General features: G+C 48.4%; 4 protein-coding genes across 5 annotated transcripts; 1 reads left to right on the top strand and 3 right to left on the bottom strand.

Moving 5' to 3' along the window:
• Positions 1–4503: 4503 nt before the first annotated feature.
• Positions 4504–5959, bottom strand: LOC109732262 (uncharacterized protein At4g28440-like). Its single transcript, XM_020291461.3, has 2 exons — positions 5728–5959; positions 4504–5161 (listed from the first exon to the last, which is right to left on the bottom strand). Exons 1-2 carry the CDS (start codon positions 5957–5959, stop codon positions 4992–4994), a joined length of 402 nt encoding a protein of 133 aa, XP_020147050.1. The 3' UTR covers positions 4504–4991.
• A 19456-nt stretch (positions 5960–25415) lies between these two features.
• Positions 25416–27161, bottom strand: LOC109732239 (uncharacterized protein At4g28440). The gene is made up of 2 exons (XM_020291437.4): positions 26780–27161; positions 25416–25846 (listed from the first exon to the last, which is right to left on the bottom strand). The coding sequence occupies exons 1-2, from the start codon at positions 27009–27011 to the stop codon at positions 25659–25661; spliced, it is 420 nt and encodes a 139-aa protein (XP_020147026.1). The 5' UTR covers positions 27012–27161; the 3' UTR covers positions 25416–25658.
• A 3745-nt stretch (positions 27162–30906) lies between these two features.
• Positions 30907–32146, top strand: LOC109732263 (uncharacterized). Its single transcript, XM_020291462.1, has 2 exons — positions 30907–31223; positions 31405–32146. Exons 1-2 carry the CDS (start codon positions 30907–30909, stop codon positions 32144–32146), a joined length of 1059 nt encoding a protein of 352 aa, XP_020147051.1.
• Positions 32147–62568: 30422 nt separating this feature from the next.
• LOC141021005 (uncharacterized) lies at positions 62569–64794 on the bottom strand. Of its 2 annotated transcripts, XM_073495942.1 has the most exons (3): positions 63913–64794; positions 63320–63747; positions 62569–62982 (listed from the first exon to the last, which is right to left on the bottom strand). In XM_073495942.1, exons 2-3 carry the CDS (start codon positions 63638–63640, stop codon positions 62722–62724), a joined length of 582 nt encoding a protein of 193 aa, XP_073352043.1. In that variant the 5' UTR covers positions 63641–63747; positions 63913–64794; the 3' UTR covers positions 62569–62721. The 2 variants fall into 2 exon arrangements, with proteins under 2 accessions (XP_073352043.1, XP_073352042.1); XM_073495941.1 differs by having other exon boundaries at positions 63320–64794.
• Positions 64795–71236: the final 6442 nt, after the last annotated feature.

The following is a 71236-nucleotide window of genomic DNA, read 5'->3' on the forward strand; positions in this document are numbered from 1 at the left end:
ATTTTTGCATGGAAATTGATCAAACCAAAGTAGGTTAATTTTTGTGTAATTTAATTTAATTATTATGTTATTTTCCTTTACTTATGATATTTTGAATTCATGACAACTTCCGGTCCTCGTGGTCTCGAGATCGAGCCACTTACTGGAAACAACTTCCAAACATGGAAGGACTCGTTGCTATTGCATCTCGACTGGCATGAGGTTGACCTCGCGCTGAGGGAAAGTAAACCAGTGGAACCTAAAAAGGATGCCACCGGGTATGCTGAGCTTAAGAAAGCCTATCATGCTAAAGTTGAGAAGTGGGAGAGGTCAAACAGAATGGCGCTCCCAATTATGAACTTCTCCATCTCGACTGAGATTAAAGGGGGCTATTCCCGCTAATGAAAGTGCCGCCGAAAATTTAAAATCGGTGGAAGAACAATTGAAGGGCTCGGAGTAAGTGTATGCAAATGAGCTTTCGCACAAGTTGCTTGCAAAATATGATGGGCACGAAAGCGTGAGGGAGCATATTTTAAGTATGAGCAATGCCGCGGCAAAGCTTAAAACCATGAAGTGTGACTTGAGCGAAGAGCTTCTTGTGCTCCTAGTTTTTAGGTCACTACCCTCACAATTCAATCCATTCAAGATAAATTATAATTATCTTGAAATCAAATGGAAAGTACATGAACTCATTGCACATTGCGTTTAGGAGGAAGAGAAAATGAAGAGTGAGCAAAAGATCAAGCTTTCCATGTTAACTCTATAAAGAGGAAGCATGAGAATAATGTTCATAGAATAATATGCCCAACAAAAAGTAGTTTTTACAAAAAGAATCCTCCAAAGCCAAGCAATGCAATGAGGCAAGTTGTTCACATCCCGCTCCTTCAACGGCTGCTCCAGTAGATCTTAAAAATGCCGCTAGAGAAAGACTTTGCAATTTTTGCAAACATGCAAATCATTCATACTCAAGAAATTGTGGCATTGTCGCTTGGGCCACATTTCGAGGGGGAGAATGGAACGATTGATTAAAGTAGAGATACTTCCTTGACATGATTTGGTTGTTTGCAAAAATTGCAAAGTCTTTCTCCAGCGGTATTTGTAAGATTTACTGGAGCGGCTACTAAAGGAGCGGAACGTGAACAACTTTCCTCATTGCATTGCTTAGGCTTTGGAGGATTCTTTTTGGAAAACTGCTTTATGTTAGGCACATTATTGCTATGAGCATTGTTCTTATGCTTCCTCTTTGTAGAGTTAACAGGGAAAGCTTTATCTTTCTGCTCACTCTTCATTCTCTCTTCCTCCTGAACGCAATGTGCAATGAGTTCAAGTATTTTTCATTTGATTTCAAGAGAATTATAGTTTATCTTGAATGATTGAACTGTGAGGGTAGTGACCTAAAAATTAGGAGCACAAGAAGCTCTTCGCTCAAGTCACACTTCATGGTTTTAAGCTTTGCCGCGGCATTGCTCATACTTAAAATATGCTCCCTCACATTTTCTTGCCCATCGTATTTGGCAAGCAGCTTGTGCGAAAGCTCATCTGCATACACTTACTCTGAGCCCTTAAATTGTTCTTCCACCAATTTCAAATATTCGACGACACTTTCATTAGCGCAAATAGCCCCTTTAATCTCAGTCGAGATGGAGAAGTTCACAATTAGGAGCGCCATTCTGTTTGACCTCTCCCACTTCTCAACTTTAGCATCATAGGCTTTCTTAAGCTTAGCATACCCAGTGGCATCCTTTTTAGGTTCCACTGGTTTACCTTCCCTCAGCGCGAGGTCAACCTCATGCCAGGCGAGGTGCAATAGCAACGAGTCCTAACATGTTTGGAAGTTGTTTCCAGTAAGGACGAGGACTGGAAGTTGTCATGAACTCAAAATATCATAAGTAAAGGAAAAGAACATCATAATTAAATTAAATTGCACAAAAATTAACCTACGTTGGTTTGATCATTTTTCATGCAAAAATTAACTCCAAATTATATCACCATTGGGCAGAAAATAATAAGGAATGAACGGGGTGATTCAAAATTGTAAAACAGCATTGGTTTGTATTACAAAATGATCACATTAATATGCCATAAAATGACACAAACATTAATTTCATAAGAGTTTTCTAAATAAAATTTCTCGTCGGTTCCATTTCATTCAGAAAACTAAATGTAATTTACAACATCATTTTTCTGGCAATTTTCTATTTATAACAATGCAAAACATTTTGGGGATAATCATAATACTAAAATGCACTGAATAAATAGAAAATGCACAGAACTTTAATTTTAGCCCCATAGCCCACGGCTACCTATCACCATTCGGCCCAGCAGCAAAAAACTTTTCCATGGGCCAGGAGAACTTGGGCCAAAACCCAGCCGCTAAAACATCCCATTAGGGTTTCAAATTTTCGGTTTCTACGGTTAGGGTTCGTCTGAATTGGGGAAAAAATTGGGACTTCCTTTTTATTTCACCAATTCATCATGTTCTAATTGCTAACATGAAGTAAAACCCGTGCTAATTGACATCTTGAAGCGGAAACGTGGCATAGTTAAACTAACAAAACTTGTCTAATCATAAAAATCTAGCACTGATCCAGTAGCAAATTACCATTGTTAGATTTAATCTCGTAGGATCTACTTAACAGGATCACATGCCTAGTCATTAGATCACCTAATTGCATAATGAACAGAGAGGTAGATTAGGATCTTACCACCAATGGAAGCAGTCATTGGTGTAGTCGAAGTCCCATGCCTGCTCGATGTAGGCTTGATGCAGGCTTGATGCAAGCTTGATGTAGGCTCGGGGTATAATCCAGATAGAACGGAATATGGTTTCCCGCAAAAGAAAAAACAGAATATGGTAGTTTTGTATATGAAGCAGTATGGGTTTGTGCGCTGCTCTGCACCCCTAGTGCAACGAAATTGCAAATGGTGCATGGGCACCATGGTGCCCTTTTCCAAAAAAAAAATCTAGAAGGTAAAAAAAATGAATTTTTTGTACACACAGACGTGCATACTATGTATGTGCAAATTTTCTCAACATTTTACTTTCACACGTGGCCTAAACTGGCGATACAAACTCACTTTTAATTTCATTCGGACTCAAGCCCAATGACCCAAGGATAGCCAAACGTCCTGCTCAGCTCCAATACGTTTCCTTGGGTCCGGAAGGTTCCTTTGGGCGACCAAATATAAACCAACTCGTGTCAAACTCGGATTCCAGCTTTGGCTTGGAATACTAGAAAGAAACCCAATCCCATGGAATTCTAGTCGACCTAGGGTAGCTCCAACCGACCTAGGACCCTTATAAATACCTCCCCCACACCCCTAGGCTCCAAACAGACGAAATCATAGCTCGCAAGCCACCCAAAGTCGCCACAAAGTTGATCTCGCAAAACTAGTGAGACAACAGGAAATTGACCCGTAATCCGTCTGTTCGAACATCTTCTTGAAGAATCCTCCATTAGGGTTCTATACATAATTGAGTCTACTCCGTGTGAGTAAAATTTGAGGGCGATCCAACGGTGCAAACTCCCGTGATGTTCTATTGAGATTTGTCCAGGCAAAATTTCTGTAAGTTCAAACTTCCGATTTGCAATTATATCCTTAGGTTTGATTTTTTTTGCATCGCTAGATCTTTCTAATCTGATCTCTATGGAGTCATCAATCTCTCCCTAAATCGTTTCTCTAATCCGTGCAGCCAAATTCGATCACCGAGGTCTGCTTCGAGCCACTATATCTGATAAAATTGTCCAGATTTTCACCGGTTTTGCAAGCAGCCTAGCGAACGACTCGGTATGCCAAGCTTCAAACCCTTTGGTCATAATTTAGCCCTTTTTGTCTATTTAGTCTAGTTTACGGATCTCCCAAAGCGACATGGCTTTGATCACCACTTTGGGTGATCCGTAAACTAGACTAGAATAGACATATAGGGCTTGATAGTGAACAAAAAGTTTGATGTTTGGCATACCGAGTCGACCGCTAGGCAGCTTGCAAAACCGGTGAAAATCTAGACAAATTCGCTTTTCAGAGATAGTGGCTCGAAGATGACCTCAGTGATCGAATTTGGATGCATGGATTGGAGAAATGTTTTAGGGAGAGATTGAAGACACCCTAAGATCATATTAGAAAGGTCTAACGATTCAAAAAATTACCAAACCTAAGGATATAACTTGATTGCAAAATGCTTGCAGAAAAACTTGCCTGAACAGGTCCTGGTAGATTGGACGTCGCGGAAGTTTGCACCGCTGGATCACCCTTAAATTTTGCACGCGCGGAGTAGACTCAATTCCTCAGAATACCACAAGAGGATTCTTCAAGAAGATGTTCGAGTCACCGAGAACAGACGGATTACATGACATTTTCCTGCTGTTTCACGAGTTTCGCGATATCAACTTTGTGGCGACTTTGGGTGGCTCATGAGCTATGGTTTCGTGGATTTGGAGCCTAGGAGTATAGGAGAGGTAATTATAAGGGTCCGGTTGGAGCTGCCCTAGGTTGACTAGAATTGGATAGGGATTGTGTTTCTTTCTTTTCTTGTATTCAAAGCCAACGCTGGAATCCAAGTTTGACACAAGTTGGTTTTATTTGGTCGCCCAAAGAACCTTCCAGAGCCAAGTAAACGTGTTGGAGCAGAGGTAAAGATGTCTGGATGAAATTCATAGTGAGTTTGGATCACCGATTTAGAGGAAAATGGTGATGAGTGGGCTTGATTTCGAGTAGAAGATGGAGACGAGTCCAAGTAACTCCTAGCTCAAGTACTAGTGCGCTTTCAATGGACTTGACCCAAGAGATAAAAATGCTAAAGACAAAATAAATTGTGCAAACATTTATTTTATTCCATGTGAAAAAAGTCCTAGCCTAAACGGTAACAACAACCAGGCTAGGGTTTGAAAAGTGGTATGTTACATTGGGAGTATCTAATAAAGGGGTGTTGAGATGTTAAAAAAAAGCAAGTATAGTTTGATCAGCAGGTTGGGAAAGCACTTGTTCTGATTAAGAGCGAAATAAGTCCACTCTTACACGTACTCCACAAGTGAGAAATTGTTGTCCTCCTTCACATCGAAGCTTGTCGGTTCAGTGACTTCAACAACCCCCCGTTTGTCAACAGCTAGCTTCATTATCCCCTTGGGCATGCCAAGCTTTGCATCCCAAAGAATAACGGTGTTGCCGGGCTTCAGCATGTCAACTGTCAAACATATGTAATTTCTGTTGTTAGATGTTTGCCATGTAAAACCATGCTAACCAAAACAGTAAGACAATCATGCATTTGTCTAACTCCATGAAATGAACAGATTACGGAAGGATCTAATTTGCTACGTTTAGAAATTATAACCGTATACTCCCTTCGTCCGAAAAAGCTTGTCCCTCAAATGAATGTATCTAGCACCAAGTTAGTGCGAGATACATCCATTTGAGGGACAAGTTTGGGACAAGTTTTTCGGACGGAAGAGAGTACAAAGTAGACTCCTCAAATAAACATTTATTTATTTAATACTCTGCGTCTAGTATTGTCTAGGATGGTCGATGTGATTATTCAAGGACTTTTTACTCATTCTTGATTCTAGCTACTGACCATTGATCAAGTACTCATTCTTGATAACTAGGAGCGCAACTTTGCACATTAATTTACAAAGCATAAGCGCGAGACACCCCGAGTCAAAGATTTAAACACAACAACACATGATGCCGGTTACCAGATGCTACGTATTTAGCAGATTAATTAATTACTACAGAAAAAGGGGGGTGTATTACCCTGGTCGTTGCAGGCGGTAAAGAGGATGCATCCCGTCTCATCGCCGACGAGGCACTCGGCGATCCTCGTGGGCCTCGCCGCTGGGCCAAAGCGGGTCACCACGGTCTTGGTCTCGGTCTTGATCTTGGAGCTTAGCACCTTAGCGAGAAGCGTGTGGCCGGTCGACGTCCCGGGCCTAAGATCTCCCACCTTCATGAACACCGCCGTCCGCTCTGCCGCCGCCGTAGCCATGGAAACGGAACAAGCAAACAGATAGGAACTCGAGGACGGATGATAAAGAGTTGATGCTACGATTACGGCGAGTTGGGACTTTGGTCTGCCAAAACCCTAGACGCGATGCTGTGAATTTATTATGGATGGTTACGAGTCTCGGTCCGTGGTCGAGGAGGACACAACGATGGGGCGGAGGAGTTGTTATTGCATCAGACGTTGCCATTGTTATCCGTTTTGCTTTAATCTGCAAAAGGTGAAAAAGGCTCATCGAATCCAACGTCTTGAGGATCCCATGAGTCTCTGGCTCTCAGCTACACAACGATGGACGATTTTGCATCTTGGTCCTATTCCAAAGAGGTCGTCAGTATAGTCTTTGTTGGAAATATGAGCAATTTACCTAATGATTTTATTAACAGAAATACTAGATAGAGCACGACTAGTATAGTAGAGATAAAACAAGTCATGCGAATTGACAAAGAGAAGGTAAACAACATTTTCATATATGAATTGTAACTAAACATATCTAAAGCAGACAATATAGCAAGTTGCATATATGAAATAGTGCCTAACATATCTAGGACAAACACTAGAACAAGGATAGCAGGGCCTCTAATAGAAAGAGGAAGAACACGTACGGGACAGCAGCAGCAGAAGCGCTGGACTTGGGGTCGGTGTCCTCACCAGCCATGTCGTCGAGGAGGTTGTCGTCGTCGGGGAAGAAGTCGTCGTCGGGGAAGTAGTCGTCGGAGTCCGGGGCGTCCGTGACGAAGAAGCCAGTAGTCGTGCGAAGCGCACTACAAGAAATATGTCAACTTGTGACCTTGACTATTGGTCACTGAAAGGTCATTGTTTTTCATTTGCGACCTTTTTGTGACAAAAAACAGAAGGTCAAAAGCTGACAGTCGTAAACTGAAATTAACGACCTTCTCTGTGAGAAGGTCGTAGACGTTTACGACCAAAATATGTCTACTGTTTTGTTTTGGTCACTAGCAGCCTTCCCAGGCCACGTAGGCATCCGACGTGGCAATCTGATGTGGCACAAGAATCAGCCCGGTCCAATTCGATTTTCTACATGGGCCTAGCCCAACAATTCGGCCTTTTTAATGTATTTTTTTCTATTAATTTTCTCTATATACATGGGCCTGGTCCAACAATTGGCCTTTTTATTTTCTAGGGCATGGCCTTTCTGGCTCCAAAGTTTTTTATTTTATTTTTTTCAAAAGATAGGCCCACTAGTGAGATGGGACCCGGTTGTCAGGTTCTAATAAGTGGGTCCAAGTTGTCACTGTTATATTCTTCAGATCTCAATTTTCCAGTAAATAAATAACAATATTTAAATTAGAACAGAGAGAAAACAAAATGCTTCAAACAGAGCACGACTAATCCGGAAAAATATGGTTCACATCATGAATACAATCAAAAACAGCCAAACTTGGCACATTATTACAATCAAACATGGTTCACATTAGTTTTACAATAAAAAAATGTTCACATCAGGTAACACAGCTATCACAGTATAACTAGCTCCAATGCTTCTCCCAACTTGTTCATCCTGGACCTCACAACAAAACATGAATGAAGGCCAGCATCTGCAAGTTATCAAGCAAAATGGTTAGAACAAGCAAACTGCGAAATTTTTATCATTTAAGCATAGAAAGACAGGGTCAGCAACATTTCAATGTTTAAAAAATGAACCAGGATTTCAATGTTTGAACAGCAAAAAATTGATACAGTAGATCATATGCGGTTTAAATCAACCCCTAAGGAGAGACACGTTGACACATTCATTTGGCAACACCTGTAGAAATTGAACCTCGTAAACATGCAATGTGGAATTTGTATCTCAAAGAAGTATACATACTTATCAGGTTTAATTAGCACAGAGAAGCCAAATGCTAGTAACTCATGATTAGTACACAAGACAGGATTCAGCAAAGTAAACAAGAAGGTGGCTACAGTACAAAAGTAAGCTCATCACACAGAATAAATGAGTGGAACTACAGTACATCCTCTAAATTAGCATGTTCACGAGATTAAAAGTAAGCGCAGCATAAGCATATGAGTTTTGTTTGGCACCAGCACATCAAACATAGTAACGCCAACGTGAAAAGTTTCAGCATTATTGAGATATGTTTCCTCGGAATCATACTACACAGAGAAGGGTTCAGCCTCAAGTCTGAACTAGCCTTACATGGTGGAGTACAGATTTTAGTGGCTACATAAACAAGAAGCCGGTATCCTGATTGCTATAATGTTCCTCCTAGACATAAAGACCATAAGCCAATCAAATAGCAAATAGTTTACTAGATAACTAAGCGAGATATTTTCCTTTTTCAAACACTGAATGTCAAAATGTCAAAACAAACACCTCCTCAAAATTAATGGCCAGACTCGCAATTCAAGTGCTTGCATTATTACAACAGTTTGGAAAAACAATAACACAGGATCACTCTGCTCAACAAACAGTGTTTGTGAGCAATGTACTAATTAGAATGTTGTACAATAACATCTTCGACAGTAGACAACTATCCCCTAAATTAGTTGTAAGCTTGTAGTTGACAGGAGGAATCATCACATATGTAGTTGATAGGAGGAAGAAGCGACAGATCAAGGAAATTGTCTCACCAGCAGCAACAGCGGGCAACGGGCGAAGTTGAGGAGGGTCAGCGGCAGGAGCAGCTCACATAAGTGGTCGGGGAAGACAGCCGGCAGCAGGTCCGTCGCATCATGTGAATCCATCCATTGGTAGAAATCATAATAAAATCATCATCATTGACATGGCAGAATGGGCGTGCAAAGAAATTATTTACAGGATATACAAAGCAACTACATGTTGATATGATTGGATTGTATGCACGGCGGATTTGTAATACTTAGTGTGAGTGCTGCTAGTTAATAAAGATGGGATTCACAGGAAAACAAAAATAATCAATCAGCAGTCACCATACGTATGTGCATAATAATTGTACATATATAATCTGACTTGATTTCTTTCTTAAAAAATATATTATCAACATGGCTAGAGACTATATAGATGGTCTACTCTGGTATGTAGGTACATGTGCATCCATCTTTTGCATGCCGGCAATCGGACTGAGAAAGCTAGACACAAAAATACTAGCAAGTATATATACTGAGAAAGCTAGACACAAACATAACTGCCTAGCTTTGGTAAGGTACATGGCTTTGTTTCACTCACTGCAGGAAAGTGGGCTGCTCTTGTCTAGTGTGGTGCCTGCCTCATGAAACGGACGCTTAGCTCATAAGTAAAGCAGGAGATTGTCAAGTTAGGACCGAAAGCACATCTTAAGCAATTTGAGGCCCTGTTCGAAGACCCGCCACTCCACCACTCCGCTCCCGGAGCTGGGGTTAAAAAGCACGGAGCTGGGAAACATATGCTCCCCAGCTCCTCGTATTTTTAGGAGCTGGAGTGACTCCAAACAGGGCCTAAATATCATCTTACTGTTATAACTGTGTGTTTATAAACCACATGGCAGGCACCTATCATTTTGCACATACACACACCAACAGAAACAAAGGCAGGGGGATATGTTCACATTGCAGAAATTAGATATGCATACACAGCTTGACTTGACTAGCAGTGGATGTGTTCACAGGGCATCCAAGAGGAATGTTCTTTGCAATCTTCATGTGTTAAGTTGGGATGATAGCAAAGGAAAAACCCTTGCATACGTCTATGTATTTACTGTTGATTAATGCACCACCACACCATTGCCACATACTGCAGCTTCTAATTCAACTCGTCATGCAAACTCGTGAGGCAGCAAACAGCTGCAGTAGTGGCATGAGACGCTAACTCGACAGCAACGCAACAACGATGGGATAAGCAACAGCTGGTTCATACAGCGGTTCGGCACAGATCGCATCAAGCAGCACGGCGAGAGGGAGGGCAGGGGAAGTACCGGTGGCCCGGGGCGGGCGGGGGCAGAGCTCGAGGTTGAGGAGCGTGGGCGGACGGGAGCGGAACTCGAGGTCGAGGAGCACGGCCGCCGTCATCTGCGCCAGCTCGCCCCTTCCTTGGTGAAGCCCGCCGGCGGATCTGGTGGATGCGCCCGCCGCTGCACCAAGATCGAGGGGATAGGGTTCCCGGAGGAAGCAACCAAGCCGCGTCCGCCGTGCACAGGGCCAGGACCAGGCGTCGGGGAGGATGTGGCCACCTGCAACGTGAATCGGAGGTCGGTCAGTCAGATCTGATCTGTGAGACCACGGACGAATCGTGAATCGAAGGAGAGGGGTGCATGCATCGCTTACGAGGGCGAGGGTGCTGGGTGAACGGCATGGCTGCGACGGCGGCTGGATCCGGAAGACGAAGGTTCGGCGCTGCGACGGCGGAGTCGAGGACCTGTGACCGACGAGGGCTTCCCTTTTGTCTGTGCCGGCCAGTCGAGGTGGAGCAGAGAGCCCCGCGGGCGAGTGAGGCAGCGGAGCATCAGAGGAGGACCTCGGGATTCTCTTCTGTAATGCGCGGGCGTGGAGTGGCGGCGATGCGAGAGCCCCGCGGGCGGCGAGGTTGGTCGAGGACAAGGAAGACGAGGGGAGAGTGAGGGCAGCGGCGGAGGTGGGTGGCGGCGAGGTTCGGAGGGGTGGGTGGCGGCGAGGTTCGGAGGGGTGGGTGGCGGCGACGAGGGGGACGAGGGGGATCTGCATCGGGGGAGAGGGGAGAGGATCTGAGGGGGGAGGGAGAGAAAGAAAGAAAGGAGGCGGGGGGTGGATGGAAGATGCCAGCTAGGGTTTCGCCTCAGGTGGGGTTGGTGGGGGCGGCGAGGAGCGACGGCTACCATTGGATCCGGGAGGATCCAACGGTGTTTTGTGCATGATCCGTGTGCCTTGTCCACGGACCAATCAGAACGCAATACAATATTATGACCAATTAAATTGGTCGTGATAAACTTAAAAATAAGATGTTAGATCATCTCAGCTATTTACTTGACCTGAGAAATTGGAAAAAAATGAAACAAATGAAAAACCTTCTCATCATGTCATCAAATGTGACCTAGTTTTTAGAAGAAAAAATAACAAAATAGTAATAAGGAACTTTTCATTTTGTTTGCACAAAAATTCATTTTTCATTTTTCGAGTGCTCAAAATGAGTTTTTTTGTGAAGGACATACCAAATATTTGTTGCAAAATTGTATCAAATCATTTTTCTAAAATACTAGACCATATTTAATGTACAAATAACCAAATGGTTGGGTGTCAAAACTTTTGATCCACCTCTCGTGAAAAAGACACATTTCCGCCGATTCAGATGGAAGCGGGTCAAATTTGAACTGCAGCTGCCTCATAGCTTGCTCTTTATTTTTTCCAAAAATCATTTCTAGGTACATAAGTATCTATTTAATCATAGAAACACCAAAAAAATTCCAAGATTCAACCACTAGCTAGGAACGGTCATTCCCGCCGTTTTGACCGCAATTTGAAACGGGCATAAAAATTCAAAAAAATCAAAAAATTGGAAAACCTTCGTATTCTGTCGTTATATGTGACTAAGTTACCAGGAAAAATAATAAACTTGTAATACGGCAATTCTTTTAAAAAAGTGTTCTCAGAAATGAGCTATCATCTGTGAAGATTCATGGCTTTCAAACCAAATGCTCAATTTTATGGCCACATTCATGGCATAGTTTGTTCAAATGATCTCATATTGTGCACAAGGGTGCATCTTGGAATGACAAACAATGTTGCCTAAGGAAGTTATCATTTTCTTTGCACGGAAAATTCATTTTCCATTTTTTGATTGCCCGAAAAGAGGTTTTTTTGTGAAGGACCTACCAAATATTTGTTGCAAAATTGGACCTAATCAATTTTCTAAAATACTAGGACATATTTAATGCACAATTGACCAAGTGGTTGGGTGTGAAAAGTTTTGATCTACCTCTCGTGAAAAAGACAAATTTCCGCCGATTCAGTAGGAAGCGGGTAAAATTTCAACTGCAGCTGCCTCGTAGTTTGCTCATTATTTTTTTCAAAAATCATTTCTAGGTACATAAGTATCTATTTAATCAGAGAAACACCAAAAAAATTCCAAGATTCAACCACTAGCTAGGAACAGTCATTCCCGCCGTTTTGACCGCATTTTGAAACGGGCATAAAAAATTCAAAAAAAATCAAAAAATTGGAAAACCTTCGGATTGTGTCATCATATGTGACCAAGTATCCAGGAAAAATAATAAACTTGTAATACGGAAATTATTTTAAAAAAGTCTTCTCAAAAATGAGCTATCATGCGTGAAGATTCATGGCTTTCAAGTCAAATGATGAATCTTATGGCCACATTCATGGCATAGTTTGTTCAAATGAGCTCATATTGTGCACAAGGGTGCATCTTGGAATTCCAAACAATGTTGCCTAAGGGAGTTATCATTTTCTTTGCACGGAAAATTCATTTTCCATTTTTCGAGTGCCCAAAAAGAGGTTTTTTTGTGAAGGACCTACCATATATTTGTTGCAAAATTGGACCTAATCAATTTTCTAAAATACTAGGACATATTTAATGCACAATTGACCAAGTGGTTGGGTGTAAAAAGTTTTGATCCACCTCTCGTGAAAAAGACAAATTTTCGCCGATTCAGTAGGAAGCGGGTAAAATTTCAACTGCAGCTGCCTCGTAGTTTGCTCATTATTTTTTCCAAAAATCAGTTCTAGGTACATAAGTATCTATTTAATCAGAGAAACACCAAAAAAATTCCAAGATTCAACCACTAGCTAGGAACGGTCATTCCCGCCGTTTTGACCGCATTTTGAAACGGGCATAAAAAATTCAAATTTTTTTTGGAAAACCTTCGGTTGTGTCATCATATGTGACCAAGTTTCCAGGAAAAATAATAAACTTGTAATACGTAAATTATTTAAAAAAAAGTGTTCTAAAAAATGTGTTATCATGCGTGAAGATTCATGGCTTTCAAGCCAAATGATCAATCTTATGGCCACATTCATGGCATAGTTTGTTCAAATGATCTCATATTGTGCACAAGGGTGCATCTTGAAATTCCAAACAATGTTGCCTAAGGGAGTTTTCATTTTCTTTGCCGGGAAAATTCATTTTCCATTTTCTGAGTGCCTGAAATTAGTTTTTTTGTGAAGGACCTACCATATATTTGTTGCAAAATTGGACCAAATCAATTTTCTAAAATACTAGGCCATATTTAATGCACAATTGAAAAAATGGTTGGGTGTCAAAAGTTTTGATCCACCTCTAGTGAAAAAGACAAATTCCCGCCGATTCAGCAGGAAGCGGGTCAAATTTGAACTGCAGCTGCCTCATAGTTTGCTATTTATTTTTTCCAAAAATCATTTCTAGTTACATAAGTACCTATTTAATCATAAATACATGGTTTGGTGGCGATACGTCGAGGTTTGGACGGTGGCCGAGGGCCCCAACTCTAGAGCGCGTAAACTCGCATGCCCGCCGCGTGGTCACCGCGTGACCGTGGCGTTGCCATGTGTTCTGGGCGGCCTAGGCATGTCTAGTGGGTTGGGCACTCCCCAGGTAGGTGCTAGGAAGAAAATCACAACATAAGATTCTCACGAGGAGACCGATCGATGCTCAAACATGAATAAGCAGCCAAGTGTTTGATTAGCGGTACGGGAAATGCACATGGCTAATGGGCGTGAGTTTTGGCTAAGGATGATCAGTTACTAAGAAGACCATCTTCACAAATTTTTAGCTCAAAAGGAGGAGCCTAGGTGGTACTTGCTTTGCAAAGTACCACGCTGGACATAAATACAAATGTTGAAGCTGGGCTCAAAATAATGAATGGATTGAGCTAGCATTTGGTGGAGGATGGTTATTTGGGCATAGGAAAGCACTGTAGAAAATGGATACCATTTGGACATGCCAAAGTGGTACTTCCTTCACAAAGTGTTTTTCTGAACAGAATAGGAAAATGAATATTTTTGAATTATTTTTGAACTAGCCAAGGAAGGTTTTTTATATATTTGATGAAGATATGACCCAAAGAATTTATGAGATTTTTTTGGTAATTTTGGGAATGACAGAAATATAGGTTGCTTCACAACCTAGGGCAAAAACTGCCACATGGACATGACACATAGGCAAATCTGATGAGGTGGCGCCTAGTCATAGCAACCCACCACAATTTACAAGGTTATGACTATCTATATTGGTCATGATCAGCTAGAAATAAGGCAGCGAACCAGTGCTATCTGCTTTATGACCATTTCGTGTAAGGAAATTACGACCTTTCTGACCAAAATGGTCGTTATAGTTTAGGGTTTAGAGCCCCCCGAACAACTTTTGACCAATTGGTCTGAAATGGTCATAGATCTATGACCATTTCTTCCAGGGTCACCGATAGAAGGTCACTAGTTGACATATTTCTTGTAGTGGCGCTCCCCAAAAACCTTATCACCCTTCTCCCGTACAGGACTCAAAGAGGTGCGGTTTCGGAGGCCTACTGTCCCGACCTGCGGTGTACGCCGCAAGCCGAGATGGGAAGAACGTAGCAGCAGCGCAATGCTCAGAAACTTGTGGCAAGAGGAAGAAGAAGTTCTGGTGCGTCTCTCTGAGAGGAGCGACCGAGCTGAAGGGAACGAGGGAGACGAAATGAACAGGCAGTAGGCGAAGAGGTGCGCCGTTCGTATTCAATCTCCACTACAGCAAAACGTTTCAGCTTCCGAGTGACCTTTCGTATACCCGTCGTGCGTGGCAAAAATTTAGACATCGGATCGGCTCATTCCCGCGGCGCGGCGAGGCGGGCGGCGGAGGAGGAGCGCGTGTGGATGTCCCTCTTGTTCTCATCCTCATACATGTGGGGAAAGAGCCTCCCTTATAAAGAGGTCCAACTCCCTCTAAACTAGCAATGTGGGACTAAACTTTAGTTCCACCTCTTGCCTTGCACGAATGGGCTGCGTGGGCTCTAGGATTTATTAGGAATTTCTGAAACTGCTATTGGGCTTGGCTCAAAATAGACAAAATTCCAGCAATCCCCCACCAGATCCCTGAGGCACACAAAATTTGCCTTTGGTTCTAAAACACTGTTTTATATACCGGTACTGCAGTGGAGACTGTTAAGTTGAACTTCCACCTAGAACTCTATGCTACACTAGTAAGCAATTTAAATAGTGGACTTGGCCTTGAATTGCAAGTTTTCTGCGAATCTAGCTTCACATAAAGCCTTGACCGGTACATGGCTACCGTGGGTCTTCCCCGCGGGTGGAGCTTATGCGTCATACTCCGAGACCTTTCATGAGTTTACTAGAGAGAACCCTACTCTCATAGATTGTGACGTTTAACAATCAGACTCATATAGGTGCGTTCTTCAAAAGATGTTCTGCAGGACAACATCTCTGCTTCAATGAGCCACTTAGAACACATTAAGATATACATCAACCTGCCATGCAGATTAGGAGAGTATTGCATCTTCATGGAGTGGTATTGTTAATAGTAAGGATACTCTCCTCTCAGTTGATCAACAACTTGTCTAACACATCTAATTCACGGGATCTCCGATCACATAGACTAGGTTACCACTATGAACAACTCATATTGTGGGTCTCATACCCATCTCCCTCGATGCATTATCTATCACATTACGTGATAGACCCTTAGTAAAAGGATCTGCCAGATTTTTAGACGTTTGGATATAATCCAATGCAATAACTCCGGAGTTTTTCATTTTCCTGACAGACTTTAACCTTCTCTGAATGTGCCTTGATGACTTCATGTTATCCTTCGAGCTACTCACTTTCGTGATCACAGTTTGATTGTCGCAGTTCATAAGGATACACGGTACAGGTTTCTCAACAATCGGCAAGTCATTCAAGAGCCGACGAATCCAATCTGCTTCGACAGTAGCTGTATCTAGTGCCGTGAGTTCTGCTTCCATTGTTGACCTCGTTAAGATGGTCTGCTTGCAAGACTTTCAAGAAACTGCGCCACCTCCATGAGTGAATACATATCCGCTCGTGGCCTTTATCTCATCAGCATCTGAGATCCAGTTTGAGTCACTATACCCTTCCAGTACCTTTGGGTACCCAGTGTAGTGAATTCCATAATTCGCAGTGCCTTTCAGATAACGCAAAACTCTCTCTAGAGCTTTCCAATGCACATCTCCTGGTTTTGAGACAAACCGACTCAGTTTGCTAACAGCAAAAGAGATGTTAGATCTTGTAGCACTGGCTAAGTACATAAGAGAGCCAATAATCTGAGAATATTTCAATTGATCTCTAGCAATTCTTCGATTCTTTCGAAGCAACACACTCGCATCATATGGTGTTGGAGAGGGCTTGCAATCACTATAGCCAAAGCGACTCATGATCTTTTCCACATAGTGAGATTGAAGCAATGTAATCCCACCATCATCGTCTCTCAATAACTTAATGTTCAGAATGACATCAGCCACTCCTAAATCCTTCATCTCAAAACAACGAGATAGGAAATCCTTGACCTCCTTAATAACATTCAGATTTGTTCCGAAAATCAGAATATCATCAACATACAAGCAAAGGATAACTCCCTCGCCCCCACCATGGCGATAGTACACACATTTATCAGCTTCGTTTACAACAAAGCCTGCAGCTGTTAAATTTCTTTCAAACTTCTCATGCCACTACTTGGGTGCTTGCTTAAGTCCATACAAAGACTTCAGCAACTTGCACACTTTTCCTTCCTGACCATCTACTACAAACCCATCTGATTGTTCCATGTAAATTTCCTCATCCAACTCTCCATTTAGGAAAGCAGTCTTCACATCCATTTGATGAACGAGAAGACCATGTGAGGCCACTAGAGAAAGTAGTACTCGAATAGTGGTCAGTCGAGCCACAGGTGAGTAAGTACCAAAGAAGTCTTCACCTTCCTTTTGGGTATAACCCTTGGCCACGAGACGTGCCTTGTATTTCTCAATAGTACCATCAGGCCTAAGTTTCTTCTTGAATACTCATTTGTACCCTATAGGTTTGCACCCATAAGGACGATCAGTGATCTCCCAAGTTTCATTTGCCAAGATGGAATCCATCTCACTACGGACCACTTCCTTCCAGTAGTCAGCATCTTCAGATGCATAGGCCTCTGAAATAGAAGATCATCTATGAGATATACAAGAAAATCATCACCAAATGACTTTGAAGTCCTCAGTCTTTTGCTCCTAGTAGGAACTTCATTGTTCTTCTCCACAAGATTTTTAAAGTGTTCCATTGAAATGACAGGTTCAATAATTGTAACGGGTTCCTGATTCGATGAACTAGGCATCTCCTGATTACATGAGGTAGCCATATCCTTCATGGGAAAGATATCTTCAAAGAAAGTCGCATCATTCGACTCCATGATCGTACCGACATGCATGTCAGGTACCTCAGATATTACAACCAAGAATCTATAACCAATGCTATGAAAATGATATCCCAGGAAAACAAAATCCACATTTTTTGGTCCAAGCTTTCGCTTCTTTGGAATTGGCACATTGACTTTCGCCAAACAACCCCATGTTCGTAGATAAGAGAGATTTAACCTTTTCTTATCCCATTCCTCGAATGGAGTTATCTCTTTGTTCTTTGTGGAAACTCGGTTTAGAACATGACATGCAGTCAATATCGCCTCCCCCCACCATGCCTTGGAGAGACCCAATGTGTGTAACATGGCGTTAACCAAATAAGTTAGAGTACGGTTCTTTCTTTCGGCCACCCCATTTGACTGAGGTGAATAGGGAGGCCTCCTCTCATGGATTATACCATGTTCCGCACAAAAGGAATCAATTTCATTTGAGAAATACTCTCCACCACGATCGGACCTAAGCCTCTTGATCTTTCGATCAAGTTGGTTTTCTGCTTCAGCTTTATAGATCTTGAAATAGTTCAAAGCCTCATCCTTAGATTTCAGAAGATACACATGGCAATATCTAGTGGAGTCATCAATTAACGTCATAAAATATTTCTTTCCACCTTTTGTCAAAACACCATTCATTTCACATAGATCTGAATGTATGAGCTCTAGTGGTGCAAGATTTCTCGTTTCCGCAGTCACATGAGACTTACGAGGTTGCTTAGCTTGCACACACACACTTGACACTTGGATCCCTTGACAGTGGTGAAACTAGGGATTAAGTTCAACTTCGCTAGTCGCGACATGCAACCAAAGTTAACATGACAAAGACGTGAATGCTGCACATTTGATTCACTATTGTTGCAAATATGATTAACAACTTTATTGCAAACGTCTGATAAGGATAAACGAAACAGGCCTCCTGACTCATAGCCTTTACCAACAAAGGTTCCATACTTGGATATTACAAATTTATTCGACTCAAAGACAAGCTTGTAGTCATCTCTACATAGAAGAGATCCGCTAACAAGATTTTTATTGACGGAGGGGACATAATGCATGTTCTTCAGCCGCACGATCTTCCCCGAAGTAAACTTCAGATCGACCGTGCCAACGCCACGAACATAAGCACTTGAACCGTTGCCCATCAGCACGGTGGAAGTCCCTGCAGTCTGATAAGACGAAAACATGGAGATATCACCGCATAAATGCACATTAGCACCCATGTCAATCAACCAATCAGGAGAATGACATACTGAAAGAATAGTGGGAAATACACCATACCTAGCATCCTTCATGTCAGTGTCTCCAATGACAACATTAGCAGTCTTGCCGCCTTTCCCAGGATGACGCTTGTCATAGCGATTAGGGCAACTAGGAGCCCAATGATCACGATCTCCACAGACATGACAAACACCTTTCTTCTTGTCATTCTTATTCTTGAAGTTCGTGTGCTGCACATCCTTGTTCTTCCGATCAAAATTTGCTTTACCATCAAACTTGCCCTTGTTCTTGAACTTGTGGGGCTGGAAATTCTTCTTCTGTACCAGATTGGCACTAGATCCTCCCTCAATACTTCGAGCATGTATGTCCTTTGCTCTTGCCTTTTCTTCCACATCAAGAGTACCAATGAGATCCGGAGCGGAGAACTCCTGCCTTTTATGCTTCAGTAAGGTAGCAAAGTTCCTCCACGAAGGAGGAAGCTTAGTGATGATACCTCCGGCAACAAACATGTCCGGTAGCATACAACTGAAGTGCTCAAGTTCTCTAGCAAATGTCTGTATCTCATGAGCTTGCTCAACCACGGAGCGCTCTTCAGTCATCCTGTAATCATAGAATTGCTCCATGATGTACAACTAAGTGCCAGCATCCGAGACCCCAAACTTGGCCTCGAGTGCGTCCCACATATCTTTTCCATTATCAATTGACACATAAGCATCAACTATGTTCTCACCAAGAACACTCAAGAGAGCAGCCTTAAACAGAGTATCCATTTTCTGAAAAGCTTGTTCCTGTTGGGCATCATACTCCCCTTCAGGTTTACCAAGAGTGGCGTCATAGAAACTCATGGTTTGAAACCATAAGACTGCTCTCACGCGCCACCTCTTATAGTGGATACCCTCAAACATAGGAGGTCTCATGGAAGTAGCAAAACCACTTGGTGTAAATTGCCTATAATAAGGTTTTTGGATTGTTGGAAATATGAGCAATTTACCGAATGATTTTATTAACAGAAATACTAGATAGAGCACGACTAGTATAGCAGAGATAAAACAAGTCATGCGAATTGACAAAGAGAAGGTAAACATCATTTTCATATATGAACTGTAACTAAACATATCTAGAGCAGACAGTATAGCAAGTTGCATATATGAAATAGAGCCTAACATATCTAAGGCAAACACTAGAACAAGGAACTGTAGCAGGGCCTCTAATAGAAAGAGGAAGAACACGTATGGGACAGCAGCAGTAGAAGCGCTGGACTTGGGGTCGGTGTCCTCGCCAGCCATGTCGTCGAGGAGGTTGACGACGTCGGGGAAGAAGTCGTCGTCGGGGAAGTAGTCGTCGGAGTCTGGGGCATCCGTGACGAAGAAGTAGTAGTCGCGCGAAGCACTTCCCAAAAACCTTATCACCCTTCTCCCGTACAGGACTCAAAGAGGCGCGGTTTCGAAGGCCTACTGTCCCGACCTGCGGTGTACGCCGCAAGCCGGGATGGGGAAGAAGGTAGCAGCAACGCAGTGCTCAGAAACTTGTGGCGAGAGGAAGAAGAAGTTCTGGTGCGTCTCTCTGAGAGGTGCTACCGAGCTGAAGGGAACGAGGCAGACGAAATGAACAGGCAGCAGGCGAAGAGGTGTGCCGTTCGTATTCAATCTCCACTACAGCAAAACGTTCAGCTTCCGCGTGACCTTTCGTATACCCGTCGTGCGTGGCAAAAATTTAGACATCGGCTTGGCTCATTCGCGCGGCGCGGCGCGGCGTGTCGCGTCGCGGGTGGCGGAGGAGGAGCGCGCGTGGATGTCCCTCTTGTTCTCATCCTCATACATGTGTGGAAATAGCCTCCTTTATAAAGAGGTCCAACTCCCTATAAATTAGCAATGTGGGACTAAACTTTAGTTCCACCTCTTGCCTTGCACGAATGGGCTGCGTGAGCCTCTAGGATTTATTAGGAATTTCTGAAACTGCTATTGGGCTTGGCCCAAAATAGGCAAAATTCCAGCAATCTTCGTGCTGCTTACCTCGGTTGATTTGATCCGCCTTGTCTATTAAGCAGCCGAGCAAAAAAAATTGACTGATGCCTAATTTTTCACTCGGTTGTTTTTGTAGATGTCGAAAAAAAGGCAGCCGGGTGAAAAATTCCGCATCAGTAAATCCGCATAGCCCCGAGGATGAGTGGGGGAGGCCGTAGCCGAGCCAGGACCGCCCCGAAGACGGGGGCGCCGTGGCTGGCTGTGGCGTCGTTAACGGGGGCGTTGGTGGAAAATTGAGAGGTTTGGGTGGGGGGGGCTTTTGCGTTTTGATTGCCGGTAAGATTATAAGCTTTAAAATTCAAAAAAAGGATTATAAGCTTTAGGCTGCCCGCAAATCAGAGTATCAAAAGTGTATCGTGCATATCAACTAGACATTTTTTATAAGATGACACACAATTAAACTAGACATTTTTTCTAAGACGACACACAATTAAATGAGAAAAGAGAGAATTTGTATCATATCATGATATCATATAAAATGTTGTCTTACATTGTGTCATGCTTGACAATAAATGAGACAATTTAAGATACTAACTTATAATATACACTATGAAAAGAGTATCATATGATAGTATCATATGCACTGCAGCTTTTTTTTAGAAATGGAGGACGACCCCCGGCCTCTGCATCTGGACGATGCATACGGCAATTTTATTAATTATTGACACAAGACCTTGCAAAGTCATACAACAGTAAGACTAAAACCACCGACTAAGCAACATCTGTCGGTATTCCTATTCAGTTGATGAAGGGGCGCTAAAAGTCTAGGCCTAATACCAAACAAACCTCGCAGCCAAACCTAACATCTAAGACTTAGAGGTCCCAACCAGGACGCCTGCCGGGTATGGGCACCCACCAGTCCGGCGTGCTCCTCAACAAGGACGCCTGCCGGGTATGAGGCCGCCGCAGCCACCTGCCGCCAATCCATCTTCAGCACTGTACTGCTACATCAACCTTGCCCGGTCTAGCTGCCGCCGATGCCACCACGACGCCAGGCAGCCTCACCCTCCTGCGCGAGTCCATCTCCGCTCATCAGGCGCCGAGTCTCCACTGCGCCACGCCGCCGAGATTCGCCATCATCAATGGACAAGATGAAACACCGCTCCTCCTCTTGTGCCCTCCAGCCAGCACTTGGTCCAAAACGATGTCCCCAGGAGGGAGAATGACATCGAAACGTCGTCATCGTCCGATCCGGTATACCCAGATCTAGGGTTTCCCCCGGAACCTCCCGATCAGGTTGACGTGACCTGCAACAACGATGCCTCGAGAAAAAAACGACGTAAGAGACGCCGCCATCGTCCGCCAAGACCGCAGTCAGGCGCGATTTTCACCGGAAGTCGTGTCGTCCTGATCTCGTGGCTGGCTAGAACCGCGCGGAGTCTCGCCATGAAGACGTATGCCGCAACTGGTACTCCGGTAGAGATCCTCCATACCCTCACCGGTCCCTCCACGCACCGCCGGCCGGCCAAGACCACGCCGCGGTGGATCTGGACGGGACGTCAGATCCGCGGCCGCCGCGACCCATCTTCAGGCAGAGCCATCCACGTTCATCCATGGAGTGCTGCCACCATCCATGCACGAAGGGAAGCCCATCGCCGTTCTGGACCGCTGCCCGCCGCCGCACAAGCTAGGGGCGCCGCCCTGCCTGCTGCCCACGGGCGCACCACAAGAGACGCCCCTGCCACCTCAAGGGGATCCCGCTGCAGATCCGCCCGCCCTAGCGCCTTGGCACCGGGCCCGCCGCCACCGCGGACCTCGCCGGCGGCAGCGGCGGCAGGAGGATGGCCGAGGGAGGCTGGCGGTGCTGGTTTTTTTGGCCCCCCGGCATCGCCCAGGGAGGCGAAGCGAGGGGGTACGAGGGGGTACTGCAGCTTTAGACTTGCAGTTCTGATTTCTGACATGGATTGATATGTTGTGTTGGAGAGACTATGGTCCACGAAGACCAAAGTAAGATTGCATTGCGGCGAGTTTGTTGCTTTTCTTTTGTTACTTTGTCCAGCTTTCGCCTTCATTTTGCCATGTCCGCCCGTAGATAAATCACGCCGAACTAGCCTAAGGTGATCAACTAGAGTATTTTTTTAATGGGAGGAAGTACCAAGTGTCTATCACACTCAGCTGAAGAATTTCTTAGCTCTCAGTCGACAAACAAGCCTGTGAACTCCATCTGATAAGTTATTAGGTGAGGCTAATCTAGACAATTACAAAAATTAAAATAAATAAACAAATAGTTTTTCCTCACAAAAAGATAAATAGTTTGCGCTCATGTGAAAATGAAACCACGCATGAATGTGTAGCACATTAAAATGGTAATCTATATTTCATAAAATTAATCTGTTAGCAATTATGAGAAAGGAAATTCATCTGTACTGATATACTCCCTCCGTCCCATAATATAAGGACGTTTTTGACACTAGTGTAGTGTCTTAAACGTTCTTATATTATGGGACGGAGGGGTACAATTTAGGGATAAAAATAGCACGGACACTTGCTTTAGACAGTATCTATGGTGATCTAAAACGTCATATATTTCTTTACGGATGGAGTACTCATTGCATAGTATGTATACATAGTCCTATAAAAGACTCAATTGGGACGTGCATTAGGGTCAGCCAGGCCCGCTGGATGTAGTTTTGGTCCGTTCGATTATCTGAGTTGCACCGGAATCTTGACACACATGAACCTTCAAGCACCTTTGAGCCCGGCTCTGGAGAAACGCTCGAATCAAACGTTTCTCAATAGCCAAGCCCGAGCGATGCAACTCGAAGCATGTGAGAGTAGGCGGTTGCACGAGCGAGACGACACGTTGTTTCCCGAAGCGTCGCGATAACTCCCCTCACCCTTCTATCACCGCTCACTCTCTCCACTTTCCACCCTCACACCAGCGGCAACAAGCACAAGATCTAGACGGCTAGCAACGGAGCGAAGATTTGGATGCCGAGCACCGGATTCGTCACTGCACCGGCAGGCATTCGTCAATGGTGGTAAGCCCTTTGACCTCGGTGGCATAGATTTATACCATGCTCGCATTCAATAGACGCTTTGCGCACTTGATTTAGGCATCAAATCTACCTCTCAACTTCACTGTGGGACTTAATTTAGGCATATCCGGTTAGAGATTTCAGAAGTTCAAATGGGATTGAGTAGGATTTTTACTAGGAGAGGGGGGGGGGGGTTTAAATGGAGCTTACATCCGTTCAAATCCAACCCAACAAGCAGTAGATTCACCATCTCCACCGCTTACTCATCATTGTCAGCATCCTCATTTCCACTGCTTCGGCATTGTCAGCATCCGCCATCTAACTCTCTAACCTGGATCAGCCGACTCGGGCTCGTCTATCGCCCACAACAGTATGTCCACTAAATATAGAGGCTTTGGTTGTGTCATACCTCCTGTTCATATCTGTTACATTTTGACCCTTTATTTATACTTCTTGTTCATATGTTCGACGCAGATCGATCAGGTTGCTTCGAGGAACTCCTCAAAGGGAGAGGTGGTTGTGGCCGGCAAGAAGGGCAAGGTGGTGGTGGAGCTCGGCAGCACCCCCAATAAGCCGAAGAACTACAACCATTTCCATAAGGACGTCGGTCCAAGCCACTTCTGCAAGGTCATCCTTGCACCCAAGCTGAAGTGCCTGCCGATGCCAGCCGAGTTCACCAAGCACTTAACCACCGCCCCAAAGGAATTCGTGCTGAGGACAAACATCGGTTGCGCCTGGAGAGTGACGATCCGGACAATCATCGACACATTCACCATTGATAAGGGTGTCCCCCCTCACCGTTGCTCACAAGGTCAGGATCGGGTACCTCGTCGCCTTCAAGGTGGTGACTCCCGTCACCCTGAAGATGATCGTCTTCAAAGACGGCAACGTCGAGGTGAGGGGCCTTTGCCATGAATCTCTAGGCACCTTTAAGGTTTTTGCATAGGATGTTTAAGACTTTCCCGAAATTGTTTGTCGGTTAACTGCATATGAGCGTGTGTTTAGGATACCGGTTTACGGTTATATGCTATGCATGTTTGTCTACGTTGTGCCTATTTGTGTACTTTAACCTCGCCACTCCAACAATAAATTATCAAAACAAATTTGTTGCATGTAATCAAACACCCACACTGTGCATCTTCCTAAAACAGCCTGACACCATGCATGCGATATTCTACTCAGCATGGGAAGGATGCAGGCAAACAAAATATGTGCAAAACATGGATTTTAGCACTAAGGGCCAATTCTTTTGGCAGCTTAAAAAAAGCCCTCCCCCTCCCCAGCTTTTTCCATAAGCCGCCTCTCTTGTTCTTCTAACTAATATAGAAGTCTCAACAAACTTAGAGGGAGGCATATTTTGTAAACTGGGAAGAGGCAGCTTAATTTTTAAGCCTCCCAAAAGAACTGGCCCTAAGCGAGGCCCGACCTTAATCACATATGCAAATGCATAAAAAATGATGCAGACTACCAAGCACGCCCTTGTGATGATGGTGTCTGCCATCGGACACTTTTGACCATTCGGTCTCCATCTAATGAATGTGATGTGAAGTAAGATGTGGTATATTTGCATAAAGACCCACCTGTCCGCCCCTCATTTGCAACAAACCCATGCCTCCCCCCGAATGAATTTTGGGTCAAAGCTACTAATATATTTTTAGTTGTATATACCATAAATAGGGAGTTTTCAAGTTTGTGAGCGATGCAAGCCACATGCACTTTGCTAGTTCGTAGAAAACAAGTGGTTTCAAATTCAAATAATTATTTTCTGTTGAGAATACAAATATGGTTCTTTCCATCACCCAATCGTAACTCAACAATCCTCCTTTTGTGGGTAGTATCAAAGCCACTATCCAACATCAGTGTGTTGATCATCGCAAGAACAAAATGTTCACATCATCAGTGTTTAAAATAAAATAAAAATTGCAAGCTGAAAGGTGCATAATCCATTTAGGAGATCAAATTGTATATTACTGCTCAGCACATCACATTTGTTCTCAGAAACACAACTGCTGCAGCAACTAACAATCACTCATAGATAGAAATGCTTGATAAGAAGGAACTTGCGGTAGTTCGAGCGAACAATTCCAATATGAACTCAGAAGATCCATCTTTCACATTCTAGACAACTCAACAAGTAGATTTGACCAACAGGCTTGGGAAAGCACTTCTGATTAAGATGGATGTGATTTTCACTCTTCAACATTGACAAGTTCATACTCCACAAGTGAAAGATTGTTGTCCTCCTTTACACCGAAGCTTGCTGGTTCAGTTACTTCAACACGGCCCCATTTGTCAACAGCAAGCCTCATTGACCCTTTGAACATATCAATCTTTGCATTGCGTATAATGACAGTGTTGCCAGGCTTCAAAACATCAACTGCAAAAAGGTATATGCTTGTTATATCGCCCAAGTAAACCAATGTTTAGCAAATCAGTCACATAATCATGCATTTATGGCAGAGCATTTGTGCCCTAGCACATGAGTTGAGGATCAACAAGTTTCAGTAAAGCATAAAAGGAACATAGTAATATGTAAGGATTTAATTTTTCTTGTTCCTAAGCATACAAAGTAGATTTGGAATATGACCATTTAATTATGCAAAATGAATTATGCTTATTGCCAGTAACACTAATGTAATAAGCAGGAAAACATGATGCACATAATACGAAATTAATATGGTAAAAGCATAGTGTGATTCAAGTTTAAACTCTTTTGAGCCATCACCAGCCTAACCATATAATGTAACAACAATCTACCAATCGACTTGACCAGGTTTTTTTTTAGACAAACTTGACCAGGTGTGTGTGCCTGAAAGCTTCTATACCAAGCTAATGAGACCCATGACAATTGATTGGCAATGGGTTGGGTAAACTTCGGGAGCACAAGGGCTCCATTTTCAGTGCACAAGAGCCTTTCAATAAGATAATACACCTACTACTAGCGGAATTTAACAAAAACCAGCCAACCAGGGCATTGCTGTTTCAGACGCACTTGCACAAATATATAGTACACTTATTATACTACAGGACCTTTTACAAGGCATCGACACTTTTCAGTTCACTTGCTACTTGGATATATACTGAATTTGTTTTTACATCTTCCGTTTTTCACAATCCGATTCTAGGATTGTAATACACTTCTATGTGTTCTGCCGCATACACAGTCCTTCCATGATAACGGATTAAAAAAACATAATACGGTACTTTGATGTGGCAATCCAGGTTGTATGCGCGCGAGAATCTCAAGTCAAGTCAATGTATCGGTCACGAGTACCCCGCGCATGACGCCAAAAAGGAGAGTAGATCGTACCCTGGTCGTTGCGGGCGGTGAAGAGGACGCAGCCGGTCTCGTCGCCGATGAGGCACTCGGCGATCCTGGTGGGCTTGGCGGCCGGGCCGGGGCCGCCAGCGGCGCGGGCCTTCTGGAGGACGGTCTTGGAGCTGAGCACCTTGGCGACGAGCGTGTGGCCGCTGGTGACGGGCTTGAGCTGGTCCACCTTGACGAACACCGGCTTCCGCTTCGCCGCCGCCGCCGTGGCCATGGAGAGGGATGCAGATAAGGGTTGGGAGAGGGATTAAGGGGGTCGCGGGTCTCTTGGGAGGGCCAAACCCTAGATGGGGTGGGGCGAGTTTAATATGGGATGGGAAGGTTGCGCGAGTCTCAGCCTGCGATCGAGGAGGCCACTAAGATGCGGAGGAGTCGTTAAATTAGGCGTTACTTACCTTACGAGGGGGAAGGGCGAATAGCGTGGCAAGATAGTCAAATGGTGCTTATCCGTTTCTCCTTTTCCAAAAAGGTGAAAACTGAAAAGCCACAGCAGTCCGTCAGTGCGGAATATAGCCTGCTTGCCGTGATTGCCTACGCAGCTAGCAGTAGTACGCTGCTACTAGCCGCATTTCTTTTCTTTCAGTGACAAATCCCTGCTCTAGACGCTTGGCTTGCGTTTCGTCTGGTTTTCTTCAAGCATATAAAATGTGCACCATGTTTGGTAGTACAAAAACAAATGAGAGATGTCTTAGGGCAACTCCAACGAGCCGACTCAAACGGATGACGCATTTATCCGCTTTTTGTCCGTTTGGGTCGGCCACCCGCCCGGCGTCCGTCCAGTTTTGTATTTGGGTCAGCAGTGCGCCCAACGCGCCGACCCATTTCATGTCCGCATTCAATTTTTAAATAAAAAAGGCCCGCGGCCGATCATGCCGGCGGCCATGTCTCATGTCGGCACCATGCCAGCGCCGGCATACAATGCCGGCTTCAGAAAATATCACCACAGTTCATGCTGGCGCACTCGCCAGTCGGCCGGCACACATGCCAGCACACAAAAAAGGGTGAGACTTGAGTTCGACCACGCCATCGCGGCTCCCATGGTCATGCCGGCACACCTGCCGGCATACAAAAAAGATGGCGCTCGCCGCCATAGATCACTCGTCGTCGAACTTGAGCATGTCGGCCTGCATCTTCTCGAACCACGACCTCTTCCTTGACGACATGGTGTTGAGATCCACCTTCATGGTCTTCACCCCGGTCATCATGCTCGCGAGAGCCACTTCTTTCGCCTTGGTCTTGGCGTTGGCGGCCTCGATCTCTAGCATCTTGGCTTGCTTCTCCGCCTCTAGCTCGAACATCTTGGCTTGCTTCTCGGCGTCCAGATCAAGCCTCCTCCTTTGGATCTCGATGAAAGCATCCATTTGCTCCGCCTTGAAACGTCGGCGCTCCTCCTCCCTTGAGTCCTTCTTATTCATCATGCCGTCCACGCTTGTGATCAAGGCGTTGGTGGCCGCATCTCGCTTGTCCTCCTTCTTGGAGTTGGTCTTCCCCGCGGCCGTGCCGGCTCGCCCTCCCCAACGCCTTTCTTCCCCCCACGCGACTTGAGTGCTGCATATTGCGCCTTGAATTTCTCCTCGTCCTTGATGACCCGATAGCAATGGGAAAGGTTGAAGCACTTGCCATTGTGTTGAACCTTGAATGCCTGCAAAGCTTGAAATGCCTACAAAATGTTTTCATGCAAGCATATGAGCAAGTGATATGCAAATGAACACGCAAAGGATGAACTTGATGACACAAAAGAGGGTGGCTTGCTAGCATACCATGTCTTGCATGCCGATGCCGCTAACGGGGCAGGCCTTGACGCTCTCAAGAGTGGCGCAAAACTTGTTGCACTCTTGTTGGATCACCCTCCACCGCTTGGAAATGGAGACCCACCCGCGCGTGCTCACAAATTGGTAAGGCAGAAACTTCTTGCGCTCATGAAACTCTCGGTGGACACGAATCCAAAAGGTTGAATGCTTTTGCTCGGCGCCCGTCTTGGGGTCTTGTCCAATGTCTCGCCAACACTCGCAAAGAAGCTTGTCCTCGGCCGCCGTGTATGCCTTCGTGCGCTTGCTCTTGTGCTTCGGCTTAGGACCGGCGGCTTGGTTGGCGAGCTCGTCCTCGAACAAAGGCTCCACTTTGATGTCGCACTCGTCCTCTTCCTCTAGCCCGTAGTCGTCCGGGAACTCGTGGTCGAGGGGGAAGCCGTCCAGGTCGATGCCGACCTGATCACGCATGAAGGCCGCCTGATCGGGATCATAGCCAGCGGCCGGCGTGAACGCCCTGCAGCCGTCCTGGCTTTGTGTCTCGCCGGGATCGTAGCCAGCGGCTGGCGCACCGCCCTCGAAGATGAGGTTTTGCATGTAGTCCTCGTCGACGGACGACATTTCCTCGAACAGGTTGCGGGCATCCGGGAGCACGCCGGTCGGCGTCTGCCACGCGTGTTTCCTCGCACCGTCGGATGACAAGCCACCGGCCACCGGGGTGGCGTTGAGGTCGATGGGCGCAGGCGCGGGCATGGAAGGCGCGACCACGCTCATGTCGGGCGAGCACTCCCCGGAGAGGTGGGAGGTCTGCGGGTAGACGTGGAAGCAGGGGATCGGGTTGCAAGCCGATGCCCGGGGCAAGTCAGGCAGCACCATCTGAGGAAACGCCGACGAGCCGGTGCTGGCCGCGGCGACGGCGGCTTGGACGAGGCCGTGCTGGCTAGGGTTTAAACTTAGCATGTAGAGCGCCTCCCTCGTTGCCGCCGCGACGTGGGCGTTGGTGACCTTCTGCTGCGCGGCGGCGACGACGGCGGCCTCATCCCTCGTGTCCGCGGCGTGCCTCCGGCCCTTCCTCTTGGCCGACTCCCTTGCCCATTGTTCGGGCGTCAGCGCCTTCTTTGGCTTGGTCGCGGCGGCGGTCTTGCACGGGGCACGAGGCTTGCCTTTCCCGGAGGGGACGGCGGTGCCGGACGAGGCGAGGGAGGCGAGGCTGGCAGCGGCATCGAAGTCGATGGCGTCCTCCATGGCGGGGTGTGGGGCAGGAGCGCGCGCGGGGGGGGGGGGGAGTGTTTTCGGGGACAATGGGGGGAAATGGTGGTGGCTGCCACCGACCAGCGGGCCCGGGGAGAGGAGTAGGCGCGCGCGCGTCCGTCTCGTGTCCGCGCTGACGCAAATCCGGCTCAAAATTGGGTCGGGAATGGGTCGCCATGCGGACTCCAAGCAAACACGCGTCCGTTTGGGTCGGCGCATTGGGCCGCCTTTTCTGTCCGCGCCGACCCAAACGGACGGCGACGGACGAAATGGATCGCCCCATTGGAGTTTCTCTTAACATACCGGCTCACTCTACCGCTTGCCTAAAAAGTTCATCTCAGCCCCGCACAAAAAATAAGCAAACATCACATTACGGACGCGTTTGGTAGGCTGCATACAGCCCAACCAGGGCCGGGCGGAATGAAAATGGGCCGTTTGGTTGCGTGCAGGCCGGCCTAACTCGCATCTGCACGGAACTTAAAGCACCCCTCAGCCTGGCTCGCTGGGAACGCTCGAATCGGTCGTTTCCAACGAGCCAGGCTGAGTGGGACGGAAAACAAAGATGCGGCGTAGGGCGCGGTGCAGGGGGGATGCGACCGGAGATGGCGGGAGGGGAAAATCGGCCGAGGCGGGGTGGCGCCAAATATACCCTCACCACCCCATTTACTCGCTCACCTCTAGTTGCAGGACAAACCCTCCTCTGTTGTTGGCACCGGCGGCACCATCGACTCAGATCTGCGACTGGGACGGCAGCGGCGACTGAGATCTGCGGCTACGACACTCCCCTGCAGCGGCAAGAGGCGGCGGCTGCTTCTCTGTTTCTTCTTCGTCTCCGTCCAGCCCTCCTCGTCTCTGCCATGTCTCCCGCGACCTCGAAGTTGGTAAGCTACCCCCTCCCCCTTCCTCTGTTATGTGTTAGGTCGTTCGATAGGAGCGTTTAGGGTCGATAGCGCCATCGCTGACCACATCATGGATGTCGCTTAGGTTGTGGATGAACAGACGAAGCTAGTTCAGGCGGCATCGCTGATAGCTGCGGTTCAGGCCTGGATCCTGTTGGTCCATAAGAGAGTTGTTCATCGGAATGAGAGACCTCGCATCCGGTGTGGTCCGATGTTAATCCGGGATCAAGAGAGGATAGTGAATATGAACTACATCTACAACTGCAACGACACAGAGGCTCTGTGGATGCTTCGAATGAAAAGAGCACCTTTTGCCATGCTTGTGCGGACGTTTAGGAGCAGGGGGCTGCTAGAAGATAGCATGCACACCACTGTGGAAGAGCAAGTTGGCATGTTCCTCCATGTTGTTGGTCATAACCAGAGGTTCAGGGTTGTACACAACACCTTCAGGAGATCAATGGAGACCATCTCCAGGTCCTTCAAGCAAGTGTTGTATGCTGCTGGGGAGCTCAGAGGATGGATGATCAGGTCACCAACCGGCCGGACTCCTACCAAGATTCGCACTAGCCCAAGATGGTATCCATACTTGAAGGTGAGCACTTGATATGTTGTTGTAGTTCATGCATTGTTCTGTAGTAGACTAACAACATATTGTAATGCCATTCTAGGATTGAATTGGAGCAATAAATGGTACTCATGTCACTGTCAGAGTGCCGAGGTCACAAGCTGCAACATATAGAGGTAGGAAGCACTACACAAGGCAGAATGTGCTAGCTACTGTTGACTTCGATCTGAAGTTCACATATGTGCTGGCTGGCTGGGAAGGATCAGCACATGGTGCTAACATTCTCAATGACGACATGAGTCGTCATGATGGCATCAACATCCCCGATGGCAAGTTCTACCGTAGAGATGTTGGCTATGCATGTCGGCCAGCTGTTCTTCCACCCTTCAGGAAAACCAGGTACCATCTGAACAAGTTTGCTGGTAGGAACTATCCTAGGACTCCTCAGGAACTATTCAATCGCAGACACTCCAGCCTTAGAGTGACTGTTGAGAGAGCTTTTGGAGCTCTGAAGAACAGGTTTAAGATACTGGATCAGAAGCCATTCCACCCTTACCCTACCCAGGTGAAGCTTGTTCTTGCATGTTGCATCATTCACAACTGGATCCTGCAATGGGGAGTTGATGAATTTGTGCCAGAGGAGGAAGATGTGACTCCTGATGAGGTGATCAACTCCGGCCATGGAGTGGAGGCGTTCGACAATGAAGCGTGGAAGAACAAAAGGTTGGAGTGGGCTCAGGCAATGTGGGATAACAGAGTTCAAACAAGGATCTGTAGTAGAAGAACAAGTGGAAGAAGAAGAAAGAGGCAACAGCAGAAGCGAGGAAAAGGAAGTAGCACATCAGCAGCAGAGGAAGAGGAACATGAGGAGGAAGCACCAAGTTAGTATCATTGAACTATCCTTATCCAGCCATGTTGGCTCTTAATAACTTGTATTGTCATTTGCTAGTAGCTAGGATAAACTGCCATTTGTTTCCTAGCTAGGACAAAACAATGTTCAGTGTGAGTGGTAAGATCACCACTAGTGAGAAGTGGAAATCACATCTTTAGCCGTTTGCAACCAAACAACATGTTGTTTGTTTAACAACAACGACGCAGGCAACCAAACAGTGTGCCGACTAGTTGATTCCCTCATGCAGAAAGTCTAATGCAGGCAACCAAACTACATGCAGATGTTGGGTTTTAGCTTGCATTTACCCAACCAGGCCCAACTGGAACAAGTATGCAAAATGCCCTAAAACAGAGATGTGAACCAAACACGCTCTACATATGTGTATATACGCATCTCTATAAACGCATATACATACCACATAGCATCTCTAAGAGACCAAGTCAATAATATTAAGGAAATATGCCATAGAGGCAATAATAAAGTTGTTATTTTTATATTTCCTTATTCATGACAAAGGTTTATTATTCATGCTAGAATTGTATTGATCGGAAACTTAAATACATGTGTGAATACATAAACAAACACCGTGTCCCTAGTAAGCCCCTACTAGACTAGCTCATTGATCAAAGATGGTTAAGGTTTCCTAACCATGGACATGAGTTGTCATTTGAAAACGGGATCACATCATTAAACGGGATCAAAGGATAATGATGTGATGGACAAGACCCATTCGTTAGCTTAGCATAATGATCGTTCAGTTTTATTGCTATTGCTTTCTTCATGTCAAATACATATTCCTTCTACTATGAAATTAATGCAACTCTCGGATACCGGAGGAATGTCTTGTGTGCTATCAAACGTCACAACGTAACTGTATGATTATAAAGATGCTCTAAAGGTATCTCCTAAGGTGTTTGTTGAGTTGGCGTAGATCGAGATTAGGATTTGTCACTCCGAGTATCGAAGAGGTATCTCTGGGCCCTCTGGGTAATACACATCATAAGCTTGCAAGCAAACGACTAAGGAGGTAGTCACGAGGTGATGTATTACGGAACGAGTAAAGAGACTTGCCGGTAACGAGATTGCACTAGGTATAGAGATACCACGATCGAATCTCGGGCAAGTAACATACCGATAGATAAAGGGAATTACGTATGTTGTCATAATGTTTCGATCGATAAAGATCTTCGTAGAATATGTAGGAGCCAATATGGGCATCCAGGTTCTGCTATTGGTTATTGACCGGAGAGGTGTCCGATACGTCTCCAATGTATCTATAATTTTTTATTGTTCCATGCTATTATATTATCTATCTTGGATGTTTTATATGCATTTATATGCTATTTTATATGGTTTTTGGGACTAACCTATTAACCTAAAGCCCTGTGCCAGTTTCTGTTTTTTCCTTGTTTTTTAGTTTTACAGAAAAGGAATACCAAACGGAGTCCAATTGACCTAAAAATTTACGGTGATTTTTTATGGACCAAAAGAAGTCCCCGAAGCAAAAGAGTTGGGCCAGAAGAGCCACGAGGCCTCCACGAGGGTGGAGGGCGCCCTCCGGTCTTGTGGGCACCTCGTGGACCCCCCTGACTTGTTCCAGACGCCAAAAATTCCTATAAATATAGAAACCCCCAGAAATAAACCTAGATCGGGAGTTCCGCCGCCGCAAGCCTCTGTAGCCATGAAAAGCCAATCGGGAGCCCGTTCCGGCACCCTGCCGGAGGGGGAAACCATCACCGGTGGCCATCTTCATCATCCCAGCGGTGTCGGGTGGTAGGTGCGACATATGCCAACGGGTGGCTTATCATTGTGGGAGCCAGTAAGACGTCGCCGGTGCCTGGAAACGGGATGAGGCGAAGACATGCACGCCGGCGGATCTTACCCAGGTTCGGGGCTCTCCGTGGAGATAACACCCCTAGTCCTGCTCTGCGGGGTCTCCGCATGATCACTAGATCAATACAAGTAGCTACAAGTACTCCTTGAGCTGTCTGGCTAGAGAGAGAAGAAGGGCAAGGCTAGCTCTCCTTTTCTCTCTATGTGGTGTGTGAAACTCTATGAGATCAACCCTTTGCATGGGTGTCCCGGGGGGTTTATATAGGCCTACCCCCCAGGGGTACAATGGTAATCCGGCTGGGCGCGGGTCCCAGCCGTCCGTGTCTATGCTCGCCGGCTTCTTCGCCGGCCACTGGGGCCCGCCGACTGGTGGGTCCTGCCGGCTGCCGGCTTCTTGGCCGGCACGCCGGCCCCACCGCTTGGGGGCTTTGTCGGCGGCTGGTTACTATTGCCTCGCCTCTGATGACGAGGGCTTTGTCGAGGTAAGCGTGGCTACAGTGTCGCCGCCTTGCGAGCTCTCACTATAGCCTTACCTCGTCCTGTCTCCTTAATGGGGCGCATGCTTCGAGGGAGGGAGGTAGCCGGCTATTGGGAGCCGGCCACATCCCTGGCAGACTAGAGGAGGCCGGGCCGTCTTCAGATGTCTCTCTGGCAAAGGGGCCCGCCACCCACGGGCCGTACTGGCACCTGTCGTGGGTGACATCGAGGCCAACATGGCTACCATGCCGCGCCAGACGGGGGATGGCTGGCCCGTACGGCGCCCTGTGGCCATACCTGTTCCGGGATTTGGGGGTAGTGGGCTGTACTGCGGCCACGCCCCATCCTATCACCGTTATGTGGGTACAGTCTTTGTGGGTGCAGTCTTGGCCGGCTTCTGGGAGCCGACTTTCTTCATGGCCGGCTTCCGGGAGTCGGCTTTCTTCATGGCTGTCTTCTGGGAGTCGGTCCTCTTGGGGCCGGCTCCCTGGAGTCGGCTATCTCGTATCTTTCTTGGGGGAGGTTTCTGAGACTGGGTCGCCTTCTGGGAGTCGGCCCTGGGGATAGCCGGCCGGGGGAAGGCGGCCCTATGCTTTGTATGCTTGAAGGCTTGAATGGCCTGGTAATTTTTCGAAGAGCCAGGGGGAGTTGGTTAGGCTACCCGTGGCCATTTACTCCGACAGTAGTCCCCGAAGCTGGTTGGGCTTCGAGGCCGAGTGGAGGTCGAGAAACTCGGTCAGCTTCTTATCTTGACGAGCCAGCAGCTAGGAGCCGGCTTCGGTTGGGCGCGCCGTCTTGGCGAAATTTTTAAAGTCGGAAGGCGGGAGTCTGTTGGCGCGCGCACTGGGCTGCGGGTCGGCCGCTCGCCGCCTGCGAACCACGTGGCATCCCCTGGCTGAAGAGAGCCTGCCAACCCACGCGCGTGACAAGATGTCGCCGCAGGCCAAGGGCCCACCACTCCTACGCCTAGGCCCAGGCGTGGATTCTTTGCGGCCCAAAGCCGTCCGCACGTCCTCCGACGGCAGTTTCCGCACGCCGTTAGGGCGCAATAATCGTGGGACGTGGGGGAGTGGGCGCAGTTAATCCCACGTTCCTCCCCACGCCTCGCCTCCTCGGCTTCGCCGCACGAGGCTATAAGTAGGGGGAGGAGGGGGAAGCGGCAGACGCTCGCACGCTCCTCTCCTCTCCGCCATCTTCTTCCTCCTGCTTTCCCTCGCAGCCGCGCCTCGCCGCCGCGCCGTCCCACCATTCTTCACTCCGCCCCGCAGCTCTGCCGCTGCAGGGCCGTGCTTTCTCCGCCGCCGCACTCTTCCTCGCTAGCTTCTCGCCACCATGCAGTACGGCGGGGACTGGGACGGCTCCAACGTCCACATGGACCACATCGAGTTCCTCCGCAAGACGCTGCAGTTGCCCGGCGCGGACCAGGTGCGGGTCCGTCTCGCGCCTGCGAGGGAGATCACGCCGGAGCCGGAGGAAGGCGAGCGGGTAGTCTTCCGCTCGCATTTCCTGCGCGACATCGGCTTGCCGGCGAGCGCTTTCTTCCGCTCCTTCCTCGACTTCTATCAACTCCAGCCGCACCACCTCACTCCAAACACGGTGGTGCTGCTGTCCGCCTTCGTCACCTTGTGCGAAGGCTTCCTTGGCGTTCTCCCCACCCTGGAGCTCTGGGGGGAGTTCTTCCAATCCAAGCTGGGCACCCGCATGCAGGGCGTGCCGGCCCAGAGTGGCGCCTTCATCGCGATGCGGAGGCCGGCGGCCGACAACCCCTTCCCCGTCATCACGTTAATCCAGTCGGTGAAGCGCTGGCAGAAGTCCTATTTCTACGTGAAGAACGTCGCCCCGCAAGGTGACTACGTCAACTTGCCGGCTTACGTAGCCGGCCCGCCGGCTGGGAGGCGGCCCCACTGGTCCTATCGGGCCGCGTCGCTGACGCCGGCTGGAGCCGCGGCCGTCAGGCGGGTGATGATCCAGTCGGAGGGCCTGACTGGGCCAGACTTGCTGGCCGCCTTCGTCATGCGCCGGGTGCTTCCGCTTCAGAGCCGCCCTCACCTGATCTGTCAGATGAGCGGCCAGCTCGATCCAAGCCGGATGTGCACCAAGGACATGCCGCATGACGAGGTGGCCCACATGGTGAATTACCTTGCGAACTGCAAGCTCTCTGCAGAGTGGCGGTTTGGCAAGGAGCCATATTCCCGTGCGCATCCTCCGTCCATGGTATGTTTTCTCTTTTCTTTTCGTTCCTTAGTTTTGTTGTCGAATTCCTTCTGGCCGTCTCTGACCAGTTGGGGTGCCTTGGCAGAGCTCTCTCCTTCGACCTGCGGCCGGGTCGGAGACAGAGCGCCAATTCCTCCCCGACCGGGCGGAACATGACCTGGAGGACTACGACTTGGGGGCGGCGGGCATGGAGGACAACACCGAGACGGGTGACGGCGAAGCCGGCGGCTCCGGTCTTGGAGCCAGCTTTGATGACTGGCCGGATGACGACGAGGCGGAAGTCGTCCCACGTCGCCAGCCAGCGTCTGGCCACGGCGCGGGTTCCTCCGCCGCGCCGCCTGCTCGGGGCGGCGGGCAGAAGCGTCGTGCCGCATCGGGCTTGTTCGGCAGTCGGCCGAAGAAGCCCAAGGGCGGGGCGGCGGCGACCAGGCAGGATGAGGCGGCCGCGAAGGCGGCCCACTTCCGCAAGGTGGTGAAGCAGCCGCAGACGGTGTCGGCGTAAGTGTATACTCCTTTGTACATTCTTTCTTCTTTTCTTTGGTAGTTTCTGAATCCTTGTCCTTTCTCAAAAAATCAGGGCTCCGCTGTCGCTCGAGCGGGTTGCTGCCGCCTCCGTCGTTGGATCGCCGGGAGGATCCGGCAGCACCCGCCGCGTGGACCCCCGCACCGAGCTTCAGGCGGCGACAGAGCGAAACGCGCGGGAGGCGCGGGAGGAGTGGGAGGCGGAGGAGTTGAGGGCGGCTGCCGCCAAGGTGGCACAGGAGGAGGAGGCGGCGAAGGTGCACGCCGACGCAGCGGCCAAGGCCCATGCGGAGGCTGCGGCCGCGGCGATGGCGGAGGGGGCCTTGCTCGTCACCCCTCTGTGCGTCGCGGCGCCTGAGGCCCCAGAGCCCCCGCCAGAGGAAGCCGGTGGCGACCAGCCGGGATTGGAGAGGGAGGACGACGTCGTCGTCCCGGAGAGGGAGGCGGCACCGGCTCCGCCGACTGGGGCAACCCAAGGCGGCCGGCCTAACTCGCCGCCTGCGCAATCGGCCGGGGGCGAGCCGGCCGCGTGGACGGATCTGGTGGTCCAGTCGCCATCGCGCCAGCGGACGGGGAAAGCCGCATCGGAGCCGCAGAAGGCCGCGGGCTCCAGCTCGTCGGCCCAGGACATGGAGGCGGCCAGCGCCAGCTCGGGGTGGACGCCGGGTGGAGGGACGGCTGTGGTGAACGTGGCAGCGCAGGACGTCCGGAACCGGCTTCAGGCCCAGGCTGCGGCGCTGAGGAAATATAATGACAAGTTCCTTGCGACGCGGGCGGCCATTCGGGTTAGTCTTCTTATTTTTGCTTTTTTGATCTTGGTTTCTTCCGTGGGGGCGCGTCAGCGCACCCACTGGGTGTAGTCCCCGAGTTCCGAGTCGGCTGCTGAGCAGGCGGCTTGGAACTTCTTAGCGGGCCTTGTTTTGCTATTCTTGTTCTCATTCGCTCCTCTGCCTGACTTGCAGGACTACCACAACCTCCGCGCGGCTGCCTTCAACTCCCAGGCTCGGGAGCTGACCCAGAAGGCTGCTGACCTATCTGAGAGCCGGGGTAAGTGCTTCGTCTTTTATCTCACGTGGGGGCGCGTCAGCGCACCCACTGGGTGTAGTCCCCGAGATTCGGGCCGACTGCTGAGCAGTCGGGTCGGATCTTCCTTGACGACTTCTTCCTTATCGCTTCTTTCTTTTCGGCCATCCCTGCAGCAGCCAACGCCAGTCTGAGGGAACAGCTGGGCGGGGCTCAGGCCGCCCTCCGCGCTAAGGAGGCCGAGTTTGCCGCCTTGGCACAGGAGCGTGACCGCCTGGCCAAGAGGTTGGCCGACCAGGAGAAGAGCCACAAGGCGGCCCTGAAGGCGGTGCAGGACAGCGAGGCTGCCCTCCAAGCCGAGTATGAGACAGAGGCGGCCAGCTGGGCCGAAGCGAAGCAGACGCTGACCAACGGCTATGGCCAGATCGAAGACTTGGTCGACGGTAGGCCGCCTTCCTCTTCGTCCTTGCTTGTCGCTTGCCGTTTTAGCTCATTTTCTGACTTGGTGTTTTTCTCTTCTTTCTCTTTCTTCTTTGCGCAGAGTACTTCCCTGGCTACTCTACCGCCGCCAACCAGGTCGTCGAGGCCCACCGCGAGGCACGAAGGCAGGTTGGCGCCGAGATCGCGCCAAACGCTCGCTGGTCGCTGGAGGAGCAGCTCTTGGCAATTCAAGCCCGCCTTCAGCCGGCTCACCACATGCTCCGCCAGCTTCAGCGTGCTGGGGCGCAGGTGTTAGCCGCCCTCTGGCCTGGTGAGGTGATTCCCCGCACCCCAGTCGGACTGCCGACTGGCTGGAGGTGGCGGTCGGCCGCTTCGAGGCCTGGAAGGCATCGGCGGCTCGGTCCGGCGCCAGGCGGGCGCCGGAGTTCGCCAAGGCCTGGTATCCCGAGCTGAGTCTGGACCAGCTGGCCACCTGGCGGCAGGAGGCCGACACGGAGCTGGAGCCGGCGCGGCCGGCTATCATCTAGCGGGTTTCGGCGATCGCCGACTACACCGACACCAGCGTCTTCACTCCTGAGGTGGACGACAACGGCGTTGCCCAGCCGGAGGAGTGGTTCGGGCTGAACCCGCCAGACGGCGAGGACTCGGCGGAGGAGATCGACTCCAGCGACGAGGGCGAGGAGGAGGAGGAGGGTGAAGACGCCGGGCCAGATGGTGGAGCGGCCGGTCAGCCTCAGCTTGACCGTGCCTCCAGCAACAAGGCACGCGCGGGTGCACCGCCTGCAGCCGGCGATGATCAAGCCGAGACCCGCCAGCCGGCCACTCCTCCAGTCGGTGGCGCCGTCTCCACCGACCAACCCGGCTCCCACACTGCGCCCTTAGTCTAGTCTGCTGCCTCTATTTTCCTGTTTTACCACTCTTGGAACAGTATTTTGTTAAGTTTGCACAATTCCACCCACTGGGGGTGTATTCGAACAATATTGACTGCCGGCCGGTTTGGGGCCTTATGTGTAAATATAATAATGCATGCGTTTGGCTTTCCCTTGTTCTTTACTTTTCATCCTTCTGCTGTTTCCTTTGCCGCCCTCCCTTGGTTGCCGCCTTCCCAGCCGGACAGCTGCTCTGCAATCTGTGGCTGGGGAAGTGCTTGGGAGGGCAAGTACTCTAGCTTTGTTGGATTATAGCGAAGTGTTTGGGAGGCCGGCCAGCCGGCTGTTTCGACAGCCGGCAAGCGTGGTTGGAGGCCGTCTTTGCGTTATACAAGTTCGTTAGTCCTTAGCCGTTTTTCGTGTGGGCATCCTTTCTGCCTTTGGCTCTTGACAGTCGGCTCTTCGAGCTGCGACTTTCAACAAGAGAGGGCTCAGGTGCCGGCACACTACTTGTCTGACTTCAGGTAGAACTTTTAATATAACTTAAGGCGGCCAGTCCCCGGGCCGACTAGTCGAACCCGGTGCGAGACAGAAAATCAAATGTAATAATACATTCATGAGTATGACACTCGTCATTCATAGATAAAGGAGGGCAGTCCCCGAGTGCTCCTCGGGGGGCCCGTTGTTTCGTACTTAATACAAAAAGGTAGCATGATACATGCTGCTTTCAATTGTAAAATCTTCTCAGGAGGTTCGCGTTCCATGGTCGCTCCGACTCCTTGCCGGAATCATCCCTCTTGCGTGCTCTTGGTTTTTGTGCGTCGATCAGGTAGTAGGAGTTGTTGCCTAGTGCTTTGCTGATGACGAAAGGGCCTTCCCAAGGGGCCGAGAGCTTGTGCTGGCCGGCTGTTCGCTGGATCAGCCAAAGCACAAGGTCGCCCTCTTGGAAAGATCTTGGCTTGACCTTCCGGTTGTGGTAACGGCGCAAACCCTGCTGGTAGATGGCGGACCGGCTGAGTGCTAACAGCCGACCTTCTTCCAGCAGGTCGACGCCGTCTTCTCGCGCTTCCTTGGCCTCCGCCTCCGTGTACATGGTGACCCGAGGCGAGTCGAACTCGATGTCAGTTGGGATGACAGCCTCGACACCATATACAAGGAAGAACGGAGTGAAGCCGGTTGACTTGTTTGGGGTAGTACGCAGACTCCAGAGGACAGCCGGCAGCTCATCGAGCCAGCAGCCGGCCGATCGCTCCAGTGGTACGACCAGTCGGGGCTTGATGCCGGAGAGGATGAGTCCATTTGCTCGCTCGACCTGGCCGTTTGACTGCGGGTGGGCAACAGACGCTAAGTCCAGTCGGGTGTCCTGCGTCGCGTAGAAACGTGCCAGTGCTCCTTTGGCAAAGTTTGTGCCGTTGTCGGTGATGATGCTGTGCGGCACACCATACCGAGTAGTGATGTCGGCAATGAATGTCACGGCAGTCGGCCCGTTCAGCTTCTTGATCGGCTTCGCTTCGATCCACTTGGTAAATTTGTCCACGGCGACAAGCAGATGTGTCAAGCCGCCGTGGGCTGTCTTGAATGGGCCCACCATGTCCAGCCCCCAGACGGCAAGGGGCCAAGTGAGGGGGATGGTCTTGAGTGCAGAAGCCGGCAGGTGTTGCTTGGAGCTGAAGACTTGGCATCCTTTGCAGTTTTTGACTATCTCTTTGGCATCTTCCAAAGCAGTCGGCCAAAAGAAACCATGGCGGAAGGCTTTGGCCACAAGTGATCTTGAGGCCGCGTGGTGGCCGCATTCGCCTTGGTGGATATCCTTGAGGATTGCCACACCTTTCTCTCGCTCGACGCAGCGCTGGAAGACTCCAGTGACGCTGCGCTTGACAAGTTCTCTGTTTATTATTGCATATGCTCCGGCTCGGCGCTGCACTAGTCTTGCCGAGATCTCATCAGTCGGCAGCTCTCTGTTGACTAGGAAGTTGAGGATGGGCTGGGCCCATGATGGAGCTGTGACTTCTTCTACTGTCAGTACGGCCACTGTGACTCGGGTGGGTGGGTTGGGTGGTGGAGAGTTGGAGTCGGCCACCGCTTCTTGTGTCGCTGCAGTCCCCGGGCCGACTGCTGCAGTCCCCGGGCCGGGTTCTGAAGTCCCCGAGCCGGGTGCGACTACGACAGTCCCCGGGCCGCTTGTCGAAGTCCCCGAGCCGCCTGCTGGGTTCCTCCAGTCGGATCCGGCTGCATCGGGGGCAGGCGGTACGAAGATAGAGTCCGACTCTGGAGACGGCTTGATAGACGGTTTGAGGAGGCGCTGGAGAGAGACACCGGTTGGTATAGCCTGTCGGGTGGAGCCGATCCGTGCCAGGGCATTTGCTTGGTCGTTGTCGGCCCGTGGCACGTGAAGGAACTCGCACCCTTCGAAGTACCCACTGATCTGCTAGACGAGGAATCGATAGCTCACCATGTTTGCATCCTTGGCGTCCCAATCGCCAGATGACTGCTGGACCACCAAGTCTGAGTCGCCATAACATAGGATTCGGCGTATGCCGAGCTCTTTGGCTTGCCGGAGCCCGTGTATGAGTGCCTCGTATTTAGCCACGTTGTTGGAGGCAGCGAAGTGGCTTTGCAGCGTGTATCTGAGCTTGTCGCCTTTAGGAGAGGTGAGGACGATGCCGGCTCCCAAGCCAGTGCGCATCTTGGACCCGTCGAAGTGCATCCGCCAATGAGTAGAGTCGGGAGCCGGCGGTAGATACTGGGTCTCGGCCCAGTCAACGAGGAAGTCAGCCAATGCTTGGGACTTGATGGCGGTGCGGGGCTGGTAGAAGATTGTGTAAGGCGCCAGCGCAATGGCCCATTTAGCCACCCGGCCGGATGCATCCCGGCTGCCTATGATCTCGGCAAGTGGGGCGGTGCATACGACCGTGATGGGATGTTCTTGAAAGTAGGGCTTCAGCTTCTTGGCGGCGAAGTACACTCTATAGCACATCTTCTGGTAGTGTGGGTAGTTTTGCTTTGAGCTGGATAGTACTTCGCTTAGATAGTATACCGGCATCTGGACTAGCTAGGCTCGGCCTTCTTCTGGGCGCTGGACCATGACGACTGTACTGACCACTCGGCTAGTTGCGACAATGTAGAGGAGCATGGGCTCCTTCTCAGTCGGCGCCGCCAGGACAGGTGGGGTGGTCAGCGTCTTCTTCAACTCATGGAAGGCTTGGTCTGCTTGGTCATTCCACTCGAAATGAGTGGATTTCTTCATGAGTCGGTACAGGGGGAGAGCCTTCTCTCCTAGCCGGCTGATAAAGCGGTTTAGGGAGGCCAGGCACCCAGTGAACTTCTGCACGTCTCGCAACTTGGTGGGAACCTCCATTCTCTCAATGGCCTTGATCTTCACAGGGTTGCACTCAATGCCGCGTTTAGAGACCAGAAAGCCTAGAAGCTGGCCGGCTGGTACTCCGAACACGCATTTCTCGGGGTTGAGCTTGATCTGGAATCGGCGCAGGTTGGCAAATGTTTCCTTGAGGTCTTCCAGCAGGGTGCCGCGCTTCTCTGTCTTCACCACAATATCATCTACGTAGACGTGGGCATTTCTGCCGAGCTACTTGAGGAGGCATTTCTGCATGCAACGCTGAAAAGTGGCACCGGCATTCCTCAAGCTGAATGTCATAGTCAGGTAATAGAAAGCTCCGAATGGTGTGATGAAGGCGGTCTTCAGGCGGTCTGCTGGGTCCAACTTAATCTGGTGGTATCCTGAGTAGGCATCCAAGAAACTCAACAGCTCGCATCCGGCTGTGGAGTCTATTACTTGATCAATCCGTGGCAGAGCAAACGGATCTTTGGGGCAGGCCTTGTTGAGGCCAGTGTAGTCTATGTTGGAAATATGCCCTAGAGGCAATAATAAAAGGTTATTATTATATTTCTTTGTTCATGATAATCGTCTATTATTCATGCTATAATTGTATTGTCCGGAAATCGTAATACATGTGTGAATACATAGACCACAAAGTGTCCCTAGTAAGCCTCTAGTTGACTAGCTCGTTGATCAACAGATAGTCATGGTTTCCTGACTATGAACATTGGATGTCATTGATAACGGGATCACATCATTAGGAGAATGATGTGATGGACAAGACCCAATCCTAAGCATAGCATAAAAAGATCGTGTAGTTTCGTTTGCTAGAGCTTTTCCAATGTCAAGTATCTTTTCCTTAGACCATGAGATCGTGCAACTCCCGGATACTGTAGGAGTGCCTTGGGTGTGCCAAAAGTCACAACGTAACTGGGTGACTATAAAGGTGCACTACGGGTATCTCCGAAAGTGTCTGTTGGGTTGGCACGGATCGAGACTGGGATTTGTCACTCCGTGTGACGGAGAGGTATCTCTGGGCCCACTTGGTAATGCATCATCATAATGAGCTCAATGTGACTAAGGCGTTAGTCACGGGATCATGCATTGCGGTATGAGTAAAGAGACTTGCCGGTAACGAGATTGAACAAGGTATTGGGATACCGACGATCGAATCTCGGGCAAGTAACATACCGATTGACAAAGGGAATTGCATACGGATTGATTGAATCCTCGACACCGTGGTTCATCCGATGAGATCATCGTGGAACATGTGGGAGCCAACATGGGTATCCAGATCCCGCTGTTGGTTATTGACCGGAGAGGCGTCTCGGTCATGTCTGCATGTCTCCCGAACCCGTAGGGTCTACACACTTAAGGTTCGGTGACGCTAGGGTTGTAGAGATATATGTATGCGGAAACCCGAAAGTTGTTCGGAGTCCCGGATGAGATCCCGAACGTCACGAGAGGTTCCGGAATGGTCCGGAGGTGAAGAATTATATATAGGAAGTCAAGTTTCGGCCACCGGGAAAGTTTCGGGGGTTACCGGTATTGTACCGGGACCACCGGAAGGGTCCCGGGGGTCCACCGGGTGGGGCCACCTATCCCGGAGGGCCCCGTGGGCTGAAAGTGGAAGGGAACCAGCCCTTAGTGGGCTGGGGCGCCCCCCTTGGGCCTCCCCCCATGCGCCTAGGGTTGGGAACCCTGGGGGGGGAGCTTCCCCCTTGCCTTGGGGGGCAAGGCAACCCTTCCCCCCCTTTGGCCGGCGCCCCCCCTTGGAGATCCCATCTCCCTGGGCCGGCGCCCCCCCCAGGGGGCCTATATAAAGGGGGGGAGGGAGGGCAGGATACTACAGCCTTGGGCGCCTCCCTCCTCCCCTGCAACACCTCTCTCTCTCTCGCAGAAGCTCGGCGAAGCCCTGCCGGAGAACCGCTACATCCACCACCACGCCGTCGTGCTGCTGGATCTCCATCAACCTCTCCTTCCCCCTTGCTGGATCAAGAAGGAGGAGATGTCGCTGCACCGTACGTGTGTTGAACGCGGAGGTGCCGTCCGTTCGGCACTCGGTCATCGGTGATTTGGATCACGGCGAGTACGACTCCGTCATCCACGTTCATTGGAACGCTTCCGCTCGCGATCTACAAGGGTATGTAGATGCACTCCTTTCCCCTCGTTGCTAGTAGACTCCATAGATGCATCTTGGTGAGCGTAGGAAAATTTTAAATTATGCTACGATTCCCAACAGTGGCATCATGAGCCAGGCCTATGCGTAGTTACTATGCACGAGTAGAACACAAAGCAGCTGTGGGCGTTGAGTTTGCCAATTCTTCTTGCCGCTACTAGTCATTTCTTGTTTCGGCGGCATTGTAGGATGAAGCGGCCCGGACCGACCTTACACGTACGCTTACGTGAGATAGGTTCCACCGACTGACATGCACTAGTTGCATAAGGTGGCTAGCGGGTGTCTGTCTCTCCTACTTTAGTCGGAACGGATTCGATGAAAAGGGTCCTTATGAAGGGTAAATAGAAATTGGCAAATCACGTTGTGGTCATACGTAGGTAAGAAAACGTTCTTGCTAGAAACCTACAAACCACGTAAAAACTTGCAACAACAATTAGAGGACGTCTAACTTGTTTTTGCAGCAAGTGCTATGTGATGTGATATGGCGAGAAGATGTGATGAATGATATATGTGATGTATGAGATTGATCATATTCTTGTAATAGGAATCACGACTTGCATGTCGATGAGTATGACAACCGGCAGGAGCCATAGGAGTTGTCTTTATTATTTTGCATGACCTCGTGTCATTGAATAACGCCATGTAATTTACTTTACTTTGTTGCTAAACGCGTTAGCCATAGAAGTAGAAGTAATCGTTGGCGTGACAACTTCATGAAGACACAATGATGGAGATCATGATGATGGAGATCATGGTATCATGCCGGTGACGAAGATGATCATGGTGCCCCGAAGATGGAGATCAAAGGAGCATGATGATATTGGCCATATCATGTCACTATTTGATTGCATGTGATGTTTATCATGTTTTTGCATCTTATTTGCTTAGAACGACGGTAGTAAGTAAGATGATCCCTTATAATAATTTCAAGAAAGTGTTCACCCTAACTGTGCACCGTTGCGAAGGTTCGTTGTTTCGAAGCACCACGTGATGATCGGGTGTGATAGATTCTAACGTTCGAATACAACGGGTGTTGACGAGGCTAGCATGTACAGACATGGCCTCGGAACACACGCAATACACTTAGGTTGACTTGACGAGCCTAGCATGTACAGACATGGCCTCGGAACACGGAGGACCGAAAGGTCGAGCATGAGTCGTATAGAAGATACGATCAACATGGAGATGTTCACTGATCTTGACTAGTCCGTCTCACGTGCTGATCGGACACGGCCTAGTTAACTCAGATCATGTTTCACTTAGATGACTAGAGGGATGTCTATCTGAGTGGGAGTTCATTAAAAATTTGATTAGATGAACTTAATTATCATGAACTTAGTCTAAAATCTTTACACTATGTCTTGTAGATCAAATGGCCAACGTTGTCCTCAATTTCAACGCGTTCCTAGAGAAAACCAAGCTGAAAGATGATGGCAGCAACTATACGGACTGGGTCCGGAACCTGAGGATCATCCTCATAGTAGCCAAGAAAGATTATGTCTTAGAAGCACCGCTAGGTGAAGCACCAATCCCTGAGAACCAAGACGTTATGAACGCTTGGCAGCAGCGTGCTGATGATTACTCCCTCATTCAGTGCGGCATGCTTTACAGCTTAGAGCCGGGTCTCCAAAAGTGTTTTGAGAAACATGGAGCATATGAGATGTTCGAGGAGCTGAAACTGGTTTTTCAAGCTCATGCCCGGGTCGAGAGATATGATGTCTCCGACAAGTTCTTCAGCTGTAAAATGGAGGAGAACAGTTCTGTTAGTGAGCACATACTCAGAATGTCTGGGTTGTACAACCGCTTGACTCAGCTGGGAGTTAATCTCCCGGATGACGCGGTCATTGACAGAATCCTTCAGTCGCTTCCACCAAGCTACAAGAGCTTTGTGATGAACTACAATATGCAGGGGATGGAAAAGACCATTCCCGAGGTATATTCAATGCTGAAATCAGCGGAAGGGGAGATCAGAAAAGAACATCAAGTGTTGATGGTGAATAAAACCACTAAGTTCAAGAAGGGCAAGGGTAAGAAGAACTTCAAGAAGGACGGCAAGGGAGTTGCCGCGCCCGGTAAACCAGTTACTGGGAAGAAGTCAAAGAATGGACCCAAGCCCGAGACTGAGTGCTTTTATTGCAAGGGAAGTGGTCACTGGAAGCGGAACTGCCCCAAATACTTAGCGGACAAGAAGAAGGCCGGCAACACCAAAGGTATATGTGATATACATGTAATTGATGTGTACCTTACCAGTACTCGTAGTAGCTCCTGGGTATTTGATACCGGTGCGGTTGCTCATATTTGTAACTCAAAACAGGAACTACGGAATAAACGGAGACTGGCGAAGGACGAGGTGACGATGCGCGTCGGGAATGGTTCCAAGGTCGATGTGATCGCCGTCGGCACACTACCTCTGCATCTACCCACGGGATTAGTTTTAAACCTCAATAATTGTTATTTAGTGCCAACTTTGAGCATGAACATTGTATCTGGATCTCGTTTAATTCGAGATGGCTACTCATTTAAATCCGAGAATAATGGTTGTTCTATTTATTTGAGAGATATGTTTTATGGTCATGCCCCGCTGGTCAATGGTTTATTTTTGATGAATCTCGAACGTGATGTTACACATGTTCATAGTGTGAATACCAAAAGATGTGAAGTTGATAACGATAGTCCCACATACTTGTGGCACTGCCGCCTTGGTCACATTGGTGTCAAGCGCATGAAGAAGCTCCATGCAGATGGACTTTTGGAGTCTCTTGATTACGAATCATTTGACACGTGCGAACCATGCCTCATGGGTAAGATGACCAAGACTCCATTCTCCGGAACAATGGAGCGAGCAACCAACTTATTGGAAATCATACATACCGATGTGTGTGGTGCAATGAGTGTTGAGGCTCGCGGAGGATATCGTTATGTTCTCACTCTCACTGATGACTTAAGTAGATATGGGTATGTCTACCTAATGAAACACAAGTCTGAAACCTTTGAAAAGTTCAAGGAATTTCAGAGTGAAGTTGAGAATCAACGTGACAGAAAAATAAAATTCTTACGATCAGATCGTGGTGGAGAATATTTAAGTCACGAATTTGGTACACACTTAAGGAAATGTGGAATAGTTTCACAACTCACGCCGCCTGGAACACCTCAGAGAAATGGTGTGTCCGAACGTCGTAATCGCACTCTATTGGATATGGTGCGATCTATGATGTCTCTTACCGATTTACCGCTCTCATTTTGGGGCTATGCTTTAGAGACTGCCGCATTCACTTTAAATAGGGCTCCGTCGAAATCCGTTGAGATGACACCGTATGAATTATGGGGGAAGAAACCTAAGCTGTCGTTTCTAAAAGTTTGGGGATGCGATGCTTATGTCAAGAAACTTCAACCTGAAAAGCTCGAACCCAAATCGGAAAAATGCGTCTTCATAGGATACCCTAAGGAAACTATTGGGTATACCTTCTACCTCGGATCCGAAGGCAAGATCTTCGTTGCCAAGAACGGGTCCTTTCTGGAGAAGGAGTTTCTCTCGAAAGAATTGAGTGGGAGGAAAGTGGAACTTGATGAGGTGATAGTCACCCCTTCCGAACCGGAAAGTAGCGCAGCGCAGGAAAATGTTCCTGTGGTGCCTACACCGACTGGGGAGGAAGTTAATGATGATGATCATGAAGCTTCGGATCAAGTTACTGAACTTCGTAGGTCCACAAGGACACGTTCCGCACCAGAGTGGTATGGCAACCCTGTCCTGGAAATCATGTTGTTAGACAACGGTGAACCTTCGAACTATGAAGAAGCGATGGCGGGCCCGGATTTCGACAAATGGCTAGAAGCCATGAAATCCGAGATAGGATCCATGTATGAAAACGAAGTATGGACTTTGACTGACTTGCCCGATGATCGGCGAGCCATAGAAAACAAATGGATCTTTAAGAAGAAGACGGACGCGGATGGTAATGTGACCATCTACAAAGCTTGACTTGTCGCTAAGGGTTATCGACAAGTTCAAGGGGTTGACTACGATGAGAAGTTCTCACCCGTAGCGAAGCTGAAGTCCGTCCGAATCATGTTAGCAATTGCCGCATACTATGATTATGAGATATGGCAGATGGACGTCAAAACGGCATTCCTTAACGGCTTCCTTAAGGAAGAGTTGTATATGATGCAGCCGGAAGGTTTTGTCGATCCTAAGAATGCTAACAAAGTATGCAAGCTCCAGCGCTCAATCTATGGGCTGGTGCAAGCATCTCGGAGTTGGAACATTCGCTTTGATGAGATGATCAAAGCGTTTGGGTTTACACAGACTTATGGAGAAGCCTGTGTTTACAAGAAAGTGAGTGGGAGCTCTGTAGCATTTCTCATATTATATGTGGATGACATACTATTGATGGGAAATGATATAGAATTCTTGGAAAGTATAAAGGCCTATTTGAATAAGTGTTTTTCAATGAAGGACCTTGGAGAAGCTGCTTATATATTAGGCATCAAGATCTATAGAGATAGATCAAGACGCCTCATTGGTCTTTCACAAAGTACATACCTTGACAAGATATTGAAGAAGTTCAATATGGATCAGTCCAAGAAGGGGTTCTTGCCTGTATTGCAAGGTGTGCAATTGAGCACGGCTCAATGCCCGACCACGGCAGAAGATATAGAAAAGATGAGTGTCATCCCCTATGCCTCGGCCATAGGGTCTATTATGTATGCCATGCTGTGTACCAGACCTGATGTAAACCTTGCCGTAAGTTTGGTAGGAAGATACCAAAATAATCCCGGCATGGAACACTGGACAACGGTCAAGAATATCCTGAAGTACCTGAAAAGGACTAAGGATATGTTTCTCGTTTATGGAGGTGACGAAGAGCTCGTCGTAAAGGGTTACGTCGACGCTAGCTTCGACACAGATCTGGATGACTCGAAGTCACAGACCGAATACGTGTATATTTTGAATGGAGGAGCAGTAAGCTGGTGCAGTTGCAAGCAAATCGTCGTGGCGGGATCTACATGTGAAGCGGAGTACATGGCAGCCTCGGAGGCAGCACAGGAAGCAGTCTGGATGAAGGAGTTCATTACCGACCTAGGGGTGATTCCCAATGCGTCGGGCCCGATGACTCTCTTCTGTGACAACACTGGAGCTATTGCCCTTGCGAAGGAGCCCAGGTTTCACAGGAAGACCAGGCATATCAAGCGTCGCTTCAACTCCATTCGTGAAAGTGTTCAAAATGGAGACATAGATATTTGTAAAGTGCATACGGACCTGAATGTAGCAGATCCGTTGACTAAACCTCTCCATAGGGCAAAACATGATCAACACCAGGACGCAATGGGTGTTCGATTCATCACAATGTAACTAGATTGTTGACTCTAGTGCAAGTGGGAGACTGTTGGAAATATGCCCTAGAGGCAATAATAAAAGGTTATTATTATATTTCTTTGTTCATGATAATCGTCTATTATTCATGCTATAAGTGTATTGTCCGGAAATCGTAATACATGTGTGAATACATAGACCACAAAGTGTCCCTAGTAAGCCTCTAGTTGACTAGCTCGTTGATCAACAGATAGTCATGGTTTCCTGACTATGGACATTGGATGTCATTGATAACGGGATCACATCATTAGGAGAATGATGTGATGGACAAGACCCAATCCTAAGCATAGCATAAAAAGATCGTGTAGTTTCGTTTGCTAGAGCTTTTCCAATGTCAAGTATCTTTTCCTTAGACCATGAGATCGTGCAACTCCCGGATACCGTAGGAGTGCTTTGGGTGTGCCAAACGTCACAACGTAACTGGGTGACTATAAAGGTGCACTACGGGTATCTCCGAAAGTGTCTGTTGGGTTGGCACGGATCGAGACTGGGATTTGTCACTCCGTGTGACGGAGAGGTATCTCTGGGCCCACTCGGTAATGCATCATCATAATGAGCTCAATGTGACTAAGGCATTAGTCACGGGATCATGCATTGTGGTATGAGTAAAGAGACTTGCCGGTAACGAGATTGAACAAGGTATTGGGATACCGACGATCGAATCTCGGGCAAGTAACATACCGATTGACAAAGGGAATTGCATACGGATTGATTGAATCCTCGACACCGTGGTTCATCCGATGAGATCATCGTGGAACATGTGGGAGCCAACATGGGTATCCAGATCCCGCTGTTGGTTATTGACCGGAGAGGCGTCTCGGTCATGTCTGCATGTCTCCCGAACCCGTAGGGTCTACACACTTAAGGTTCGGTGACGCTAGGGTTGTAGAGATATATGTATGCGGAAACCCGAAAGTTGTTCGGAGTCCCGGATGAGATCCCGAACGTCACAAGAGGTTCCGGAATGGTCCGGAGGTGAAGAATTATATATAGGAAGTCAAGTTTCGGCCACCGGGAAAGTTTCGGGGGTTACCGGTATTGTACCGGGACCACCGGAAGGGTCCCGGGGGTCCACCGGGTGGGGCCACCTATCCCGGAGGGCCCCGTGGGCTGAAAGTGGAAGGGAACCAGCCCTTAGTGGGCTGGGGCGTCCCCCTTGGGCCTCCCCCCATGCGCCTAGGGTTGGGAACCCTGGGGGGGGGGAGCTTCCCCCTTGCCTTGGGGGGCAAGGCAACCCTTCCCCCCCTTTGGCCGCCGCCCCCCCTTGGAGATCCCATCTCCCTGGGCCGGCGCCCCCCCAGGGGGCCTATATAAAGGGGGGGGGAGGGAGGACAGGATACTACAGCCTTGGGCGCCTCCCTCCTCCCCTGCAACACCTCTCTCTCTCTCGCAGAAGCTCGGCGAAGCCCTGCCGGAGAACCGCTACATCCACCACCACGCCGTCGTGCTGCTGGATCTCCATCAACCTCTCCTTCCCCCTTGCTAGATCAAGAAGGAGGAGACGTTGCTGCACCGTACGTGTGTTGAACGCGGAGGTGTCGTCCGTTCGACACTCGGTCATCGGTGATTTGGATCACGGCGAGTACGACTCCGTCATCCACGTTCATTGGAACGCTTCCGCTCGCGATCTACAAGGGTATGTAGATGCACTCCTTTCCCCTCGTTGCTAGTAGACTCCATAGATGCATCTTGGTGAGCGTAGGAAAATTTTAAATTATGCTACAATTCCCAACAGTCTATACACATACGCCATTTGTTATTCTTCTTCAACACCAAGACTGGGTTGGCAAGCCACTCTGGGAAAAACACTTCCATAATGAAGCCGGCGGCAAGGAGCCGGGCTATCTCTTCTCCCACGATTCTTCTCTTCTCTTCTGACAGTCGGCGGAGAGGCTGCTTGACCGGCTTCGCGTCGGCTCGGACATGTAACTTGTGCTCGGCGAAATCCTTCGGAACACCCGGCATCTCCTTTGGGGACCATGCAAAGATATCCCGATTCTCACGGAGGAAGTCGACGAGCTCGCCTTCCTATTTACTGTCCAGGTTTGCACCGATGACTGCAAACCTCTCCGGGTTCTCCGGGTCCAGAGGTATCTTCTTCGTCTCCTTGGCTGGCTGGAAGGAGCCCTGCGCATCATTCTCCTTGGGGTTGGGGGACAAGGCCGGCTGCTTGCCGGCCATGGCCACAACTCGATCCATCATCTTCTTCTCTTCTGCCACCACGAGGGACTCGGCCAGTCGGCTGCTGGCTGCAGCGCACTCGATGGACTTCTTGTAGTCGCCGGCCACAGTGATGATCCCCTTCGAGCTCGGCATCTTCATCTTCAGGTAGGCGTAGTGGGGCACAACCATGAACTTGGCCAGAGCAGGTCGGCCAAGCAAGGCGTGGTAAGGGCTTTCCAGATCCACTACCTCGAACCAGATTGCTTCTCAGCGAAAGTGATCCTTGTCTCCGAAGAGGACATCCATCTTGATCTTGCCGATTGGGGAACAGGACAGGCCGGGTACGATGCCATGGAAAACGGTCCGGCTTGGCATGAGCTGCTTCGCCTTGAGGTTCAACTTCTCCATTGTGTCACGGTACAGTATGTTGATACTGCTTCCACCATCAATCAGAACACGGGAGAATCGGGCAGCCCGCCTCTCTGTTGTGAGGGTGACATCCAGCACCAATGCGTAGGAGCCAGGGGACGGCATCACCTCTGGGTGATCGGCCCGGCTCCAGCTGATAGGCTTTTCGGACCAATGCATGAACTCGGGGTTGCTGGAGGCGACTGCGTTGACCTCTTGGTGCTGTCGGCGCCGGCTGCGCTTGTCTTCAACTTGGCTCGTGAAGACGACGTAGGCGGGGTGCTCATCAGGGAACTCATCTTGAATGGCTCCGACTGCTGGTCGAGCAGCCGGCTGCTGGGGGGCTGGAGGCGGTGGGCCGGGAGGCGGAGGCGGCACCAGCCCCTCGCCCTTGGAGATCCGGGTGAGCCAATGGCACTTTCGGGTCGTGTGGTTGGACGGCTTCGCGCCGCTGTGGAACTTGTAGGGGGCATCGAGAGTCTGCTCGTAGGAGAAGGCCGGCTGCCAAGCCGGCCTGCCGCCCTTCTTCTTTGGAGCGGGCCGCTCTTCGGGCTGCTCGCCTTCGACCGTGGCCACCTGCCGACTGGTGGAAGGCGGCATCGGGGCCTTGCGCTTGTGGTCGTTCTGGTAGGGGCGCCGATTGGAGTCGCCAGCCGGCGTCTTAGGAGCCGGAGCGAGCACCTTCCTAGAGGCGCCTACTCGGAGCTCGGTCTTCATCAAGGAGTCAGCTGTGGCGTACTTGTCTGCAATGACCACCAGCTCGTCGAGGGTAGCCGGCTCATCGCAGAGGAGTCGGTGCTTGAGGAGGGTGCCCTCTCGGCACCCGGCGGTGAAGTATTCGATGGCCTGCACCTCGTGCACCCCCTCACAGGAGTTGCGGAGCTCGGCCCACCACGTGAGGTAGTCGCGGGTTGACTCGTTGGGCCCTTGGACGCATAGGGAGAGCTGGCGGGGCTTGGGAGGCCGCTTGTACGTGCTGGTGAAGTTGCGGACGAAGACTTCCGTGAAGTCCAGCCAGCTGTTGACGCTGTAGGGCTTGAGGCTGTTGAGCCAGGTGCGTGCCGTGCCTTGCAGCATGAGAGGGACGTACTTCACGGCTACGCGCCTGTTGCCATTCGCTATGCTGACAGCGGTGGAGTAGTTGATGAGCCAATCTTCCGGCTTCACAGAGCCGTTGTACTTGGGCGTGTCTCTGGGGAGCGAAAACCCTTTAGGGAAGGGCTCGTTGCGGATGCGGGGGCCAAAGCACGGCGGGCCGACATCGTCTTCTTCTTCTAGCGCCAGGGATCGAGCCAGGCGGTCGATCCGGTGGTGGGCGTCGTTCTCGCCGACTCCTTCGCGGTGGCCTAGTCGGCCACCAAGAGTCGGATGCGTGACAGGCGGCGGGGTGGGACATCTCTCCCCCCGAGTCGGGGAAGGAGGCAGATTGCCTTGGCGCTCCACTGCTCGAGGGCGGCCTTGCGCGTCGCGCTCGATGGTCATCCGAGTCCGGCTGCGGCTAGCAGCAGGCTCCTTGTCTTTTCTTGCGCGGGCGCCGCTCGCAGTCGGCGACTAGGATGTCGCGGCGTGCTCTCGGCGTGGGGGAGGACTCTCAGCGCGGGCGCCGGCTTCATGCCGTTCTGCGGCCGTGTCGATCAGCTGCTGGATGCGCCTTGTCATGTAGGGGAGCTCATCAGCCCCCAGCCCATTTAACTCTTCAGCGGCCGCGTGAGCGGCTCGCAGATTCTCGAGCGGAGTGGCGTAGACGGGGCGGTCTGCCCCCAGCATGCTGGCGATGGCCGCGCCGCGCTTTTTGACGAAGTCGGCTCGGCTCGGCCCGCCATGAGGCGGCGTACCGAAGGCGGCGCGGTCTACTTCGCGCTGGTGAGCCTCGGTGAGGCGTCTCATGGAGGCTATCTTCTGGCCCTCCGCGATGAGGGCCAGGCGGCGTGCCTCCAGGGTCTCGGCGTCGGCGTCGGCCGGGATGGGGACGAACAAGTCATGCATCTCCGTTTCCAGGGCGTCGTGGGCGTTCTCGCCCGAGTCGGCGACGTGGCTGATGACCAGCACCTCAGTGACAGCGCTGCTGCCGCTGTCAGCTCGAGGGAGAGGGTCGTTGAAGACTACCACGTCGGAGGGGTAGGCGTCGAGCGATGCCGTGTCGGAGTCGACAAGCATCGGGTCGGTGGAGCCGACCGACTCCAAGTCTACAGCAAGCTCGCTGGAGACGTGAAGTTGGTTGAGGAGGCTGACGAGGCGACTCTCGGGGTAGTCCGTGCTTGCGTCGGACGCGGGCTCGTCGGAGATGCGAGTCTCGCCAAGAAGATCGGCGAGGCAGCTCGCAGCGCAGGCGTCGTCAACGCCTTGCAGCGCGTCGGGGCAAGCGCCATCGGGTGCAGCAGGCTGGCTGCGCTCGCGGGGAAGGAAAAGGGTTCCCATCCAGAACAGGTCTCCGGACAACGGTGCACCTGGCCCCACGGTGGGCGCCAAATGTCGGGTGGTAGGTGCGACATATGCCAACGGGTGGCTTATCATTGTGGGAGCCAGTAAGACGTCGCCGGTGCCTAGAAACGGGATGAGGCGAAGACATGCACGCCGGCGGATCTTACCCAGGTTCGGGGCTCTCCGTGGAGATAACACCCCTAGTCCTGCTCTGCGGGGTCTCCGCATGATCACTAGATCAATACAAGTAGCTACAAGTACTCCTTGAGCTGTCTGGCTAGAGAGAGAAGAAGGGCAAGGCTAGCTCTCCTTTTCTCTCTATGTGGTGTGTGAAACTCTATGAGATCAACCCTTTGCATGGGTGTCCCGGGGGGTTTATATAGGCCTACCCCCCAGGGGTACAATGGTAATCCGGCTGGGCGCGGGTCCCAGCCGTCAGTGTCTATGCTCGCCGGCTTCTCCGCTGGCCATTGGGGCCCGCCGACTGGTGGGTCCCGCCGTCTGCCAGCTTCTTGGACGGCACGCCGGCCCCACCGCTTGGGGGCTTTGTCGGTGGCTGGTTACTGCTGCCTCGCCTCTGATGACGAGGGCTTTGTTGAGGTAAGCGTGGCTACAGCGTCGCCGCCTTGCGAGCTCTCACTGTAGCCTTACCTCGTCCTGTCTCCTTAATGGGGCGCATGCTTCGAGGGAGGGAGGTAGCCGGCTATTGGGAGCCGGCCACATCCCTGGCCGACTAGAGGAGGCCGGGCCGTCTTTAGATGTCTCTCTGGCAAAGGGGCCCGCCGCCCATGGGCCGTACTGGCACCTGTCGTGGGTGACATCGAGGCCAACATGGCTACAGTGCCGCGCCAGACGGGGGATGGCTTGCCCGTACGGCGCCCTGTGGCCATACCTGTTCCGGGATTCGGGGGTAGTGGACTGTACTGCAGCCACGCCCCATCCTATCACCGTTATGTGGGTACAGTCTTTGTGGGTGCAATCTTGGCCGGCTTCTGGGAGCCGACTTTCTTCATGGCCGGCTTCCGGGAGTCGGCTTTCTTCATGGCCGACTTCTTGGAGTCGGTCCTCTTGGGGCCGGCTCCCTGGAGTCGGCTATCTCGTATCTTTCTTGGGGGAGGTTTCTGAGACTGGGTCGCCTTCTGGGAGTCAGCCCTGGGGATAGCCGGCCGGGGGAAGGCGGCCCTATGCTTTGTATGCTTGAAGGCTTGAATGGCCTGGTAATTTTTCGAAGAGCCAGGGGGAGTCGGTTAGGCTACCCGTGGCCATTTACTCCGACAAGCGGTCTCCATGACGAGGAGTAGTTCACCCTCGGGGCTGAGGGTATGTACCAGTAGCTATGTGTTTGATCTCTCTCTCTCTCTCTCTCTCTCTCTCTCTTGTGTTCTTGATTTGGCACGATCTTGATGTACCGCGAGCTTTGTTACTATAGTTGGATCTTATGGTGTTCTTCCCCCTCTATCTCCTTGTGATGAATCGAGTCTTTTCCTTTGAGATTTTGTTATGTCGGATTGAATCTTTGGATGTGAGAGCACTTGATGTATGTCTTGCGATGGGATATTTGTGGTGACAATGGGATGTTCTGTTGATCCACTTGATGTATGTTTTGGTTATCAACTTGTGGGTTCCCGTGGTGACATTGGGATAATCTATGCATAGGGGTTGGTACGCGTTTTCATATTCCTTTCTCCGATAGTAATCTTGGGATACTCTAGAAGTTCTTTGTGTTTGATTGAATATTATGAATCCGAGATTGTGTGATGCATATCGTATAATTGACCCACGGATACTTGTGGTGACAATGGAGTATCTAGGTGACATTAGGGTTGATTGATGTGTGTCATATGGTGTTATTGTACTATGAACTCTAGGGCTATTTGTGACACTTATAGGAATAGCCCAATGGATTGATCGGAAAGAATAACTTTCAGGTGGTTTCATACCCTACAAGCAATTCATCTTATGTTCTCCGCGATAGGAACTTTGGAGTGACTTTTGTCACACGTTGAGGGATTGCCATATGATCTAATTATGTTACCATTGTTGAGAGAACTTGCACTAGTGAAAGTATGAACCATAGGCCTTGTTTCCAAGCATTGCAATACCGTTTTCGCTCACTTTTCCCACTTGCTACCTTGCTGTTTTTATATTTTCAGATTGCAAAACCCTATATCTACCATCCATATTGCACTTGTATCACCATCTGTTCGCCGAACTAGTGCACCTATACAATTTACCATTGTATTGGGTGTGTTGGGGACACAAGAGACTCTTTGTTATTTGGTTGCAGGGTTGTTTGAGAGAGACCATCTTCATCCTACGCCTCCCACGGATTGATAAACCTTAGGTCATCCACTTGAGGGAAATTTGCTACTGTCCTACAAAACTCTGCGCTTGGAGGCCCAACACGAGTCTACAAGAAGAAGATTGCGTAGTAGACATCAAGCTCTTTTCTGGCACCGTTGCCGGGGAGGTTAGTGCTTGAAGGTATATCTTTAGATCTTGCAATAGAATCTTTTAGTTTCTTGTTTTATCACTAGTTTAGTCTATAAAAAGACAACTACAAAAAAATGGAATTGAGGTTGCCACATATAACTCATCTTTATCATTTCTTTCGTGAAAATGATGGAAAGGAAAATTGTGCTCAATTGATAGAAGAAGAAGTCAATAAATTTTTTGGCATAAAATATTTGAATGATGAGCATGAGTGCAATGTTGTTAGTATGAATTCCTTGAATATCCATGATGCTAATGATATGCAAAGCCACAAGCTTGGGGATGCTATATTTAATGAAGATGATATTTTTAGTCCCCCAAGTTTTGATGTGCAAATTTATTATGATGAAAGCATGCCTCCTATTTATGATGATTATATTGACGAAAGTGGGTTTGGAAGAGTGTCAACTTTAGGTAGTATCGATCCCACTATTTCGGAGGGTGTTGAATCTTATAATATTTATGTAAGTGGATTTGGACAGGTCATGACTTTATTTAGTGATGAATCCACTATTTTGGAAGAGGTTCCAATTGATTATGAGAACAAAGTTGCTATTTATGATGATTATTGTGATGACATGTATGCTATAAAGAATAATGATAACCATGAAACTTGTCATCATGAATTTAATTTTCAATTGGACTATGCCTCACATGATAGTTATTTTGTTGAATTTTCTCCCACTATTATGAATGAGAATAAATTTGCTTGTGTGGAGAGTAGTAAAATTTCTATGCTAGGGGATCGTGAAAAGAATGATATGTGTGATAGTTATGTTGTTGAATTCATTCATGATGCTGTTGGGAAACGTAGCATGCAATTTCAAATAATTTCCTACGCTCACGCAAGATCTATATATCTAGGATATGCATAGCAACGAGAGGGGGGGAGTGTGTCCATGTACCCTCGTAGACCGAAAAGCGGAAGCGTTTGACAACGCGGTTGATGTAGTCGAACTTCTTCTCGTTCTGACCGATCAAGTACTGAACGTACGGCACCTCCGAGTTCTGCACACGTTCAGCTCGATGGCGTCCCTCGAACTCTTGATCCAGCAAAGTGTCGAGGGAGAGTTTCGTCAGCATGACAGTGTGGTGATGGTGATGGTGAAGTGATCCGCGCAGGGCTTCGCCTAAGCACTACGTGAATATGACCGGAGGCGTAAACTGTGGAGGGGGGCGCCGCACACGGCTAGGAATCAATGTTGTGTGTTCTAGCGGTACCCCCCTATATATATATAGGTTGAAGGGGAGGAGAGGCAGCCAAGGGGGCGCCCCAAGTAGGAGGAATCCTACTTGGGCGCCTCCCAATTCGGCCTCCCCCTTCCATATTCATCCGGAGGGGGAAGGAAGGAGGAGGGAGGAGAGAAGGAAGGGGGAGGCCGAATCCCTCCCCTTCCTTTCTCTCTTCTCCTCTTTCCTTCCCCCTTATATTGGCCTACATGGGGCCCACCAGCCTCCTAGGAGCTGGTATGTCCCCTTCTTGGCCCATTAGGCCTATGTAGTTGCCCGGGGGGGGGGGGGGGGGATGCCCGGAACCCCTTCCGATGACCCGATACGTACCCGGTACCCCCGGAACACTTCCGGTGTCCGAATACTATCGTCCTATATATGAGTCTTTACCTCTCGACCATTTCGAGACTCCTTGTCATGTCCGAGATCTTATCCGGGACTCCGAACAACATTCTAACATTAAGCATGCGGACCCTATGGGTTCGAGAACTATGTAGACATGACCGAGACACCTCTCCGGTCAATAACCAACATCGGAACTTGGATTATCATATTGGTTCCTACATATTCTACGAAGATCTTTATCGGTCGTACCGCAATGACAACATACGTAATTCCCTTTGTCATCGGTATGTTACTTGCCCGAGATTCGATCATTGGTATCTTCATACCTAGTTCAATCTCGTTACCAGCAAGTGTATTTACTCGTTCCGTAATACATCCTCCCGCAACTAACTCATTAGTCACATTGCTTGCAAGGCTTATTATGATGTGCATTACCAAGAGGGCCCAGAGATACCTCTCCGATACTCGGAGTGACAAATTCTAATCTCGATCTATGCCAACCCAACAAACACCTTCGGAGATACCTGTAGAGCATCTTTATAATCACCCAGTTACGTTGTGACATTTGATAGCACACAAGGTATTCCTCCGATATTCGGGAGTTGCATAATCTCATAGTCAAAGGAATATGTATATGACATGAAGAAAGCAATAGCAATAAAACTTAACGATCATTATGCTAAGCTAACGGATGGGCCTTGTCCATCACATGATTCTCCTAATGATGTGATCCCGTTCACCAAATGACAACACATGTCTATGGTTAGGAAACTTAACCATCTTTGATTAATGAGCTAGTCTAGTAGAGGCTTGCTAGGGACAATGTGTTTTGTCTATGTATCCACACATGTATCAAGTTTCCGGTTAATACAATTCTAGCATGAATAATAAACATTTATCATGATATAAGGAAATATAAATAACAAATTTATTATTGCCTCTAGGCCATATTTCCTTCAGTCTCCCACTTGAACTAGAGTCAATAATCTAGATTACATTGTAATGATTATAACACCCATGGAGTCTTGGTGCTGATCATGTTTTGCTCATGGAAGAGGCTTAGTCAACGCATCTGCCACATTTAGATCCATATGTATTTTGCAAATCTCTATGTCTCCCTCCTTGACTTGATCATGGATGGAGTTGAAGCATCTCTTGATGTGTTTGGTTCTTTTGTGAAATCTGAATTCCGTCGCTAAGGAAATTGCTCCAGTATTGTCACAGAAGATTTTCATTGGACCCGATGCACTAGGTATTACACCTAGATCGGATATGAACTCCTTCATCCAGACTCCTTCATTCGCTGCTTCCAAAGCAGCTATGTACTCCGCTTCACACGAAGATCCCACCACGACACTTTGCCTGGAACTGCACCAACTGACAGCTCCACCATTCAATATAAATACATATCCGGTTTGTGACTTAGAGTCATCCGGATCAGTGTCAAAGCTAGCTTCAACGTAACCAATTACGATGAGCTCTTTGTCACCTCCATAAATGAGAAACATATCCTTAGTCCTTTTCAGATACTTCAGGATGTTCTTGACCGCTGTCCAGTGATCCACTCCTGGATTACTTTGGTACCTCCCTGCTAGACTTATATCAAGGCACACATCAGGTCTCATACACGACATTTTATACATGATAGAACCTATGGCTGAGGCATAGGGAATGACTTTCATTTTTTTCCTATCTTCTGCAGTGGTCAGGCATTGAGTCTGGCTCAACTTCACACCTTGTAACACAGGCAAGAACCCTTTCTTTGACTGATCCATTTTGAACTTCTTCAAAACTTTATCAAGGTATGTGCTTTGTGAAAGTCCAATTAAGCGTCTTGATCTACCTCTATAGATCTTGATGCCTAATATATAAGCAGCTTCACCGAGGTCTTTCATTGAAAAACTCTTAGTCAAGTATCGTTTTATGCTATCCAGAAATTCTATATCATTTCCAATCAACGATATGTCATCCACATATAATATTAGAAATTCTACAGAGATCCCACTCACTTTCTTGTAAATACAGACTTCTCCAAAAGTCTGTATAAAACCATGTGCTTTGATCAGCTCATCAAAGCATATATTCCAACTCCGAGATGCTTGCACCAGTCCATAAATGGATCACTGGAGCTTGCACACTTTGTTAGCATCTTTAGGATCGACAAAACCTTCTAGTTCCATCACATACAACTCTTCTTTAAGAAATCCATTAAGGAATGCAGTTTTGATGTCCATTTGCCAGATTTGATAATCATAAAATGCGGCAATTTCTAACATGATTCGAACGGACTTAAGCATCGCTACGGGTGAGATTGTCTCATCATAGTCAACTCCTTGAACTTGTCAAAAACCTTTCGCAACAAGTCGAGCTTTGTAGACAGTAACATTACCATCAGCGTTAGTCTTCGTCTTGAAGATCCATTTATTCTCTATGGCTTGCCGATTCTCGCGCAAGTCAACCAAAGTCCATACTTTGTTCTCATACATGGATCCCACCTCAGATTTCATGGCCTCAAGCCATTTTGCGGAATCTGGGCTCATCATCGTTTCCTCATAGTTCGTAGGTTCGTCATGGTCTAGTAACATGACTTCCAGGACAGGATTACCGTACCACTCTAGTGCGGAACATGCTCTGGTTGACCTACGAGGTTCGGTAGTAACTTGATCTGAAGTTTCATGATCATTATCATTAGCTTCCTCTCTAGTTGGTGTAGGCATCACGGGAACAATTTTTTTGATGAGCTACTTTTCAATTCGAGAGAAGCACTACTAGAGAAAACCTTACTAGTGGCGCTGGTTTTTTACATACCAGTAGCGCGGGCACCCGCGCTACTGCTAGGGCGCTACAGCTATTATTTAACAGTAGCGCGTTTCTAAACAAGCGCTGCAGCTAAAATACTTAGTAGTAGCGCCTCTTTCTCTACCAATTCTACTACTATCATCACATAGTAGTAGCGCCCTATTTTCTCCCCACGCTACAACTAGGTAAATAGAAATTAAAAATAATAAAAAGAAGTCAAATGCAATATTCGTCGAAATCAAGACAGGTCCAATGCAAATAAACTAAGTTCACAGAACCATCTCACAAACATTAACGACAATACCACATTTAATATAACCACACAATCTCACAAACTCATATATAGTAGTCAACAATGCATGGATAGATCATAGTTGATAAGTCTACTAGGTAGTCATACTTGCATATATATGGTTCAGCAGCCACACGCATGCATATGTAGTTCTAGATGATATCAATGACGATCATCATCCTCAAGCCTTGGTGGTGGGTGTTCCTGATAGTAATTAGGATGGCCTGTCCAACATGAAGATTCTTGCCGACGAGGAAGCTGTTCCACCCAACCGAGTTGAAGTGTGTGCGACCGTGCGTGTCCACGCTGTACGCACAGGTGGTGACGGAGCCCCTCGCGGTTAGGCGTATTCTAGCAGAGCCTTCTTCATGAGGCTTGATACCACAACTCTCAGATAGGTTCTTTGGCAATTCCTGAATAAGAAAAACATATCAATTAATAAGTAGCCTCACACATTCTACACTATCAAAAGACAATACTACATTTCTACTAAGCATGAATTCTACTAATAACTATATATGGATTCTACACTATTAATAGTTCTTTGGATTCTAGACGAAGCATATATATCATCGGATTCACTTAGCATGTATATCATCGGATTCACTAAGCATATATATATATATATATATATATATATATATATATATATATCATCCGATTCACTAAGCATATATATCATCGGACTCTACACTAAGTATAACAATAAAGCATGCATATCATCAAATTACTACAGTAAATGCAACATACCATGACATGCCGATCAACCATGGTACTTGTCAGGTGGGTCACGAATGGCACCCTGACGAAGTCAGCACGTGGCGGAATTATGTCCCATAGGTTGTACACCTCCTCCTCGCTCAACCTCATTCTTTGAGCTACGATGGCTTCATCAAGTGGGTCGTCATCATCCTCATCATCCTCATCATCTTCGCCATCTTCCGCTTTGTTGACATAAATGATGGCCAACTTGGATCTTTCTGCTCTGAAGGAGAAGCTGATCAACTCACCACCGGTGATACGCATGTGGGCAATGAAATGGACCCATCCATCTCCTCCCACCTGCGTCATATTTCATCCTTTCTCGACCTCCATAGTGTAGGCCCCCCAGGAGCCTCAAAGGTCATAGAGTCTCCTGTCAGCTTGTTGAATTCCGACCTCACATTGCATGGGACGATCTGTGTGCAAAAAGCAAAATGATATATACACGATGCATTAATGCCAATAACACTAAAAACAAAATAACGGTTACTAGTTTCATATAATTTATTGCCGCCGCATGAAGAAAACTAGACTGGAAGTAGATGCCGAACAATGTGCCAGTTGCAAGGCTGCTGGCGCACCTTGACTTGCACCGTCGACATGGTGGTGGTGGTGGCGCCATTTCCCTAAAGCAATATGATTAAAGGATTAACGATCCAAAAAGTAAACATAAAGTTTTCAATACACATCAGGTTTTGAATAATATACACATCTGGTTCACATCATAGAGAATACACATCAGGTTCACATGGCAAGCAAAATAACAACTAAATTGTAGTTCAGTTCAGACAATAACCTAATAGAGATCATGTAACAAAAACAGAGCCTAATAATAAGATAAATGGCATATTTCCATTATTGCGCAAGCAAACAAGCAAAAGTAGTTCATCCATTCCACCTTTGGCATAATAAGACAGCACGACACAAGATTCACAAAACACAATAAGTAAACATCCATTCCACCTTTGGCATCAGATGCACAATAACTAAAACTATAAAAGGCAAACACACCCCTTTTAGATCAGATACAACTCTCTGTCTCTCTGTGTTTTCTTTTTCTGAAATTTACCAAAAATGGGCTCCCTAACAGCATGAGATGGATAGCGATTTGGGTCGATCATTCCATTAACGGCCGGGTGCTGGTGGATCGATGCTGTCACCGGCTAACCTCCTACTACTCAAAAGGCAATGAAACAAGACTGCAAGTGCATGCTTCCCTTTGCATCAACCGCTCTGGCCTCTATCTAATATGCCCGCTCTAGCCCAACTCATGCCTGGTCTGCGCCTCTGCGGCCCCCTCGTTCGTCGAGCGGCCCAACACTAAACAAAAGCCAAGGCATGACGAGAGAGAGAACCCCTTTCTAAACCCTAGAACACTAGGCACCGCTGCCACCGCCAGTGCTCTAGGGACAGCAGTGGAAGAAGAAACCAAGCCTCCGCCATGCCGAAATCCAAGCGCAATCGCTCAGGTCAGTTCACACGCTCCCTTTTGCTGCCCTCAATCCCCCCTCCCGCCTCTACCCGCTTCCTTTTCTGTCTCCTGGATTCGACCAGTTTGGCTGACCAAACTTGTGCATCTGGATTAGTTCCAACAACCAGTGGTGTTCATATATGTGCTAAACTGCTAATCAAGAATTGAAACCCAAGTTTCGGTGAGCAACAAAAAGCCTCTACTTCTCTCACCTAACCCCTCTCTCTACTCTCTCCCCAATCACGTGAGGAAACAAGCCTGCGAGAATCGGACCCGTCGGATCGAAGCGTGGAGCCATCGTGCAATCCCTAAATCCCTTTCCCCCATGCGAAATCCCAAAACATGGCGAGCCGCCGCGGCGAATCGATTGGAGCCTAGTGGTGGCGCGCGCAGGGAGGAGGAGATCGAGGGGGACTTACCGGGCTGGAGCGTCGGAGGAGGCGAGAGGCGACAGTGCGTGGTGGCGGCGCACGGCGCCGTTGGCGGCGGTGAGGCGGCCGGGGAGGAACCCTAACCGCGGTGGCATCATCGGGCGGAGGGGATCGATGTGAGAGTGAGGGGTGGTGCGAGGGGACCGGCCCGGTTTTCTTTTCCTGTATTAGTAGCTGTGGGTAGAGGCCGGCGCTACTGCTAAGCCGACCAGCTATAGCGCCCGTTCAAAACAAATGCTACAGGTAAGTGGGCTACCTTTTTGCCCTGCGGCCCACGTAACAGCAGCGCGGCCCAAGCTAACAAACGTTGCTATTATTTACTAGTAGTAGCGTGTTTTGTACCAGGCGCTACTGGTACATACCAGTAGCGTGGGTGCTTAAACAGGCGCTACTGGTAAACTTCTATCTGTAAGCATTTTCCTAGTAGTGAAGGTACAATTACCTCATCAAGTTCTACTTTCCTCCCAGTCACTTCTTTCAGGAGAAACTCCTTCTCTAGAAAGGATCCATTCTTAGCAACAAAGATCTTGCCTTCAGATGTGTGATAGAAGGTGTACCCAACAGTTTCTTTTGGGTATCCTATGAAGACGCACTTCTCTGATTTGGGTTCAAGCTTATCAGGCTGAAGCTTTTTCACATAAGCATCGCAACCCCAAACTTTAAGAAACGACAGCTTAGGTTTCTTGCCAAACCATAGTTCATACGGTGTCGTCTCAACGGATTTAGATGCTGCCCTATTTACCATGAATGCAGCTGTCTCTAATGGATAACCCCAAAACGATAGTAGTAAATCGGTAAGAGACATCATAGATCGCACCATATCTAATAAAGTACAGTTACGACGTTCGGATACACCATTACGATGTGGTGTTCCAGGTGGCGTGAGTTGTGAAACTATTCCACATTGTTTTAAATGAAGGCCAAACTCGTAACTCAAATATTCGCCTCCGCGATCAGATCATAGAAACTTTATTTTCTTGTTATGATGATTCTCCACTTCACGCTGAAATTCTTTGAACTCTTCAAATGTTTCAGACTTGTGTTTCATTAAGTAGATATACCCATATCTTCTCAAATCATATGTGAAGGTCAGAAAATAATGATACCCGCCGCGAGCCTCAACACTTATCGGACCGCATACATCAGTGTGTATTATTTCTAATAAGTCATTGGCTCGCTTCATTGTTCCGGAGAACGGAGTTTTAGTCATCTTGCCCATGAGGCATGGTTCGCAAGCATCAAATGATTCATAATCAAGTGATTCCAAAAGTCCATCCACATGGAGTTTCTTCATGCGCTTTACCCCAATATGACCTAAACGGCAGTGCCACAAATATGTTGCACTATCATTATCAACTTTGCATCTTTTGACATCAATATTATGAATATGTGTATCACCATGATCGAGATTCAACAAAAATAGACCACTCTTCAAGGGTGCATGAGCATAAAAGATATTACTCATATAAATAGAACAACCATTATTCTTTGATTTAAATGAATAACTGTCTCACATTAAACAAGATCCAGATATAATGTTCATGCTCAACGATGGCACCAAATAACAATTATTCAGGTCTAAAACTAATCTCGAAGGTAGATATAGAGGTAGCGTGCCGACGGCGATCACATCGACCTTGGAACTATTCCCGACGCACATTGTCACCTCGTCCTTAGCCAATCTTTGTTTAATCAGTAGCCCCTATTTCGAGTTACAAATATGGGCAACCGAACCGGTATCAAATACCCAGGCACTACTACGAGCATTAGTAAGGTACACATCAATAACATGTGTATCAAATATACCTTTGTTCACTTTGCCATCCTTCTTATCCGCCAAATACTTGGGGCAGTTCCGCTTCCAGTGACCAATCCCTTTGCAGTAGAAGCACTCAGTTTCAGGCTTAGGTCCAGACTTGGGCTTCTTCCCGGGAGTGGCAACTTGCTTGTCATTCTTCTTGAAGTTCGCCTTCTTTTCTTTGCCATTTTTCTTAAAACTAGTGGTCTTGTTAACCATCAACACTTGATGCTCCTTCTTGATTTCTACCTCCGCAACTTTGAGCATTGCGAAGAGCTCGGGAATTGTCTTTTCCATCCCTTGCATATTATAGTTCATCACGAAGACTTTGTAGCTTGGTGGCAGTGGTTGAAGAACTCTGGCAATAACACTATCATCTGGAAGGTTAACTCCCAGCTGAGTCAAGTGGTTATGATACCCAGATATTCTGAGTATGTGTTCACTGACATAACTGTTCTCCTCCATCTTGCAGCTATAGAACTTGTTAGAGACTTCATGTCTCTCAACTCGGGCATTTGCTTGAAATATTAACTTCAATTCCTGGAACATCTCATATGGTCCATGACGTTCAAAACGTCTTTGAAGTCCCGATTCTAAGACGTAAAGCATGGCACACTGAACTATCGAGTAGTCATCAGATCGAGCTTGCGAGACATTCATAACATCAGCATATGCTCCTGCAGCAGGCCTTTCACCTAGCGGTGCATCAAGGACATAATTCTTCTGTGCAGCAATGAGGATAATCCTCAAGTTACGGACCCAGTCCGTGTAGTTGCTACCATCATCCTTCAACTTAGCTTTCTCTAGGAACGCATTAAAATTCAAGGGAACGGTTGCACGGGCCATTGATCTACAACATAGATATGCAAAAACTATCAGGACTAAGTTCATGATAAATTAAGTTCAATTAATCATATTATACTTAAGAACTCCCACTTAGATAGACATCCCTCGAGTCATCTAAATGATCACGTGATCCATATCAACTAAACCATGTCCCATCATCACGTGAGATGGAGTAGTTTTCAGTGGTGAACATCTCTATGTTGATCATATCTACTATATGATTCACGTTCGACCTTTCGGTCTCCAATGTTCCGAGGCCATGTCTGTACATGCTAGGCTCGTCAAGTTTAACCCAAGTATTCCGCATGTGCAAAACTGTCTTGCACCCGTTGTATGTGAGCGTAGAGCTTATCACATCCAATGATCACATGGTGTCTCAGCACGATGAACTGTCGCAACGGTGCATACTCAGGGAGAACACTTACACCTTGAAATTTTAGTAAGGGGTCATCTTATAATGCTACCGCCGTACTAAGCAAAATAAGATGCATAAAAGATAAACATCACATGCATCAAAAAATGTGACATGATATGGCCATCATCATCTTGTGCCTTTGATCTCCATCTCCAAAGCACTGTCATGATCTCCATCGTCACCGGCTTGACACCTTGATCTCCATCGTAGCGTCATGGTCGTCTTGCCAACTATTGCTTCTACAACTATCGCTAACGCATAGTGATAAAGTAAAGCAATTACATGCCGTTTGCATTTCATACAATAAAGCGAGAACCATAAGGCTCCTGCCAGTTGCCGATAACTTTTACAAAACATGATCATCTCATACAATAACGTATATCACATCATGTCTCACTACAAAAAAATACACTTCCGTGATGATACGTGTTTGTCACAGTAGGTCACGTTTTTTGTCATGCATGTACATCCATGACGATTTTATGACAGAATCAAGATAGTAATACCTGTGCTGTCGTAGAAGTGTTTGATGACATTACCAAAATTATCATCACGGAAGTGTCCACTTCCATGACGATAAATCGCGCGTCATAGAAGTGCTTTCGTCAAGGGTGACCGACACGTGGCATCCACCATAACGGGTCGCCGTTAAGCTATCGGGTTCCGGTTTGGATCCGATAACCCGTTAACAGCCCGGACCAATGGGGACTTTCCACGTGTAAAGTCATGTTTGGCTGGAGGAAACATGTGTCTGCTCCTCGGTGGGCCAGATGTTGTCCGTCCATTGGAGGAGACATGCATATGATACATCGACACGTGGCAGGGCCCAACAGAGGCCCATATAGGTTAAAAAGGCTGGCCCAGTCAAAGGCCCGTAGTACTCACTCAGGTACTAGTGGGCCAGCCCAATAACGGCATGTTTAAACATGGCCCATCTACGGCCCGAAGCCAGATCTGGCCCGTTAATTGTTCGCCGAATATTTGGGCCCAATTACGGCCTAGTGACTTTCGGCCTGTTGGAGGCCCGATGTAGACATGGGCCCATTTCAGCCCGGTGTGTCCTTCGGCCTGGGGATGGCCTGTGCTGCCCATGGGCCATATAGGGTCCGACGCGACATCTAGCCCACTAACGGCCCATGATAAAGGTGGCAACAGTTCAGCCCAACGTGACTTTGGGCCTGTTAAAGTTCTGTCATATAATTCGGCTCGTTGATGCCTATACTAAGCTTTCGGCCTCTTAAAGGCCCATGATATCAGTGGGCCAACTAAGGCCCGAGATATGTTTCGGCCTGGTAACGGCCCGTCATATAACTGTGCCAAAAAAAGGCCCGGTCTACATTTCAGCCTGCTGAAGGCCCGTCGACGACTAGTGAAAATTGAGGCCCAACATGCATTTTGGCCTGCTAAAGGCCCATGGTTTCTTCTGGGCCGTAATAGGCTAGCAGAATATTTAGCATGTTAATGGCCCAAAGCTACATGGGCCCAACTAAGCGCTGGGTCCACTAAAGGCCCAACTAAATTTTGGGCCGAATATAGGCCGGAGTAAGTTCTGGGCCTGGCGCAAAGTGTGAAGGCCCCAATGGCCATTCGGGCCCAAGAAAGTTGCAGGCCGGCCCAATTGTGGCCCGCTAAAAACCAGTCCCGTTAGAGGCGAATGTTTCGGCCCGGTCGACTACATCATATTTTTTTCAAATAGCGAATGATGGCAGTAACTAGTAGGAATTAAGAACAAACCTACTCTATACAATAAAGAAATTACGACATAGTAACTTAGAATAAACCTAAACTATAAAATAAAGGATTTATGGTATATTACATCCACTAGGCATCGATGTTCGCCACCAGTGATCATAAAGCGCAACGAAGAAGCAGATTATAAAAACTAGGCACCATTGTAGCGTAACAAAATAATACTGAACCGAGACCACTTCCAAGACAGTTCAAGAAAGGTTAGCCTTGCGCGGCAATTGCTGCGCAAGCTATTGAGCAAGGCTATGAGACCGGCCTAGCATGTCGGTCATAGCTTCCAGGTGTAGCTATTTAGCAATGAGGTTCCCATTGGTGTTCTCCGCAATCTTTCTTAGAGATAGGACTTCGAGTCGAAGTTGAGTTGCAGAATGCCTTTCTGCTAGAACTTGGCACTGAAGAAGTTGAACTGATTCAGACAGTGAATTCTGTGAGCTTGTCTGACTGCTAGTCTCAAGTAACTTGAACACTGCATCAAGACAAGACTTTGGGGTTGTCTCGCTATCTTCAAGATGTTTTGCCTTCTTTGCTGCAATATATGTTGGGTTTGTCTCACAACCTTCAGCAGACTTGTGCATGCCATCAGGCATATCACCCTGAAACTAGCAGAGAGATGATAGGTTTTGCACATGTATAAACAAAGATGATAACTGTGCTGTCAATTCCATCCAATTTCAAATTAGAAAATAAAGAGTAAGTTCAAAATATCAATAGCATAATTTGGCATTGTTCATAATGCGGGGAGCTTCACCACACTACTCGATTACCATGTCAACATAACAAGCATAGATGAAGGGCAAAGACTATCATTGTATCTATTTTGGTTAATGTGCATGGCCTGTTGTTCATATCATCAGCCACATCAGTAAGATAAAACAGGAGATGACAAGGTGCAAACATGGGCCGCTTCACCACACACTGGATTATAGATCCACAAAAACAATCATACATATAGGGAGTATTGAGTAATGTGCATGGTATGAATAAGGAATTTGGTTTTACAAGTAAAACTTTGAACTTACGGTTGTTGTGACATGCATTTTGATAGAAACAACAAACTAAACAGTAGTTAACGATAGGGAGTATGAGAAAATTAAACAGCAGTTGAGGATAAAGGCTTTAGAAGGACTGACTTACATTAACAGTTAACACCGGCTTTATAATGCCCTTCTCCATGCCAAGGGAAGGATAACTCAAG

This window comes from Aegilops tauschii, chromosome 3, assembly GCF_002575655.3.
Source record: "Aegilops tauschii subsp. strangulata cultivar AL8/78 chromosome 3, Aet v6.0, whole genome shotgun sequence".
Taxonomy (NCBI): Eukaryota; Viridiplantae; Streptophyta; class Magnoliopsida; order Poales; family Poaceae; genus Aegilops; species Aegilops tauschii.

Excerpts from the sequence above, each read along its gene's own strand:
- LOC109732239 (XM_020291437.4), bottom strand. The coding sequence starts at position 27,011 with ATGGCCACGGCGGCGGCGGCGAAGCGGAAGCCGGTGTTCGTCAAGGTG. Across the intron at positions 25,847-26,779 it reads CACCGCCCGCAACGACCAGG|TTGATGTTTTGAAGCCTGGC; the intron begins GTACGATCTACT and ends ACCTTTTTGCAG.
- LOC109732263 (XM_020291462.1), top strand. The coding sequence starts at position 30,907 with ATGTTAATCCGGGATCAAGAGAGGATAGTGAATATGAACTACATCTAC. Across the intron at positions 31,224-31,404 it reads CTCAGAGGATGGATGATCAG|AGTGCCGAGGTCACAAGCTG; the intron begins GTCACCAACCGG and ends TGTCACTGTCAG.
- LOC141021005 (XM_073495942.1), bottom strand. The coding sequence starts at position 63,640 with ATGACGCAGGTGGGAGGAGATGGATGGGTCCATTTCATTGCCCACATG. Across the intron at positions 62,983-63,319 it reads TGGTTGATCGGCATGTCATG|GAATTGCCAAAGAACCTATC; the intron begins GTATGTTGCATT and ends TTTCTTATTCAG.
- LOC109732262 (XM_020291461.3), bottom strand. The coding sequence starts at position 5,959 with ATGGCTACGGCGGCGGCAGAGCGGACGGCGGTGTTCATGAAGGTGGGA. Across the intron at positions 5,162-5,727 it reads TACCGCCTGCAACGACCAGG|TTGACATGCTGAAGCCCGGC; the intron begins GTAATACACCCC and ends TATGTTTGACAG.